At 41.1% G+C, this 55,605-nt stretch overlaps 4 protein-coding genes across 6 annotated transcripts; 2 read left to right on the forward strand and 2 right to left on the reverse strand.

Annotated features, from left to right (window-relative positions):
* The first annotated feature begins 1,393 nt into the window (after positions 1–1,393).
* cnot11 (CCR4-NOT transcription complex, subunit 11) lies at positions 1,394–6,503 on the forward strand. The gene is made up of 7 exons (XM_085384283.1): positions 1,394–2,345; positions 2,874–3,038; positions 3,239–3,391; positions 4,003–4,205; positions 4,949–5,151; positions 5,569–5,665; positions 6,010–6,503. Exons 1-7 carry the CDS (start codon positions 2,027–2,029, stop codon positions 6,205–6,207), a joined length of 1,338 nt encoding a protein of 445 aa, XP_085240409.1. The 5' UTR covers positions 1,394–2,026; the 3' UTR covers positions 6,208–6,503.
* A 66-nt stretch (positions 6,504–6,569) lies between these two features.
* On the reverse strand, positions 6,570–21,267 carry lcp1 (lymphocyte cytosolic protein 1 (L-plastin)). The gene is made up of 16 exons (XM_085384282.1): positions 21,111–21,267; positions 15,270–15,365; positions 14,206–14,354; positions 13,961–14,084; positions 13,126–13,258; positions 12,653–12,734; positions 12,372–12,537; positions 11,996–12,138; positions 11,522–11,617; positions 10,344–10,539; positions 10,081–10,159; positions 9,849–9,963; positions 9,195–9,328; positions 8,830–8,950; positions 8,309–8,433; positions 6,570–8,206 (listed from the first exon to the last, which is right to left on the reverse strand). Exons 2-16 carry the CDS (start codon positions 15,331–15,333, stop codon positions 8,077–8,079), a joined length of 1,857 nt encoding a protein of 618 aa, XP_085240408.1. The 5' UTR covers positions 15,334–15,365; positions 21,111–21,267; the 3' UTR covers positions 6,570–8,076.
* Positions 21,268–28,448: 7,181 nt separating this feature from the next.
* On the forward strand, positions 28,449–33,701 carry LOC146650647 (GDP-Man:Man(3)GlcNAc(2)-PP-Dol alpha-1,2-mannosyltransferase-like). The gene is made up of 6 exons (XM_085384452.1): positions 28,449–28,537; positions 28,817–29,038; positions 29,345–29,547; positions 29,905–30,073; positions 31,250–31,869; positions 32,030–33,701. Exons 1-6 carry the CDS (start codon positions 28,482–28,484, stop codon positions 32,311–32,313), a joined length of 1,554 nt encoding a protein of 517 aa, XP_085240578.1. The 5' UTR covers positions 28,449–28,481; the 3' UTR covers positions 32,314–33,701.
* Positions 33,702–34,384: 683 nt separating this feature from the next.
* nek5 (NIMA related kinase 5) lies at positions 34,385–55,310 on the reverse strand. Of its 3 annotated transcripts, XM_085384449.1 has the most exons (24): positions 55,192–55,310; positions 54,324–54,451; positions 53,679–53,775; positions 53,502–53,599; positions 49,556–49,639; positions 48,751–48,821; positions 45,535–45,621; positions 43,604–43,658; positions 43,229–43,342; positions 42,761–42,847; positions 42,068–42,164; positions 40,769–40,881; positions 40,370–40,428; positions 39,350–39,514; positions 38,565–38,643; positions 38,194–38,307; positions 37,956–38,036; positions 37,703–37,804; positions 36,636–36,716; positions 36,346–36,444; positions 35,920–36,094; positions 35,709–35,819; positions 35,467–35,605; positions 34,385–34,680 (listed from the first exon to the last, which is right to left on the reverse strand). In XM_085384449.1, the coding sequence occupies exons 2-24, from the start codon at positions 54,444–54,446 to the stop codon at positions 34,386–34,388; spliced, it is 2,526 nt and encodes an 841-aa protein (XP_085240575.1). In that variant the 5' UTR covers positions 54,447–54,451; positions 55,192–55,310; the 3' UTR covers position 34,385. The 3 variants fall into 3 exon arrangements, with proteins under 3 accessions (XP_085240575.1, XP_085240576.1, XP_085240577.1); XM_085384450.1 differs by lacking the exon at positions 54,324–54,451 and having other exon boundaries at positions 55,192–55,309; XM_085384451.1 differs by lacking the exon at positions 34,385–34,680 and having other exon boundaries at positions 35,472–35,635.
* Positions 55,311–55,605: the final 295 nt, after the last annotated feature.

A 55,605-nucleotide genomic window follows, 5' to 3' on the forward strand; every position in this document is an offset into this window, starting at 1 on the left:
AATGTTCCCTTGTTGACTGAAGTGACTTTGGACTTGAAAACAGTGTGTCCTTAATGTACAGTGTAACTTAAGAGGTGTTTTACCACAGAAACCAGAGTATGCCAAATTAAATAACAAATAAGATGAGAAACAGTTTTCCCCTATAGATGTTTGAGTTGAAGGAAAAAACGTTTTTTTTCTTGATGCTCTTAAGATAAAGATTCTCTCTTGTGTAGCTGCAAATAATTATTTTAATACCTATATACCAAGCTGACATTTTCAGATAACAATAATTGTATTTATTCATATATCCATGTACTTTCAAGTTTGAGTGCAAAGTGTTGTCCAAATTAAAATGAATACAAATCATCAGAAATTTACACACTTCTCTGTAGGAGCACAAAAAGAACAGAAGGTGTAGTGTGAAGCAGCACACAACCCTCTTTGAAAAGGTAAAAAAAAAAAAATCTAGTGTAAGTTCATATGTGAACACAACGGTCGCCAGCCTTCAGACAGAATGTCTTTAATGTAGACAGCAAATCGTTTGAGCTGCTGCAAACTTTGGCTCACTCTGGTTTTTGTTTAGCCTGCAATATCCCTTTAAAGTGTGGACTAAAAAATGAGATGAACTGTGAGATGTTATGGACAGCTTCTCCAAGGCCTTTAAAAAAAGAAAGAAAAGAAAATCAAGAATCTGTTTCATTGCCCTCAGTGCAGACATTGACCTCTAAACAGGACAAGTCTGGGTTGAGATTCACAAAATATTTTAAGAGTAACCCCCAGTGGCCCCCCCCCCCCCCCTGGCAAGACTCTCCTATGATAGTAATAATTTCATTACACGTGGCCACAAGAGAAAGTAAGACACCCTACAATCAGCTGAAAAAATTCTGGACACGCCCCTGCTGAATTGCACTCATCACCTTTGAGTTTCTTATAGGACCTTTGGTTTCTCTTTAGATCATCGCTTTCATTTTATTTCTCCCATCTCATTCTTCAGGATCTACCTGAAAGAACAGGCCTCAGGAGAAGCTTTCTCCTTTCCAAAGTGAACATGACTGAAAGCACAATGTTCTTTAAGTGAAAATACTAAATAAATGTCTTAACAATAAGTATGTACTACTGTTGGGTATTTATCAGACTGGACGGTAGAAACTGCGTACAGAAGAGTTAAGTTTTTTTTGTTGAAAGGTGAAGATAAGAAATAATAATTAAATGCGTATGCTCACAAGAACTGAGAATATTTAAAATAAAATTAAAATATATATATATATATATATATATATATATATATATAAATAAAAATTTTCACAAACCTGCTTAAAGGTAAAAAAGAAACGCAATGAAAGAACACTTTTAAGAGTGTATCGACAATTGTCATTTTATTTCGACAGGACAAAACGCCGGAAATGATAACGCGAGGACTGATCGGTAAAGGAAGAAGCTCTTTATCTAGTCAAACCACTATTTTATGGTCAGCTGTAGCTTTTAAAGTGGCTTTTATTGGATGACACCTCACGCTTTTCGAGTCTAAAATTGCTGCTTTCCTATAGATTACTTAAACGAGTTTATTTTAAGGGGGAAGTGAAACGCCACTGTACGAAACTACATTACCCGTAATGCAGCTCGGTATGACCGACGTACTGTCGTGAATTTAAACTGCTAATACGTCGGTCACCGACTCTCAACAGTCGTGAAAACACCTGGACAAACTTGGATGTTTCTATCGGTTAATGTTTTGTTAGTTTTTGTAAGACTGTTATGCAGTTTCAGCACCGGGCAGAGTGGAGTTTGTGGGGCGGATTATTCGACTGTGAAAATGCCGCTTTATGTCAGTTAGCGCCGCAATGCTAGTTAAGCTAACTTTTTGCTAACAACTCGTTTGATCATTTTCATTCTGTAGCTTTTCAGATTTGCTCTTCAAATATGAATTAAACGCACCCGGTTCGTTGCGAGGATGCTGTATTTGCTATATTAGCTATTTAAACAAACAAAAAAAATAGTCTTATAACGGTTCCGCCCAAGCAGGAAAGATTCAGTTGAGGAAACCATGACACTCGCTCCGAAGGAACTGTCCAACCTGCTGAGCATCATCTCGGAAGAGGCTTGCACCAACTCCTTCGAAAGCCTCTCCACTCACTTTCATCATTACTTCGGGAAAGCGGAGCACTTCAGGGTCGGCTCGGTGTTGGTGATGCTTCTGCAGCAACCGGACCTGCTGCCCAGCTCCTCGCAGCGGCTCATCGCCCTCTACCTGCTGTGGGAGATGTACCGCACCGAGCCACTGGCCGCTAACCCTTTCGCCGCTGTTTTCGCGCACCTGCTGAACCCCGCACCTGCCGGAGAGGAACAGGAGAAGGTGCTGTCCGGTAGGTCTCCGTGTGAAAATGCTTTTTCCTGACTTTGTTTATGTCACCGAGAAAGAAATCAGCCAGGCCTAAACGAGCAGGACATATAGCAGCAGCGAATAAGCTTTGATACAAAGTTGAGGTTTTCTCTGAAGCTAAACTCAATATTTGAGGGTTGTGCTTTTTTTTTTTTGCTTTTTTTTTAAAGAGTCTAAGTCTTCGTGTTGTAACAGTGATGACCAATCAAGATTTTTGGCATCTTATACTCTAGAGTCTAGACACAAACGAGTGATGTCTCTGTGGCACATGATTGTGCTTTGAAGGACCACAGCCTTATGTAATGTTGTCCCTATCTGTTTGTCTGAAATGAGAAACAGTCTGTTTCTCATTTCAGACAAACTTGTTCAGTTCAGTTAAACATTTGCCCTCAGATCTTGCTGCCAGTGCAACACCCAGTTACACTGGCAGTCTCAGTGTGACTGTGTAACATGATGAATGAGGGCATCAGGGATTATGAAGTGTATGAAGTCTCCTGTGTTTGGTGTCCAGGCTTCCTGCCTCCCATCACCCAACCTGAGAAGTTCTTCCTGTCCCAACTGATGTTGGCACCTCCCAGGGATCTCTTCAAAAAGACACCCAGACAGGTGTCCTGCATGGATGTTGGCAACATGCCCCAGTCTGTAGACATCAGCGGGTTGCAGCTAGCGTTGGCAGGTCAGTACCCACTCACCCATAAATGATCTACTGACTGAAAGACTAGGTGTGACTGGTCAAAACTGTCACTTGTTTATACTGGTTTGTTTTAAAAGGCAATTTTTTTTCTTCTTTAATCTCTTTGCACAGATTACTTTGTTTACTTTGCACTTTGTTTCTTTTATGTTTTAATTCACTGTTTCTGTCTCTTTGTTGTTTAGAGCGTCAGTCAGAGTTGCCCACTCAGAGTAAGGCCAGTTTCCCAAGCATTCTCAATGATCCAGACCCAGACTCATCCAACTCAGGATTCGACAGCTCTGTGGCCAACCAGATCATCGAGTCTCTGGTCACAGGCCCACGCCCTCCCCTGGAAAGTAAGTGTTATTGATGATTTGTTTGTTCATTTTTCAAAAAGGCTTTTGTTATGCAGAAAACCAAGAACATTAAAAGCAGGTCACCTCAGGTGTGTGTGTGTGTGTGTGTGTGTGTGTGTGTGTGTGTGTGTGTGTGTGTGTGTGTGCAAGCAACATGAAAAGAGTATGTCTTATCATCATGTTTCTCATCATCATGGTTATTCACTTCTAGCTTACAAGTCAGGAGCTGTGTGAATTAGGAGATCACAGATGAAAAACAAGTGAACGTTTTGCTTTGCTGGCAGTTTTGTGGGTTTTCAGCTGTCAAGTGCACATCTGACTTATGTTCATCCATAAGTCAGATGAAGCAGCATGGTCACACAAGAACCTGAGTAGTTTCACTAGTGTGTGCATCAGAGCTTCAGCTCTCTGCCGTGGTGTCCCAATATTACAGTTCATTGCTGTTCATATCCTGAGACACAATGCTTGGCTCTCTGAACACGAGATCACCTTTTAAAGCTGGCACACATGTAGCCATGGTTACTAGAGTAGACCGCCACCCATGAATAAAGCTACGTCTGAAACAGAACAGGATTATCACAAGTGTTTCAATATCGTTGTTTAATCCTCAGGTCACTTCCGCCCTGAGTTCATCCGGCCGCCGCCTCCTCTCCACGTGTGTGAGGACGAGCTGGCGTGGCTGAACCCCACCGAGCCAGATCACAGCATCCAGTGGGATCGCTCCATGTGTGTGAAGAACAGCACCGGCGTGGAGATCAAACGCATCATGTCCAAGGCCTTCAAGAGCCCGCTGTCTGCACAGCAGCAATCACAGGTGGGTCAGCCATTTAATGCTTCTCTTAAAGTCAGGCACTGCAATTCTATTTAAACTGAAACTATGGTGCTGCCACCAGCTGCCTTTGGAGTGCAACCAGATAAACCCAGAGAGGAATTTCAGGGTTAAAGTTGCTACTTCACAAAAGGAGAAAAGCACAAGACAAATATATTAAGACAAGACATTAAAACATGGTTTGAAAAGAGTCAGAATGTGAAATCAACAGGAATAAAATGGAATGATGTGGATTAATCAGAGGATAAAAATGGTAGTTTACAGCTGATTGATAGTGGGAGTTTATTTCTGTTTCTCCAGACACTGGAGGACAGTATGCATCTTTATACAAGATGGTAATTATTTATAATTAACCATCCAAACTTAACATCTTTTGTCTTACCATCACTCCCAGACCCAGAGAGCTTCGTTATACAGTCTGTTGTTACCGAGGATTAGCTCTGTGAACTAGCAATCTGTCCAGAGCATACCTCGCTTCTGACCCCAGGACAGCTGGGCTAGGCTCCAGCACCCCGTTGACCCTGAATTATGAAGAGAGGGTTTACAAGAGAAAGCATAAAATCTTTGTTTCCAGATGTGGAGCCAGTAATGGTTTAAACTTTTAATATTATTACATTATCAGAGGTAATATATTTATCATTTGTAGTTTTTTCCTCCTTCAGTGTATTTGAAATGCAGCGTGTAAATCTTTGCTTGTCAGTAACTCCCTGCATGCTCTGTCACTGCAGCTGCTGGCTGAGCTGGAGAAGGACCCGAAGCTGGTTTACCACATCGGTCTGTCTCCGGTGAAGCTGCCTGACCTGGTTGAGAACAACCCGCTGGTGGCCATCGAGATGCTGCTAAAGCTGATGCAGAGCAGCCAGATCACAGAATATTTCTCAGTGCTGGTCAACATGGACATGTCGCTGCACTCCATGGAGGTCGTCAACAGGTGGGGGCACGGAGCCGTGGAGCTGCTTACAGAAAAAGGCCAAATGTGTGATCTGAAAAAAAAAAAAGACAAAACAACCAAAGCCAGGACAATGATCAGAACACTGATGTCAGTGTGCTGAGGTTTGAAAAGTCAAACTAAAAATAAAGTTTTTTTTGCTTTTTAATCCAGTCTTCAAAAGATTTTCGAGGTTTTGTGGGGTTTGTGTCACTGGTTGCTTTTTAATCTGCGCTATGTGTGACTCGAGTAAAGCGGCCTCTCGTCAGTAAGCCCAGTTCTAGTCTCTAAACTAAACTCGGCTCACGCTATGACTCATTCAGAAGCTGACTGACTAAACTGGGTCTGTTTTAAGAGGTGTTAAAAGTTTCATTGTCAAAAGTGGAAATGTCACTCTTTGGGGGTTGTTTTTGTCCGCAGGTTGACCACAGCTGTGGATTTGCCTCCTGAGTTTATCCACCTCTACATCTCTAACTGCATCTCCACCTGTGAGCAAATCAAAGACAAATACATGCAGGTAGAGTACAACACGCAATGTAGTGATGCTTCTTCATATTTAATCATAATCCTTGAAAAAAAAAAATCCATAAAAGAACAAAGAACTCCTCAAGTTTTGGAGCAGAAAGTCAGTATGTTGAACACACACACCCCTGCTAATAAGTACTAAATAACAGACTAATAAAACAGTAGAATGACTTGAGGACACAGACTATAGCTCAGACTTGTTGACAGGGCTGTACCGCACAGCTCACCCCACTCTGAATGAGAATCTTCTGAACTGGTTCAATGTGTTTTCCAGTAAATTGGAGACCATGCTTTGTGTGGTGTTATTAGGTATTAATCACACTTTCTTTCTTCCAGAATCGTCTGGTCCGTCTGGTCTGTGTCTTCCTGCAGTCGCTCATCCGGAACAAGATTATCAATGTTCAGGACCTCTTCATCGAGGTTCAGGCTTTCTGCATCGAGTTCAGCCGCATCCGCGAGGCCGCCGGCCTCTTCCGCCTCCTCAAGACTCTGGACACTGGAGAAAACCCCACTGAGGCCAAACCTGCCAAATAATACTCGTCATAGATGCTACACGGGCGGGACTGAAGCAGCGGCTAAACGAGGACGGTTTGCTCTAATGCACACTCGTAGTGTCCCTGTACATCACAGAAGGAGAAGACTGTGCAGCTCAGAGGAAATACTGTAAATATGTTATGAAGTCCTTCAAATTTGAGTCATTTCTCTATATGCTCATCTTCTACAGTCCAGGTCTGCCTGAAGGACAGCAGCATTTCCTTTTTTCCCAGTGCTCTCCCCTTTGGAAAATGAAACCTCCTGAGTTTGTTTCATTAAAGAGATCGTTTATTTGACTCAGTGTAGTTGTATTTTTGGATTGTTACATTTCTCTTGTCACTCACATCCCCCTGTGCTGCCTGCCTGCCATGGTGAGTACTTGAATGGCTGTGACACTCAAATCTTTTTATACAGACGGACACAGTATTTCCTGTAGACAGTTTAAAGACTCTAAATATATTCTACATTTTAAGAAAGAATATATCTGTTAAATATTAAGTTGTAGCTAAGAGTGAACATGGTGTCAGTCTAACTGCCAAAGAAGGCTAAAAACAACTTTTACTGATGTATCTGAACAGCAGCCACGATAACAGCTGGCTGATCCCACCGCTGCAGTTCTCCTTTAGCATTTACCACACACTGGTCTACTGCTTATGTTCATTTTTGGGAATTGCTGTACCGCCAGTTATTAATTTCACACCACAAGTGCTGAAAGCCTCAATGAAGGTAAGAGTTAAAGTGGGTCATGTAATGAAGAATGGGCGGCCAGGTGAGCAGCAAGTCTTAACACTGGCATCTAGTGTGTCAGGGTAATGGCAGTTGGAGCTTGTAACATTTTCCACTGAGATCAGGGAAAAACAAAACTGTTTTCTGAGTGAGAGCCAGGTGTGCATCCCACAGTGTCCATCACTATCACTATATAATCTATATAATCTTAGTGATTACCCCACTTAAATGTCAGGATGAAAAATAACAAAAGTAATAAAAAAATTGTTGGTTTATTGCTTGCAAACATCACATATAAACATTTTGATTTGTAATCAGATGGCTGTGTTACACTGATCACTTGTGGTTTCACAGAAATTTAAAAAATGAAATGGGAAATGTTGCAGCTCTGCATAGAAAATAAAACTCTTTGTGATATAATGTGGATTGTATGTATGCTCCGGCTAAGTCTTAGTGGAAAATTTTTTTTTTTTTTGCTAATGTTCGCAGTTAAAAGATTGAGGAAAAGTGGAAAATTAATACAGCAACAAAGATGGACATTTAATCTCCAATCAGCTGCCTTCAAAACCTTTCTTTTTTTTAGCAGACCATTTTTGTGCTTGTTTCCTGGTTGTACCTGTTTACTTGTCCTCTTCTGTGAGTTGTGGCTCAGCTACTGTAACAGACACTGAAGCTAAAAGTCTGCAGTGAAACACTTTGAACTTTTTCCCCTTAGTTTATTTGCTGGAGGTAGAAATCTTTGTAGCTGACTTAAACACTTTGAAAATCAAGACTGGTACAGATCCTTTTTCTAATATTCATATTTTCATGTAAAAACTCATTTAAAGTCACACCTGTGACCTGTGTGACTCTTTAGGTGAGGTTTAACTTGACCCTTGGGATTATTTCAGCTTCTTGGGTTTGAATAAAACAGTTTTCTATTGTACATTTAAGAGAAACATGAGTGAAAGACATCAATCACCAGCAGATGTTACAAAATGTGTCCCACAGCCGTATTGCCATCATAAATCCAATATTTCTGGTCATTAAAAAGTTACAGTCTAAAGCCACAACTTGTGAGTGGAGCCTCTGCATTAGCAACTCATTTCCTTTGGCTGCTAGCCTTAGAGGTCCCCTCTTCACAGACAGGAAGTGATTGTGGTTTTAGGCCCTCAGGCCACGAGCCATGAGGCAGGCGAACACCGTCATCACCATCTTAGGCTTGACTTCCACCAAGTCCTCGGGGAGCGCATACACCCGGGCGCCAATCTTCCTGGACATGGAGATGGCGTACCTAAAGACACAGTAATTGTTGGATTAAATTCCTGCTGCTGGCGATGCAGAGACATTTCTGAACTGTTAAGTGATAAGAAGCTGTAAGAAGAGCTGTACGCACTTTGCGTTGTTGAGTTTCTCCTCGTCAGTCAGGTCTTCGGTCTTCAGCAGGTCGTACCGGATGGATCCAGGCTGGATGGTATCAATCAGGTCAAGAACCGGCATGCTGGTGCTGATGGACCGGTCCTAACCAACAACAACAGCAGAGTTAATGTAAATCTCTCATTGTTTAGTGTTACAGATGTGAAACTACACTGCTATGAGCCTGGTTGCCATCCAGAGTGTAACCAAAAACTCCCTGTTGGGTTTTTGTTCTTGTTTCACACACAGGATAACCTGTTAAGCAGTTTCATCAAGGCCCAGTGTAACATAAACTTGGATTATTCTGAACCACAAAGCATGCAAAGCAACTCTAGCGAAGTTCAGCAATAAAGATCTGGAGCTGGAAAAAAGTAGAATAGGTTCCCTTTAAAGCCGTGATAAATCTGTGCACAGGAAGTGATGTAATCAAAACTTTGACACTGGAGCATTTAATTGGAGGCTAAGGAGGATTTCCATGTCCATACTGTCGAGGTGTGTTACCTTAAAGCTGGAGATTGTGGATTTTCCGGCCCTTGTCAGGTTGTCGTTAACCCAGGACACGATGGTCTCATCGATCACCTTTTGCCCATCGCCAAGGTCCTCCAAGATATTCAGGGTGTACCTGGGTGCACACACAGGTAGCTTAGAGATTCCTGAATCGGGCATTTCTAAGCAGACTAAGTTAAATAGTTTCTGGTTCCATACACCCTTCAGTGCATTACCACGCTTTCTTTAACAGCCAAACCCCCATTCAAATATCTGCGGATTTCATATCAGGTTAGAACAACAGCCCTCACAAATCAGAGCAATCAAAACAAGAAGATGAGACCAAAGAGATGTGAGAGGTGAGTGAAGTGAGGTTTTACCTCCTCATGAGCTGCCAGAGCAGAGCGAGGGTGAGGGTTCGATTCCCTTCGTTCAGATCCTGACCCGCAATGCCGACCAGAGAGAACTTGGCCTCCTTCTTTCCCAGCTCCACGGCGTAGTTACAGTTCTCCAGCTGGAACGCACAAACAAAGGCTCGGGTTCAGCACGGATATGTGGATGCTTGAAATCCCTAAAATATTTGATGTCCTGTTGTTTACAGCTGGACACAGGCCAGATCAGGTGAATCCTTTCACAGATATGTGTAATGTGTCATTACAACATGCATAGTATGTGTCGTAATGACAAACGTCATTACGACACATAACAAAAAAAAATTGTTTGTGAAAGATGTTTTCATTCCAATCATTGGCTGCTGTGAATGAATACAGAAATATTTCAAGAATTCATAGTGGGATCAGGAGAGCGAACATCATTGCAAATTTTGCATATAATATGAATGGAAATTTGAGCTTTCTAGAAAAGGCAACGTGGATTTGGTGCACAGTGTCAAATTTAATGAAAATGTTTTGGGGGTTTTTCATATCCATCATAAATGGATGTCTTTCCCCTTGAAGAGTGAGATGAGAGTCCTTTGAAGAACTGACACAGAAAGAGCCATCGTGTGTGACTTGAACTGTGTTGAGCTGTTGTACCTTCTTCATGTTGCTGCTCAGTTTAGGGTAGGGAGGTTTGTTGACTCTGTCCCAGTCCACTGGTACTTTGATCTTCTCGTACAGCTGGAAGATCACCAAGGCGTCGTCGATGTCTCTGCAGCACAAACAAACACATCACGCTGCTTTGCTGTTGTAATCTGGAGAATGTGTTCATATTCTCAACATGCTGCATGTCAAAGAAGGACAGAGGAAGACCGGTGAGGTGTCTTACGCGTAGAGATGGTTGACACGAGGGTTGACTCCCAGTGAGTTCATCCAGTTCCTGAAGGTGCGCTCCTCTCTGGTTTCACCTGGAAACAAACAAACAAACAAAAAAAGTCTGCTATTAAACATCCATGGCAGGAAAACTAGGGCACAGAGATCGGGAAAGTTGGGAATCTCTCACATATGAATTAAGCCCGCTTTGAGTGCTCAGAAAGAGTAGAAAAGCGCTATATAAGAACCAGTCCATTTACCATTTACCATTTACATTACCTTCGATGGAGCTCCAGTCGATGTCCTGGTTCTCTGGCTTCTTCAGAGCCGGGTATTTGTTAAACAGATTGGCAACAAAAGCCAAGTTGAGCTTAGGGTTGCCGCGGACGACATCTGTGGGCATAACGAACTGTCTGCACCCGAGCCGGTCGGCCTGGTCCAGCATGAGCTCCGCTCGCTTCAGGTCGTCTTTCTCCTGCAGAGCGAGCAGCAAGGCCGACATTAGAATGTGAGAACCAAATCAGAGTTTCCTGCACTCAAAATAAGCATGTTTGGAAGAATCAGGTCCGTAGTCAACAAAGGTCTGCGCATATGTAGTTAAACTGTTCTTTTTTTTAAATTTAGCAATAAAACTAATTAATAAAGTTTGTATTTTACGTATTTGGAACGTCGCCTTTGGCTTCAAGGAATTTTATATGTTCTGATATTTTTTGTAGAACAAAGAATGAAAAATAGCATAATATAAATAATATATGCAAATGAGGCAGCAGTTTTTGTTTATATGGGCCCTGCTGATTCCCTCTGAGTCTTTATGAGCAATCAGGGGACAGTAACACTGACTGATGTGTGGGAACTTGTCATGGTCCCTGTGCCCCGCTGGTCGACCCTCTATTAGGCAATATGTTTGTGGTTTGTTTGCTCGCCCTCTCGCTCTCTCTCGCCGCGGCGACGCTCATTGCGGGCTCCCGCTGCTGGCCCACACACCTGCTCTCATCACCGCACCGGCCGCTGATCCCAGCTGATTACTGCACTACTTAAGATGGCGAGTCTGCACTAGTCTTCGCTGGATCGTTGAGCTATCAGCGTCAGTCAAACTTGTGTATCTGCCAACCTGTATCTTGAAAGCCCTTTGTTATTATCCCGCTAACCCGACCTTTTGTGTTTAGATCGTTTTTGGAACCGGATTCTGAGAGGAGTGACTGAGGAGGAGCTTTTGTACAGAAAGTGTGGAGCACCCTTCCCCCTAACCCTGTTTCCCACGGACCCTGGCGACCCGGACCCGTTTCCCCTGCACGTTGTATATAGCCACTTGGTGATTGTGTTCACTGTGAATAAATGCACTGTTCTTCGCTTAAAGGAATACCCTGGCCTGCGCCTGAGTCTCTTTCGGAAACCATATCAGAACTAGTCCTATAAATGGTCACTATGGCTATCAGATGCATGCTCGGGTGTCTTACCCTGAGTCCTGACATGTCAACGGCAATGGGGGGAATTCCCTCTTCGTCTCCTTTGGGTGCCACCTGGTTCAGCAGGTTGTAGTACGCCTTCGAATCCTGGAACAAACAGTTTGGAAAGGTTACCTTCTAGCAGCCAAACAAAAACTTCACACTGTAGAGAAGAAAAGGTCTTTAATGTGAGTCTGTCTGTAGTACGGTATCGATGAAAAATTGATGTTGGCTGATTTTACTGTCGTTTAAGAATAAAAGTGATCACAACTCGGCTACTCCAGTTCTTTTCTCCGTTTGGTCTGCGGGACTCTGAGAACACAGAGTTAGACTTACTTTTGCTGATGTTGTTTAAACCCAGCTTGTGTTTCTGGGCCTGAGACTGCTTATGCATTATACACATGGCCCCCAGATGTGTGTGTGTGTGTGTGTGTGTGTGTGTGTGTGTGTGTGTGTGTGTGTGTGTGTGTGTGTGTGTGTGATCACCTTGATGTCGTTGTTGAAGTTGTTGATCTTGCCACAGCCCGCCTCCTCCAGGTGATAGTTGGCCCAACGCAACAGCAGCTCCTCGGGGGAAAGTTTCATCAGATCCTCAAGACTCTCTCCATCCCGCAGCAGAGCGATCAGAGCTGCACGCATGTGTTTTCATTAAAAACATCCTCATGTGCATGGAGTGAGTATAGATTAGCTGGTAAGCAACTGAAAAGTAGCTGGTGGCTTTGGTTTTACTTTTGTCTTGAATACATGAATCTGATTCTCAGCAAGTAAATAATATCACTTCCAAAGTATTTTTTTAACATCTGTGGTCATTTTTTAGTCTATTTTTAGCTTTCATTGTATTCTAAATGAGAAACACACGCACCTTCATTCCTGCTGAGCTCAATGTCAGCGAACAGCCCGATCTTGATGACCTGCCACAGCAGACCCAGGACCAGGTGCTGCCTGCCCTCCTTCAGGTCCTCAGCTCCAATGTTCACCACGTGGCAGCCAATGGCTGATGCAGAGTTCAGGGCCAGGTTCAGGTTCTCCTGTTAGATCAAGCAGTAAGATATCCCATGCACAGAGACTCTGTTAGACTGCTGATTGTGCACAGTGGTAGGTAAAGGAGATGAAAAGCGTTGCCAGAATCCAGGAGAGTCTCACCTGGATGGTGAAGGGTGTGAGCTTTTTCTTGTTGATTGTTCTCTCATCGATGGTGTCGGCTACAGACAGGTTGATCATTTTACTAACAAGAGAGGAAAAACATCCAGATTGATAACGGAACTGTTTTCTTTCCCCAATTCGAAAGTAGAACTGATAAAGGCTTTTTTTTAAATGTCCCTGAAGCTAAGATATCTCAGCAAAGAAGTACAGTACATTTAAGAGATCTAAAAATTATTACACAGTATCACAGTTGTCTTCTTTTTTGGAGTTGGATTTCTCATTTAAACTTTTAAATTTGCTCAAATTTTCAGTTTATAACCAACCAGTAAAGTTATTATAGCTATTTAAAACTGAAGTAATATCCAACCCAAGCACGTCTGTAAAAATTATGCAAACTGGGTCAACCCCTGTATGTAAAACCGTGATTTAAGTTTTCAGGAAGTCAGCTGTTGTTCCTGTGAAAGATAACGTACCAGAGAACGATCCCATCTCCCATGGCGGTGAACAGGTCGTTGGTGTTAGGATCCATGGGCAGAACATGTTTGCAGTCTGGATCCTTCTCCAGAGCTTTATTGATCCAGTTCACAAAGGCTACCTTTTCCTCCTCTGCAGAACAAAAAAAGCAAATTAAAGTGAGCAGCTGGATGATCATCTGCATCGACCACGTGCAAAATATTAACAAAACTGATTGTTTGGTTTTTTTTGTTTCTTTTTATAAACATATGTGTGTCAGACTTTGGTGTCTGATTCATTCAGATGATTTCCTGAGGCAAGTTCAACAATGCACACATATAACAACAGATGTACTTTTTACTGACTCAGACTATTTGAATTTTCTATCGGTGGCCTCATTTATCCTGATGCATTTCATTCACACAGGTTAGCATCTCATATTGAATAATAGGTTTGTTTTATTGTTTACATAAACACTTTTAAGCTTGGTTGGCATCAAATCAAGTGAACTATTGATATGAAAACTCTCCAGTAATGTCTAATGTATTCAGATGGTTTGGGTGTGTGTGTGTTTCCATATCTTTGTGGGGACCAAAAATGAGAATGTTACTATGCTTACGGGAACCAACAGACCTTATGGAGTCAAAATGCCTGTCCCCACAAGGTTGAAGGCATTTTTGAGACTCAAAATGTGGTTTTAGTGTCAGGCTTACAGTTAGGTTATGGTTAGGTTTAGGCTAAGGGTTAGGGTTAGGCACTCATTTTTGATGGTTAGGGTAAGCGGCTAGAGAGAAAGCGTGATATCAATTTGATGGCCCTACTAAGATATGAAAACACGACTGTGTGTGTGCTGACCTGAGTAAGAGTGCTGAGTGCCAGTCTGCTCTGAGGTTCCTGCCACATTACAGATGCCCTCCTTCTTGGTGATTGCTTTCTTGAAGGTCTTTGCAACCTCTGCACTCTTTAGTCCATGGACAATCTGGAGATGGGAACAAGAAAGAAAGGTGAGAAATAATCATTTATGCAGTATGCATGAAGTGAGTGATCAACACACTATGTCTGCACTGTGTATTTGTCTGATCATTCTACAGTAAACTCACTTCAGTAAACTTATCAAAGTTGAGCTCTTCGCTGCTCTTGCTCAGCTCCTGGATCATCTCTCTGACTCTGTAGCCCGGCAGTGAAAGGTTGGCGGCCTTGAGGACAGCATCAAGCTCATCCTTGCTGATAATGCCGTCATTGTCCACATCTGGAGGAGGATGGAGGGGAAAGCACAACTTTAAAGAGGGTCCATTAAACTTTCCCTATAAAGTCTCATACAATGAAGACAGTAAAGGAACTCATGTGAGCCGCTCTGAATGGCTCAGGCACAGCTCTGTATGATGTCAGGTGGATATCCTTAATATGGTCATCTCAGGCACACAGCGGGTGGGTGGAGCTTCTGTGCGCCCAAATCATCTCCTCTTCAACTCCAACCAATCAGAAGAAAGATGGAGTGAAGCTAAAGTCATCATGCAAAGCTACTCTACTCTGCTCTATTCACTCTGCTAACGGCGCAGATTGCACACTACTCTCTAACACAATGTCCGGCCTGAAATATTAGTCATAGGTATTGTTTCATTATCTAACTTCATGTCCGGTGTGTAACTTCCTTCTCATCTCTGTGGCTGCACAGGCTGCTGAGATTACACATCATCCTTACTCAAATATTCAAAATGATATTAGTTTAACCTGTTGCTGTGTCTTCTTAGGGATCTCTTCCTTACATGGCATTTGTATTTATTTGAATGGTAACTGTATGAAATTTGGAATGATCAAATCTTTGTCATGAGAAGAAAGAAAAATACTATTAGAGGAAAGAACTATCAAAAGACAGCCAAGTCTGACTTTTCCCACTCACCCAGGACATTTTAAACACACTAACAGAGTCAAAGTCTTACATCTTTTGAGCACACCTTCAGAGATCCTCTGAACATCAGACTTTTAGTCACTTTAATTTTAAAACTGTGATTTTAAAACTGTATATACTGTATATTCTGTGTATTTATTATTTCACTCTTATTGCCTGTTCTTATTGTCCTTATCTTCAACGTTATGCTGCTCTGTTGTTTGTTAATTGCACCTTGGGGATAAATAAAGTCTTTCTGATTCTGATCTATCTTACCAATTTTAGTGAACGCTTCTCTAAGATCCTCCAGCTCCTCTGCAGTGATCGGTGGGGCGGCCATGTTGAAGCGTGAATCAGTAGAGGAACCTGAAACTGGCACAAGAGAAAAAACACAAGACATCCTTAAATTTAAAAGTCAAAGCCTGTCAGCACTGAGGAGCATGTAAGCAGGGACCATGTGGTGGAGAAAGAAAGAGGAAATTCAAAGATGGTATCCTGATTTTCTACTGTGAAGCAAACTGCTCAGTTCTCACTTCTGCCAGTGTAAAACTTCCTGCTTGTGCTTCACTTCCTGCCTGACAGACAAAAGCCTCTCTGTTCATTACTGCTGCGTGTGTAATAAGATCAGAGCACTCTGAGGTCCCCCAGGTAACCTTTAACCACCCACAGTCAAGTCACAAGTACACACAAATTCTTTGCCAAAAGAGGAAACAGCACAGTGATGCTCTGGTTCACAAAAACCCTGTTTAGTAACCAGAATCTTTTCATTCACATTAAGCTGCGTCTGCATTTGTAGATGGCGGTTGTCTAGTCGACATTCAAGCCTCCAGTTTTGTAATTACCACCTCATCATATGTCAATCAAAAGTATCCTTTGCTCTCATTGGTGGTTGCATCAGCTGCTCACCTTGAAGCTGAACTTGGAAACGGCCTATTTTTGTTTCACTCTGTATCCCTGACACCCTGCAGTCTCCAGTCGACACAACACTGCTGGTCTCTTCCTGTGTGGACGTCTCTGAAGAACATTTCTAGAAACACGGTCCCTCTAACAACCCATGCAATAAATAAAGGGTCTACCCAAAGCTGTGCAACAACAACAAGTCTCACTCTATGGGGTGGTACTTTTTAATTGCTGAGAATCTTTTGAGGTACTGAGTGTAGCCACTGGTTTAGCAGCAGCTACCATCGCTTCAGTAAATCAAGGAATCGCTCTATGCATCTCTGTTAGTCTAGCTTGATGACTGTTTATGTTGTTTGGACATAAATCAAATGGATTAGGGTCGTCTCATTTTGACGGTATTTTCTCTGCTGCTAGGCAATCAGTGGGCGGAGCCATCACCCCTACTACTGGGCATCAAAAGAGGTTCTTATGCTAAAAGATTTGTGATGTAACAGAAAATTCAGATGATTGCAGTTTAGAGCCAAAGAGAATTAGCTCAGAGACCACAGCAACCAAAGCTGCAGCTGTCTGAGAATTTACATTTCTGGGTGTTATCATTACTGATTTGATTTATAGTCAAAGACGACGTTACCCTGTTTGAATCTGTGATAAACGATGAACCACAATTTAAGCTAGTGATTAAATTAAGAAGAATTAAACTAATTTATTTAGTTTTTGAGAGCTGATGAAGAGATCAAGAGATGGATGGATCGATGGCATGTTCAAACTCTGTCTAGCTTTCATTTGGGGACAAACATCCACCAGGAACTGGAGACAGAGATCAGCAAACAGAAACTCTCACACCATGTTGTTGCATGCAAAAATGCTGCAGTAGAGCTAATGATGTTTTATGTGTAAGCTGACTCTCAGCTGCTGAAGGCACATTTTGCTCCTTGGATGTAGAAGTTTTAGTTCTGAGGACTGCTGGGAGCCCATCAACCTCAGCCTTTCAGCCTCTGTCTAAAACAGCTTCTTGGACGCAACAACACAGTCAGGTTTTACTCCTTAAGATGTTCTTTACTCACAAAAAAGTTGAAATTCACAGAGAGGAACTGAGCAACTGAAGATGTGATCGATGATCTCAGTTCAGTGGGGAAGTTTGAGGTCACATCGCAAATGAGGCAGAGCAGTGCCAAACTTCAGACTGCAAGTGTGGAAACTTTGACTATTTGTAACATTTACTTCTGATGCTGTAATGTGACAGAAGGTCCTTTATTTCACCGTTCTGCCAGTTTTGGTTTAACACTCTAGATACAGATTTATTTATTCATGTACTATTTATGCCACCGAGTAAACCTAATGTTTCCAGTGTCCCTTAGGCAACACAGAGACTAAATGAACAGAAATCATTGCATTATATTCTCCTTGCACTATCATGCGTTGCATTTTTAAAGAACGCGATTTAACTGGAGCGCTGTCGATTTTTGCAGCCAAACAGTCACGTTGACAATGACCACATGTGTTCATGACCTGTTTCTTTTTTGCTTATTAGAAAGGAAAAAGCAGCAGATAAGGAAGAGTGAAGCAGTTCTGAGTAGCTGCCAATCACATGACACACAGGACGTTCTATTTCAGTCTGTCATGATTCACTCCGAGCATTTGTCGACTTCAGATCCTTTTTTGGCAGTCGAATGTGAAGAGAAACACAAAGTAACATTTAAGACAAAAGGAGGAACGGGGGTACAACAGATTTACAGGGAAGACGGTTTGATGATGACTTTAAAATTTATGACTTTATTAATGAAATTGTTGGATGAAAAGCAACCTGATGTAAGGGATGATAAGAAAAGGCAAATTGCTGTAAAATGCATATCGATTTATTAGATGGTGTCGCAGTATAAAGAGAAGTGTCTCAGCCTGCGTTTCCATGTTATGCAATTGAAGGATACTGATGAAAGATAAGTAACTGATTGCAGACAGCTGTAAGGTAATGACGAAATACTTTGTTTAAAATGACTGTTGTAAAATTACCTGTTATACCAATGTTAATGAGGGGCAGCCAATTAAAAGAAAGCTGCCTTAAAAAGAGTAAAGTTAGCTGATTCCAGGTGATCTATCCAAGATAGGATAAATAAAGACGCAGCTAATATTGGTATGAGTCAGAATATGTAAATGTGTAAAAACACCCAAACTTCTTCTCCTTTCTTTTTCCCCATGAATGCTAAAACCGCTAAAGCTAACCCCACTGAGCTACAAGTGAAGAAAAAAAATAAAGAAAGACTTAATGATGCACATTTGTGGATCAGATCCATAGAGATGACAGGTTACAGATGTATGAATCATTTGGATTGAACTGTGCAGGTTACAGTAAATGTTTCTCAGCCTCAAGTGGGCAACAGTGAAATGTCCTTCATGGAGGGCCAGACTGGGTTTTGTTTAATTGTTTGTAAAGAGTGAGAATAGGTGTAGGAGATGATTAGCTCCTTTCTGCAGCAGCCCTTTGGACTTGGAAGCAAGGCACTCAGATACACTAATAAAAAGATTCCTCGCCCGCAATGAACATGAAACAATAAATATGAGAACAATGCAACTGAAATATAAGGTTAATTTATTCAAATAATTCATGATTAAGGAAAATGTGCCTGGTGTAAACTGCATTTGTACCAATCAAGTAAATTTCATTTGGGCAGATTCCATTAAATGTAACATTTCACATTTACTTGTGTAACTAAATTATTTGGGAAACTTACATGTAATTAAATTAGTTAGCAATAAACACAGCCTGAAGTCAGCAATAGATAGATCTATAGATACTTACATAATGTTACAGCAGCATGATAAAGGATAAAAAATAGTGCAGTCTAAGATATACAAAGATAAACAACATAGTTGGATAAATGTGCCACAAGCACCCAAAAAGGGCCTTATAAGGGCTTTATACTGTTAGATTATTTATACTATTAAATTTGGGCAGATTCTTTTTCTTTTTTTCGAGCGTGGGTGAATGACAAACGCAAGACTCAACCACTGGCAAACATTAGCTGCTGCTAGTATGTCTGCTCTGGCACTCTTATTTTGATTTTGGAGCCAAATTCACCATGCGCACACATGTAAGCTTTTCATATCTTTTAGGTACGAGAATTAGCTTTGAGCCACTGAAAATCAAGCGGCCTGTTAGACAGCAGCCAGAAGTCAGAAGCAGAAATGAAACTCCGCTCAGCAAAAGTACGGGTCTTAACACTTTTAATGTGCTAAAAGTCTTGCAATGGGTCATGGAAATGAAATGACTCAGTCTGGCCTTTATGGTGCAAAGTGTCGCTGAGCTCTTCTGCACTGATGCTCTTCCATGATCTGCCTCAAACTATCTCTGTGGCAAGAAGTTCCAGTTTCTTTTCACAGTTTTATTTTTAGAGATTTTTTAGATCAACTATTTCTGATTTAGCATCTGCATGCATGAGTTCTCCTTTTGTTGCTAATATTGTTTTCCTTCTGAAAACTTTAACCGCCTTAAAAACAGGGTTTACGGTTCACATGGTTTAACTTTCTCATGTACATGGGTCATGAGTCTGTGTGTATTTCACCTTTTCCCAGCACTGCTTTGTATCTTGACTCTGGCTAACACCTGGACTAAACAGCATTTATAATAAAACAACAACAACAAAAATATTAAAATCTAAAGTTACTTACACATGAATGTTGTGTCTGAAATCTCTTAGTGTAATTTCTAACATAGTTAAAATAGTGAAGTGTTGCTGAAGCTTTGATGATTTAGGATTACTAAATATGTCCCCAGCGAGAGGCGGGGCATGCACTAGCCAAGTCATCAGCCTGTCAGCCTGTCAGAAGCAATCAGACAACCACGCTCACATTCACACCTACACCCCAATATGCACGTCTCTGAACCCAAAACGAACCCACGCAGACATGAGGAGAACGTGCAAGCTCCACGCTGAGAGGCCCCAGCTGGGATTTGTACCAGTTCTTCTGCTGTGAGGTGACCCTGCACCACTGCGCCACCTGATATTAAAACAATCTAACTGTAAAGATTTCCACCTTCCACTTTGAAAATAATCGGAGAACATGCCACCAAAGCTCTGCACGCTGCTATGGTGAGCTGGCGTCATTACAGAGAAAAGCGTGGGGGGAAAACATGATGCAAACAGGCCATTTTAGTGTGTTCTATGTGTTAAAGCGAGGGCGGTATGTTTCCTCACCGCAGCATCGCATATCCCATGCTTCGTGCATGCTGTCATTTGTTTAACAAAGCCTCACACCACAGGAAACGCTTTTACACCTATGTTTCTCCTCATTTCCATTCGGCCTCTTAATGGCCTGCAGCGGCACGATCTAAAACATGCAACACTAGCAAGCGTCAACAATTTCCTGCACTGAATGTGCACGTGTTGCTTCATCTGTTGGCAAGCATCCTGTTTCATCAGAATATTGCATGATTGACAAGTAAAATCAAATAGCAAAGTAGTGTAGCAGAAGTATTATTATTTGGTAAACATGAGTACAAGTACTTTAAAAAGCTGCAAAAAGCACAAAGAAAGAGGGCCGTCTCAAAGCATCATGGCCCCGATCTCATCTCTTAGTGCGCATCGTCCAAGCGGCTCTGAGTTAACTGTATCCACAGCTTAGCATCTTCTCCAATCATAAAGTATTAATCGCTTGTCCTGAGATGATCTCTAGATTTCTGCCCACCCATTGCTACCTTAAAGGGATTTTTTTGCAGTTGAAGTTTGAAAACCGCAAACTTCCTTTTTCAGCTCTCTGCACTGTTCCTCTCCCCCATGCAGGCCTCACTCTGCTTCTAACTGCTCTTATTGTTTAATTTATGTGTGGCAGGTGTTAAATGATTAAAGGCAACATGCACGCTGTAAACAAGGCGTTTAGGTTTGGAGCAAACAAGGTTTGGAGTTTTGTGCTGTTGGTTTCTAAAGCAGGGCAGGCTTTAATGAATACAGCAGCAAAACTGAGCTGCAGTCAAGAAAGATCCAGCTTCAGTACTAAAATCAATGGCTGTGCAGCTATATATGCGATAATACATCATTACAAAGATGTCCTGCAGAGATGTCCTTTATCTCTCGGTCTTTCTTGCTCTCTCTCTCTATCTTTTAATATTTAATATCTATTAAATATTAAAAAGAAAAATCTGAGTCTTTCTCTCACCCTGCAGTTACGCCTTCAGGAAATACCTACATGGATTAGAAGCCACCTGCCCTCTACCTTCTTTACCTGAGAGACGTAGTGAGGAAGCTGATCTCTGGGCTCGGAGGGTTACACTTGTCGTCTGTCTTTATCTCTTTCGTCCTCAGTCGGTTCTTCTGGCTGCTGTGCCGCTCACTGCTTTTCAGACAGCGCACTGAGTTGGGACCGAAAGCAGGGCAACGACGCATCTATTCAAATCTAAGAGGAAGGAAGTGACATGCAACACTTGAAACTAGAAACAGGAATGAAAGGCGTTTTTTGTCTTTATATGGCAATGCGCGGTGGCTACAAGTCAAGGTGACCCCCCACCGCTAAAGGTTTGAAGCTTCTTTTACAGTTTTTGAGCAGTCGCCGTGGACGTTTAGGTGTCGCAGGACTCCAGTGGTATCATTTAAAACATTGTGACATCAAAAAGAAGGTGTTAGTTAAAAGAAACAAATTCAATAGATGAATCAATACTGAAGAAATGTGGGCAAGTAGTTTTTCTCCGTCACCTTATATCATTTAGTATCTACTTATTTAATCTGCAGTTTCATTTTTATTTGGATATAATTGTGGTTGTTAGTGTTGTTGTTGTTGTTAGATAAAGCAAGGAGGGAAGCTGAGAGGCAGGTAAAGACAAAAAGTAGAGAAAGACTACTAACAGAGAGCTGGAGTTACAGAGAGCCATGCACGGAGGAACAGTTAGGTAAACTACAGCTGTGCTGTGAAAAAGAATATTTTCATGCCCACCTGTAAAAAACTAAGTGTGGCATTAATGCTTCCATAGAAACTAAGAGGGTAAGTATCAAGTGCAGTTAATTAAACGACGATCAAAAAGTGTGAGCACCTCTAAAAAGCAGAGGTTGTGGCAGTTTGCAGGTCTGGAGTAGTTAAGTGCAGGGGTGTGTCAGCACAGTGCATCAACCTTCCCAAAGTTCCAGCAAATTCCCTCCAAAGTCAGACTGTGCAATTCTCAGAGAACCTGCAAAAATACACAACAAAAAACAATGTCAGACTTTAAAGACTGCAGCTAGCAAGCTAATGTTAAAGTTCATGATGGCACAATTAGAAAAAGACTGAACAAATATGACTTGTTTGGAAGGTTTGCCAGGAGAGAGTCTCAGCTCTCTAAAAAGTACATCTCAGCACAAACCACAAAGACATCTGGAACAATGTCCTTTGGATAGATGAGACCAAAGTGAAGATGTTTGACCATAAAGCACAGCACTGTATTTGGAGAAACCCAAACACAGTTAATAAGCACAAACACCTCATACCAGCTGTCAAACACGGTGGTGGGGGGGTCATGATTTGGTCACAGGACCTGGGCACATTGGTGTCACTGAGTCACCGCGAACTATTCGAGAGTCAAATGTGTGACCATCTATCTGATCTCTAATGATCCCAAGCACACCCAACAAATCAACAATAGAATGGCTGAAAAAGAAAGGAATTGAGCTTGTGTAATGGCGGAGTCAAAGTCCAGACCTCAGTCTGACTGAAATCTTGTGGTAGAAACTCAAGAGAGCAGTGCGCAGACAAAAAACCTCAAACTTCAACAAAGTGAAACAACATTACAAAGAAAATGGACCAAAATGACTCAATAATGTGAGATACCAGCAAGTCATAGAGAAAAGATTACTTCTAATTATTGTACTTAGTGCACTTTGTTTTTCACAGGATTGCTCAGAGTCCTCTGAAAGCTCTCTTTTTTACGACATTATACAGTACTGTGCAAAAGTCTTGAGCCACCCCTCACTTTTTTATAAAAGGGAAAATAGGTGCAGTGATTTATGGAAACGTGCAATTGTATCCTTGTAACTACCTGAAAGTCCATATTTGGCATGGCCACCTTTATTCTTCAGCAAAGCCTGAAAACTCATAGGTAAGCTACTAAGTAATTTGTGTAATCTCTAAAGGTTGATTCTGTTCATCTGGATGTAGCATTTTCAGTGGGAGAAACGTTTTGTCACTCATCCAAGTGACTTCTTCAGTCTCAGCTGACTGCAGGTTTCTCCAACCTTATAAACAGTACATTTGCATAATGACTGAAACCAGCCCACTGAAGGAACGATGGGCTGGGAGGTCAGTTCCTTCATCATAATTATGCAAATTATCATGACCACTGATCAAAGCCCACTGATCAATGGCCATGAGTACCATTCACAGAGAGTTGGGGAATGGCTGCAATCACAGCATTGTACGATGGCGAAACATGTACCCTTAGGCCCCCTCCTCGATTCAGAGATGGTCTTTCCCTTTTCATGTAAATGGCCTCCTTGACTCTGCGCTCAAACCAGCAGGAGGGGAGGAACAGGGAGGAACGCTGGTTTGAGCTCTGAGTCAAGGAGGCCACGTCCAGATGAACAGAATCAACCTTTGGAGATTTACTTACCTGGATGATTGAGCATGCATCAAGATAATTTGTGTAATAGTTTGAACCAAATATTAAAAATATGGATTCATCACTCCACTAGCCCACTGACTGCGTTACCCCTGAATGTGTGGTTTGTTATCTAATTGTGAAAACAGCTGGTTGATCCTGGTTGTTCCTACGGGTCACTTAAGCAAAGTAGTGCCGTGTAGTAGCTATTTGTAGCTGTGCCCATAGAGGGATGTTCTTACAAAAACACTTTCCAAAGAGCCCACATGCTGCCACCCACTGGACTCCTGGTGACCACTTGACTGTTTCCATCTATTTTAAGATGTGACTAATTACAAACAGAACTGGAGTACATAATATGTCCACTAAAGTGTTTTTGCATAACTTAACTAACATGCCATTTTAAGCCTTAGTGTGTTATTCTGCTAGGCTAGGTTCTTAGCAACTCAGGACTATAGTAAATGCTAACTAAATCATATTTTTAATGTTTCTCAAACTTTTAATAATGTTCTGGTGATAAAAATGATAGAATTACTGTTGGTGATCCCTAAGCCTGGCCACACTGTTACAGAAGCTTATCTGTTTGGCTTATTGCCATAGTAACTTTAAGGGCACTATATCTGATTTAGTTACCAGCACTACTTTCCTTGATAGATGTTATTACCTGGTTATAGGTCAATCAATGGTATTCTGCACTCTCATTGGTAGTCACTTCAATTATTTAACCATTAGTTAGTTATTATTAACCTCTGGTTCTCTTCCACAGTGTGTCTTTTGTCTTTTTCCTTCCCACTGTCACCACATGCTTGTTCAAAGGGGTTCATATGATTGTTGGGTTTTTCTCTGTATTATTGTAAGACCTTTACCTTATAATACAAAGCACCTGTTGTTGTGATTTGACTGCTGCTGTTATAAATACATACGTTTTTTTCAATGGACAAATTGTCAAGTGGAAAACTCTCTTGAAAAAAGAAATGGCCTGCTGTTGGCTGTGGTCACCAGAGGAATACAAAAGAGGAACAGAGCACATTCTCACATACATAAATCTTCCTTTTAAAAAAACAAAACAAAAAAAAAACAAATGTCGTTGTCTAAATTCAAACCAAAACTGCTGAATCACTTAGTGCTGCTCAAATCTGGTCTGAGCAGCATTAAGTGGATCATTTCAAGTCGTCTGGTGAGTCAGTGACATCCAACCCAAAATGGAGCATCACATGGTAATGATGTCAGGTCAACATCTGGCTGGTGTTGAAGAAAAGAAAGAAGTGATAGATGATCAATGTTAAATTGTGTTGTAATAACTGCATTTTCTGCAGCCATGTGTAATTTTTTTAAAGTAGACTCTTGGATGCGTAAATAACAGGAAGTGCACCGCGCAATATCTGTGTCTAAACTCTGAGCACGTTCTGTTCCTCTTTCTCAACATACCTTTATTTTTATTTTACCCTTTCATATCAGAGAAGACACCAATGAAATAAATAGCATTAATGAGTCACTTTTATTTAATGTCCCAGTAAGCGATGAAGCTTTTCCTGCCTTGACATGTCAGAACAGCTGCTATGAAAAGGCTGTTTGTGTTTAGATGCACATTTATTAATACACATTTTCAGTTCATACATGGAATGAAGATCAGCCAAAGCATCAGATCCATATGGAGCAACAAAGAAACTGTGACCTTTCTCATGTCAGAGAAACTAAACTGGACAGGACAGTTAGTGCCACCTGCTGCTTGTCTCAAGGAAACAGCTGGTGTCAACACGAAGGCAAAGAAAAAGGTTTTAATGAGCTCATTTCTTTCATTTCTCAATAGATGAGATACATTTATAAATCATAAATTAACTGCAAGGCTTTGAAATTTCACATATTTACAGATCCTAAGTCACAAGTAATTTTTGCATTTGTATAAATGTACAACCTGGTTTTGCTTGTTCACAGGCTGCAGTGCAGGAGGGGCACAGTAAGTGTTGGTTTTTGATCACTGTGGGGTGCACACAGCTGGTATTTTTGAATCTACTCAAGCATGAGCGACATTGCTTTTTGTCTCCTACATGGCAGCAGGTGCTTTGACACCTCTGAATGTGAGTGGGGCAGGTTTGAGGGGATCCGTCAGGCAGCAGGTTTACACCCGCGTCCGGGAGCAGCCCTCGGGCCACATTTGCACCCTTCTCACAAACAGAGTCACTGAGGGCTTCCACTACAAACTACTGCAAACACCCTACCCCCACTCCTCCAAAGAACAAAAAACTCAAAGTCAAGTGTCATTGCAATGTGTCGCTTCCTGTTATCCTGATCTGAGAAGGTGTCGGTTGCTAGTAACTAACTAAAGTTGCTGTTTTGCTAAATTATAATTGCAAAGATGCTCGGCTCGGACCCCAGAGATTTTACCTACAGGAAAAATCACCAACATAAACTATTGATTAATCATGTTTTGTTAATTGGGGTACTATTTACTAAATGTTTATCAAAAAAGGCTAATTTGCATCATATAATATGGACTGATCTTGGATAAACATGCAGCGAACCAACAGAGACTCATAGTCCATAACCAGGAATAGTCCTAACCTTTGTGCTGTTTGTGCTTCCAGCTTACATCATGACGTTGTATTTACACTAATATTCTGATGGATTTGAATACTGCACCTTTCATAAGTAGGCCCAGACTACTTCACCCACCAGGGAGTCAAATTTGTTCACGGTGCCCCAAATTAACACTTTATATTGTAAAATGAACAATATGTGTTTGATTAATAGTCTATATTTGCCTTATCTGACTTAAAAGCTCCCTCTTATCTCATCACCACCACCATCACACTGGGATTCCCCTGGAAATGTCTCAGAGTAAGCCTACTGAACCTCTTCAGTAGAGGCACTTCATGTTTCTAACAAGTTTTATGAAGCCTGTGTCGCCTCAGGTCTGACCTCGCTAGAAAAATTTGGACTTTCAGGCACAATATCCCATTGCCTGTTAGTATCACATTAGCAACTCTTTGCTACATTCAGAACGTACTCTACACCCAGCTGGTAAACACTAATATGCATTCATAATCAACTGACAGTTCATACTACATACTACAGTTGTAGGTGAAGACACTGGTTTCTCTTTAAGACATTCTGTTCAGCCTGTAGTAGTGTCAGATTTTATACACAGGTTGTTTTCATGTAAGATCTAAACCTGGAAGGTAACAAGTATCGTACGACTTCCAGGACTCTGATTATAAATATCAAAAACCATATACTGATTTAAATTTGATATCTCCCTTTCCAGGTTGGCTCCTTGTGCATCTCTTGACCACTTTCATTTTAGCTGCACTCGTGGGCTTCAAACTTGCGCAGCATGGAAACATGGGTTTCTTTTGCAAACTGACCCAGTTCAGTGTGGAGGAGCATCACTGGTAATGAGACTGAGATCTCTGGCTTGAATCCTGAAAACTAAAAAGTCTGCAGTGGCCAGAAGGAAGCAGAACAAGTCAGAAGCATGACTGGGAGCATATAGGGAGAGATGATCAGTGTGAGATTCTACTACTGTATGATCCTGAAGCACCTACAGCAGAACGCTGTGAATTTTATGGTCCTCCAATAATAATAATGTAAGATAAATGTGAAATCATTAAAGCAGTAGATTAGTGAAAGCATTACATTCCTTCACACAAAGCAACAAAACACAGAAACACAGCATGTTTCCTGTGTCAACAGCAGGTACCTATTATCCATTATATAATCATACAGTATGATTGTCACCAGATTGGTTCATATTTTTTCTACAGACACAGGAAGACGCTCCTGGTTTTGAATGCAAAACCCAATCAAATCTGTGTTTCCTCCCTTGAGATGCTCTGGCAGGCCTTTACTGCTTCTCTGTCTGCTTGTTTGAAGGTTTTGTTCTTAATCAAGGGAGAAATTCTCCAATCATCCCCTTTAGCTGTCTTCTGTGCTCTTTCGCACCTTTTGGAGTTGCTGAGTTAGCCTGTTCAGAATCAGAGTCAGAAATATTTTGTTAATCCCAGAGGAAACAGCATGGTCACAGTTGTTCCACAACAGTAAGAAGAGTAAGAAATATTATTTGCAATAGTGATAAGTTAAAGTATCAATATTATATATAATACATTATACTATAGAATAGCTTTAATGTCTCTAATGTCTCTAAATCTCTGCCTAAATAAATAAATAAATCTGGGTAAATTCCCAGATGATTCCAGATGACCCCCCTTACCCCCCTGGAAATTACACCCCTGGCATTGATACTCCAATCAATACTCTAAAATCAAGTTCAATATATAGCCCACTGAATTTTGTAAATAATTAATTTTTGGGGTAAATTAAAAAATACAAATCAAACACACACTATGAAATTTGTGTGCTGTAACATCTACTAAAAAAAATCTCTCTTTTGATCTAACAAATTATTGTAGAAATAACTGTAGAATGAGTAATCACAGTGATTTAGTGGTCATTAAATTGTGTTCAGAATTTAAAAATACTGATTTATATTTATATTTATCCGGTCTACATAAGCTGCCTTTCTAAGTTAAAAGTATTGGTATTGTTATTGCCAATACTAGCCCTGTAGTTACTTGGTATTGGATCGATTCTAACCTCTGCAGTATCGCACAGCACTACCGACTGCTCTCCCAGCTTTAATGAAACTTTGAAGTGTATCATAAACAGGAAAATGATATTAGCCTTCAGAATAAAAGTTGTGCCTAACTCCTGCACCTAACAAATTTCCAACAGGTGCGACTTTTACTTTGAAGGACAACTTTAATGGTTTCTCGTTTGCGGGCACTCTTCACAGTTTCCCTCAGGGAGAAGCGAGTCCCTCTTTACTCACAAAATATGAACTCAAAGTTCACCACCCAGTGTTTAATGGTACATTCATTATACCCGCGCAAACTCCCCTCCTCTGACCTCCGTTGCGACTCAGGAAAGTCACGTGTCGATGACGTGTACGTAAACAAAGGCTGAACCAATCACAGTCGGTGAACTCCGGCAGCTGACAGTTACTTCCGCTAGTGTCACGGAGTTGTGTTGTCAAAATGGGACACGACAACCACCACCACCACTTATCTCTGTGTTTTTGCGATTTAATGAGGTATGTGTTGCTTTATTTGCAGTTCAGTGATAAAATGGTGTACAAAGAGCTGGTGCTAAACCCCCCAAACAAACAGGAAAAGTATTGTTGAGACACGCGACAAGCTAACTTTTGCTTAACTAGCAGCTAGCTGACTTATCATTAGCCTAATCAACAGTAATAACAGATTTACTGTCGCCTGTCCGGTTGTAACGATAGTAACAGATTAATAATTATCTTGAGTAGAGCTTGTTTTTAGTGTCACACATTGCCAGTCCTCTTTTTTCCGTCCCTCCGCAGGCTGCTGTGGTCGCTGCTGGTGCCATGCCTCTACCTGAGCCTGATCCTGACCCTCGTCCTCCTTCTGCTCCTTTTGGGGGTCCGCATGTGGCTGCAGGGGCGCCGCAAGGCCCGTCGGGCTCAGGATGATGGCCCGGCGGTGGCTTTCTTCCACCCCTACTGTAACGCGGGAGGAGGCGGGGAGCGGGTCCTCTGGTGCTCCCTGAGGGCCCTCATGCACCGGTAAAATATTTAAAAATAATTTTAAGGGAAAGTATGTTTCATGTTTGTTGTTGTTTGTAGGTTGGCGAGGAAGTCACTTCTCTTCCAGCTCTGTCCTTGATTTCACAGCTATGTTTGGTTGAAACTACCTCTACTATTGTCTCCAAGACCCACAGACCATCTAGTGAGACCATTAGATCAGCTTCTTTGCTCTCTAGCAAATAGTATAGTACAAGTGACTGCTTTTAAAAACATAAGCTGACCCTCAGACCACAGAGATAAACCCTAAGTTTAAACACTAATGTAGAGTTTCTGCCTTTATCCCAGATATCCCGGCGTCTCCTTTGTGGTTTATACGGGTGACCAGGGAGTGACGGGTGAGCAGATTCTGGAGGGAGCCCGGCAGCGATTCCACATCACGCTGCCTCGAGCAGTCACCTTTGTCTTCCTGCGTCACCGTGTACTCGTGGAGGCCAGCTCTTACCCTCACTTCACCCTGCTGGGTCAGAGCGCAGGCTCAATGTTCCTGGGTAAGATCTGGGCTAAAATGGAGAGACTAAATAAATTCAAGTACTTATTTATATTACAGTAAGATTTTTTTTCTTTGATTTAATATATGGGAACAAGATGATGTATATTTCTAACATTTTCTTTGTAGTCTCCACCCTATTTTGCTAACGTTTCTGCAAACATGAAACACATGATGTGTATGTGATTCCTTCATATAGATGTGATCCAGTGCTGTGGATCATATGTCTTTAATTTTACTGAATTTATTCTTTTCTGTGGGATCAACAGGTTTGTAAGTTGAAGTGACGCAGTGTGTGTGTGTGTGTGTGTGTGTGTGTGTGTGTGTGTGTGTGTGTGTGTGTGTGTGTGTTTTTTAGGGTGGGAGGCACTGACGGCCTTCGTTCCTGACCTGTATGTGGACTCGATGGGCTACGCCTTCACCTTGCCGATCTTCCGCTACCTGGGAGGCTGTAAAGTGGCAAGCTACGTTCACTATCCCACTGTCAGCACCGACATGCTGTCTGTGGTCAGAGAAAGGAACCCAGGGTAAAACTGCATTTAGACACAGCTCCATTTAATCCAGAGCTTCCCAAAGTATTAGCGCCCACACAAAGGCAAAGCAGGAGATGAAGCATAGCTGAATGTGTTTCCAAACCAACTTCATTCTAAGCCAAAGACTAGAAAATATGGTGAAGCATGTCTGCCCTTTGGTTTCACCTGCACAAGTGCCGAGGTAGGTCTCCCTGCAGAATTGGTTTTCCCTTCGTCGGGAGCAGCGCTGCGCTCTTCAAATCACGGACAAACAGTATCCCACATTCTTGATTTTTAGTTCACAAACACTTGTAATGACTAACTACTCCTGACATTTTGGAGATGTTAGCTCTGTATACAGTAAAGTTACAGCAGGATACAAATAATATCAGGCTGATCCTGCCACGATTTCTTTCCCCGGTTCAAACAGTATCCCACAGCTGTTGATGTTTTTAAACCCATTTTGCACAGAGAGGCATTTTTTGAGAAGTGTATTGATAGCAATGTTGAATATTATTACACAGGAACTAAAAACAACTACACGTAAAATAATCACACCGTGACGCCTCTGCCTTTCTAAATGGAGGGACAGTAACTGCGTGTGTGTATGTAAGCGTGTAAAACCTGCAGATAGTCAGATTAACATTTTGTCTCTATCTGCCATTCTGCAATTCATCTCATGTAAGCAATAACGTGGCGCACAGCGTGACGTGAAAAAAGGCACATACCTTTGACGTTGCGTGAGGAACTCAGTATTCCTTGTCCACACTAAACGCAAAAAGGGAGTTTTGAAAAAAATCGCAGTTTTCAGTGATTCGAAACGCTGTTTACGTTTGGACGGAACAGCTGCGTTTTCACAAATACCCGTGTAGGTGTGGACGTAGCATAAAAGAGTTAGTAGTTTATTTCATTGCTACCTGTAATTTGAGTGGTACTCATGGACAGAAAGAGTAATTGAAAAAAAATCATCCAGCCTTTCTGTAAAATGAAAACAGAGAATTGCTACGTACACGATGTGTTCAGTGTGGAGTGTGTTACTAGATTTGCCCTAAGCTATTCAGTTGTGCTGTATGAAAGCGTCCCAGGCATTTGAGGCTAATCCAATCCTGACCTGTAAATGTTCTGTTGTGTGATTACTCTTGCCCAAAAAAAACAAAAACCTTACCTTTCATCTTCGTCTTTATATTTCAGATTCAACAATGCTGATTTCATCTCAAGAAACCCAATCCTGAGTGCATTGAAGGTGGTGTACTACTGCTGCTTTGCTCTGCTGTACGGCCTGGCCGGCTCCTGCAGTGACGTCATTATGGTGAACTCCACCTGGACGCTGGGACACATCCTCGCTCTGTGGCGCTCTCCGAGCTGCACCAGCATCGTCTACCCTCCCTGTGACATCAGGGCCTTCCTAGATGTCCCGCTGGAGGACGAGGACGAGATGGAGGGCTGGGAGGAGCTTGGAAGAGAAGAAGAGGACGGCGGCAGAGGGGACAGGAAGCGCCACTCCATTGTGTCGGTGGGTCAGTTCAGGCCAGAGAAGGATCACCAGCTCCAGATCAGAGCATTTCGCAAACTGCTAGACAGGAAAGGGGACGGCCCAGGGGGGAGAGAGTCTCTACGGCTGGTGCTGATTGGCGGATGCAGGAACCAGGAGGATGAGGAGAGGGTGTTGATGCTGCGGGGACTCTGTCAGGAGCTGGGCATCGCCGACTATGTCGAATTCAAACTTAATATCCCCTTTGAGGAGCTGAAGAGAGAGCTGGTGGACGCCACCATTGGTCTGCACACAATGTGGAATGAACACTTCGGCATCGGTGAGGACAGCATGTGTTACTAAAACCGTAAAAAGTATTTCTTTTTCAATAGTACTTACTACACAGTTTTCCACAGAAATGACCCAATGAAAAACTTAACAGTACGACTTTTGTATCAGATCAGCCGGTCTGAACATTAATCCTCCATCTTTGTCTCCAGGTGTGGTGGAGTGTATGGCCGCAGGCACCATCATTCTTGCCCACAAGTCTGGAGGTCCAAAGCTGGACATCGTGGTGCCGTACGAAGGCAGGCAGACGGGCTTCCTGGCTGACAGTGAGGACAGCTATGCAGCTGCCATGGAAACCATCCTGTCGTTGTCACCAACCGCTCGACTGGAAATGCGCCGTAACGCCAGGGACTCTGTGGAACGATTTTCCGACCAGGAGTTTGAGTCTTGTTTCCTGGCTGCCATGGAGCCTCTGATGGGTACTCTAGAGCGATGAGTTAAAACAGATGAGGTGCCGAGTCCACCAGGGACCAGAACGTTGTTGGTCTTTTAAATAGTGCTACACACATATATAGGATTGAACAGTGAGGGTCATGTGTATGTTTAAAATGGCTTAAGCTTGAAGGTTTAAGTGTGATGGGGTGGATCATTTTCAGCATAATAATCTCACAAAGCAAGTCAACATCATCAAGACACATTCGGGGTGGACACCCAGAGAAATAATTGGGATGAATAAACAAAACCAACAAAGAGTGTAGGGCTGTGCGTGTGTCAAACTTGTGTGAAAGTCTTCAGTGACAGCAGAGCTGGAAGCACGATGATGGGAAAAAAAATCGGGTGAAAAATCACATTCTGTTCACCTCCAAACTGAGTCATGTGTTCATATGACTTTACATAAAAAATTACAAGACACCTTGAGGTTCAGGAAATATCCTCTTTAATCTCATAATTATAGCTATTATTTATGTTCTCTGTCATATTTGCTCCAGGAACAATTTAGGCAATCCGGAGATCACCTGGGTTTTGTTAGGATGTGCAACAATGGACACTCATAAAAGCTAAAAAAAAGACAACAATAAGGTGAGGTCATCGGAAGGTAAAGCTAGGTAACAATGAAAAAGAACATTAACGGAGTTCTCACATAAAGACGAGAGAGGTGTTAACATTCCCGGATGAACGTTTAATTCCCGTGATTTATTTTCATCCTCATATCTTTACAGTTTCAGATTGGATGTTATCCACATAACTGCTTCGCCCCATATGTGCTAACAACCTTTTGTGATTAGTAAACTAAAAATACAGATCGAATCTGGTAGATAAAACTCACAAGACACATGCAAATCCAACAGCTCTAAAGAGCTTTCACTGTTGGTGGAGCTAAGGCTTCTGTGTTCGTGCTAAGCTAAGCCACACTTGCTGCATCTCTGTGCTGAAGAGAAAACTGATTGTGAGAAAGACCACAGGAACACTCACGTTTCTCAAAATGTATTTCGTTAAATAATTTAATATTGCGGGGAGAGTGACATTCCAAGCTCCAACACTTTTAAGCGTGTAGAAGTGATTTATGTCCAGTTAATACTGATATAGTTTGATTTTATTTTTTGCAGTGGCGTGATGTTAGCAACATGCTTGTAAATGTACGTGAAGGGAAGGGTGGAAATGTTGTCTGATGAAGAATTTCTTGTAACGCTTTCTGTGTGCACAAGAAGCACTTAAACCCACAGGTTTGTGGTTTTAAACCATGGCCAAAGCACTCTTAATTTAAATGTTTTTTCAGCTGTTGTATTCCTGTTTGTGATGAGGTCCAGGCATGGAAATATTATTATATGTAAAAGGCTGACTAACCTTTATTTTTAAAGATGAATTAGAACTATTTAAGTCTGTCCATGTAAAAAGGCTGTTTGGAGTTTGTTTCACTTGCAAACTGCAATTAAATTAAATAATGCTGCAATAAACGAAACACTTCAGATTTGTTGTGTGCTGCCAGCCTGTTGTAAAAAAAACACACATGAAATAAACGAGACGAGATATCGTGCGCAAAAGTAAAACATTACCAAACATGATTAAAAACTCATCTGTTAAATGTCATATATGAGACCTGTACTATGAAGCCAGTTTAGCTGCTTAGCTGAGTCCTGCGGTCCATCACCATCAACCAATAACATGTCAGTGAAATAATGTCATATTATAGTATCATGGAGTGTCCGATAATTCCCATTTGTATTAATTTAGTAGTGCTTTTCCCCTCTTACAAGCCAAAGTGCCTTAAATTTCACAAAAACTCTTGTGCTTTTAATAGTGTATGTTTCCTCACACACACATTCACGTAACTGCACATTATTCAGGCTTAACATCTTATTCCACTGGGCTATTTACTGGAATAGGTTAAAGATAACTGAGAAAGTGTGACTTGTTGTTACGCCAGATAAACAACCTAAATTAACAACAATCCTTCACAGAGTCATGTATTCACATCATGAAAACAATCACTTTTTATTATCAGATTCCAGTTACTCTTACATTTTTGTCCAACTCTCACAAAATCAAAATGTTAAAGTTTGCAGGCGGTTAAGGAGTCTGAGGCTGCTCGTTTGAAGCTGTGGTATGTTGTCTGTGGGACTCAGGCTCAGCAGGAAATACCTTGAACGATCCCGCTTCTTCACTTGAATTCTGGACCTCTGCTTGGATTTGTTGAGGATCTCCAGAGCTCACTGCACCTTCATCCATCTCCTCCTCCATCCTATCAGCTAGTGGTTCGCGTTCCTGCTCCTTTTCGTCTGAGCTCGTGTCCTCCATGACAAACAGGTTCCTCATGGAGTCTGCCACTGCTTCTCTCAGCTCATCCTCTGACTCCTCAAAGTTCCTAATGAGAAAGAGTGGAAAAAATTAACACTTGATGACATGTAAGAGTTTAAAAACAAACACACATTGACCAAAATGTTTGATGTAATTAAGTAAGATTTGTGATGTTGCAGAATTGTACACTGCTGAGTAAAGACGGGTAGAGGCTTTTCGACTCGCTGCACATTGTGGCTCAACCTCTGTGTAGAAATGTGACTAAAAATATGAAGCATTGCAAAAATCATTGCTCAATGTAAAAAGTAACTTTGTTGTCTATAATACATTCATATCTTATATATCTGGTATTGTTCTATTCCCCCCTCTGAAATTCAGAGACATGTAAAGCTCCGCGCTGTTACATGACGAGCAACACTGACGAGCAATTTTTGGTGCATTTTTTCACTAAATTGTTCTGGAATTTATGACTAACGTGTCCAAAGTTATAGTTGACAATCTGATTCTCTTTCATTTAATCCTCTAATTCAGGGGTCCCCAATCCCAGTCCACGAGGGCCGGTGTCCCTGCAGGTTTTAGATCTCACCCTGGGTCAACACACCTGAATCACATGATTAGTTCATTACCAAGCAACTGGTCCATCAGCTGTGATGGATCAAGGACACATCTAAAACCTGCAGGGACACCGGCCCTCGTGGACTGGGATTGGGGACCCCTGCTCTAATTTCTGTACAATACTGTAATAAACTGATATCTGATAACTGTAACCCCATCTGGTTCAGCTCACTGTGGCAGCATGGAGTAAAAATACGCAGTATATTTAGAATGTGAACAGAAGGAAGTGTTGACTTACGTGTCATCATCATCTGACCTCGGCTCCAGACGCTCTTCATCCATCTCCACATCAGACTCCTCCTCTCCTTCACCATCCCTTTCCTCCACTTTGTCCGGGTTAATTTCCTCCTCTGTTCCGTCCTGCTGTGTCTCTAAATCTTTTTCACATTATAGACATTCCAGGACCACTGAGAACAGCACATTTCACCCTTTACACTGCTGGTTTCAACACCCATCAGATGTGAGTGTGTGATGTCTCACCTGTGGCCACTGAATCTAGAGTTGATGATGTGAGCTCAGCCTGAGCCAGAGCTCTCAGCAGGGTGTTAGGGGGCTCGTCAATCCACTGCCTACGACCTGCCACTTCCTCACCTTGTCCAATAGATCGACATTATTCAGAGAAGCAAAAACCGACTAATTGTAATAAACATTTTGAGCATCACCACCCAGCTGTTCTGTGGGTATGCTGCACCTTGTCCAGCCTCGACCGCCGTGTTGTAGACTGAGTTGATGTCCATGTTGCCGAGCGCGTTCAGCAAAGTCTGAGGAGTCCTGTTGCTCCACCCCCTCCTCCCCTGTAGCCAATCCTTGAGCTTCAGCTGTGCTCCTTCCTGGAAGGACAGAGTTCGATTCAGTGGATCCACTTCCTGCATGGAAAAGGAACGTAAGAGTGAGAAGAAGATTGGCAGTTAGAAAGATACTAAAGACTATATTTATTATATTTATATTTATTTAATTAATTATTTCACCTTTTCTTTTATTTGGCTTTGATTGATATCTTGTGTAATTTTATTATATAGTTCCTATGTACAGCACTTTGTGTCAGCTGTGGTTGTTTTAAAGTGCTTTATAAATAAAGGTGATGATGATGATGATGATGATATCTTCTGTCTCTCACCTGGTCATCCTGTTTTCTTCCTTCCTCTTCTTTCTCCTCCTCCTCCTCGTCTTCCCTTAGCTTTTCATTATCTAATCGGATCTCAAACATGATTCCCCTCTGTAGACGTCACAAACCCCCAAAAAGAGCAAAAGATACAGTAGTCTTCAGTGCTTCAGATGTGTCAACAACTTAAATGCCACTGTTGAATCTGGAAAGGTCTTCAATATTCAAATAGTTTGAATGCAGGTATACAAGTAGAATTACTGGACTAAACCTCTGCAGAATTGTTTTTGTTGGTATAAACTCACTTTGTCTTTGTGTTTTCTCTCCAAAGCTCTCATCTGGTCTCTGTTCTCCTCTCTGATCTGCCTCAGAGCTGCTTCAACATCCTGCAGAAACCAGACACAGAGAAAACTACAGTTATGAATTCTTCTGTAGAATGAATATTGTATCCCTAAATATGTGTGCAAACACTACAGTGATTGCTTTAAAAATAAAGCAGAATATACTGTCAGAGTATGGTTATAGGGTTGTAATAGTTCGTGAAGATAATACAGGTATATGCCATGCAGCCACAGGGTGTGATTTGCAAGGAGAATGGACCTTTAATCGATCTACAGTACAAACAACACTTTGTGCACTGGCAACGCTTTGATAGTTGAAATGATATTGCAAAGACGTGAACAATCTGGATTCTGTTCTGTTCCAACTTGTTGTTTCAGAGTCAAAACTATTACATTATTAATATAAAAAATTAAATAAAAAGATTTAGAGTGTCACATTTTACAGGACATTCAATACAAATATTTACAGTGGGTGTCCAACGCATGCCTGGTCATCTACATCAGCATTCCCTAAAAAGGTGAGATCTATAGTCTCGTATTTCATTCCATTGTATTCATTCAGTTATGCACGGTGTCTGTTGTCTCACATCCTGCAGTTACAAAGCCTTGATGTGAAGAAAGGCTACAGTTTGTTAGTTTGGCAGCTGATGGCGACGCTGCTGCGATGGGCTGTTAGAGAGGAACGGTCAGTGGAAAGACCAACCCTAACTTGACCATCATACACTGCATTCACAAGTTAGAGCCTGCAGTCCATGATGGTGCAGAACATGTTACAGAGATATTTTCACATATTTATGAAGTGTTTGTTGCTGGTCTGAATAAATGTAAAGCCTTGCCCCTTTTCCTCTCTGGAGGTTTGCATATATGAGTAAAAGAGGGGCACTGCACTGCAAATATCACGCTACAGGAAAGCAGAAAATTAACTGGCCTCTGAAAGAAATTAAATTAGCTTTAGAAAATTGCTTTATATTACTAAAATATCATCAATATGAAGAAAGTATTTGTGATTCCTATCCAGTAATCTATTTCACCAGTGCAGGTGCTGCTTCCTGGGGCTCTTTGTTGTCGACAGATGGTTCTATGTCCTTGGATTGCTCCAACACAAAGGTCTCGAGTTTGTGTTGTGGCCTGGCCTGAAACATGACAGGATGAAAATATGTTAATGCTCTTCATTATTGACTGAGAGTTGCTATTATGTGTATTTTCTGCAGAAGGTTGATTCAACCTTTGAAGTGACCCAAAGTGTAAAAGGGTAAGTTCAAGAGTTCAGGAGTTTGTACGTACCTTTGCTTCAGCTCTCATCCTCATCTGTTTCATCTCCAGGTGATATTGCTGTCTAATGAGATCGAGCTGACGCAGGTACTCCTGCAACCACACACACACTCTAAAAGCTACTAGAAAACATTCCTAGGAGAGTTTTTCTGCATTTCTTTATTTCTGTAAACACATTTTTGTCCTTCATTTAGATACTAAACATAACTGCTCACTTTAATGGCTGCTGTGTCTTGTGAGTGTGTCCCACCTGCTGACCCCCTTGTCTCTTGTCCAAAGGCATATGTTGGTGTTCAGGTTTGCCCACCTCCTGCTCTTGACCACCAGGCTTGCTGTTGCGCTCAGCTGTACATGGACGCAGACCCTGAACAACAGAAAAGCGAAGGCTAAAGGTAAAAGTGGCTAATCGTTGTGAAAACTGTGCCACTTTCATTTCTTACAGTATAGACTTACAGGTAATAAACTCTACTGTGCATTAGTACAGTTTAATAGTGAACAGTTTTGATGTACTTGTGTTCCACTACACTAACCACAACACTACAGCTCCGCTTATAGTTAATACACTAATAGAAGAGTAGATATTCCAGCAACAGTGTGTGGAGGCACAGAGCTTAGTCCTACCAGCTGTTTCTCTGCTCTCAGCTTGTAGTCGTTGGCCTCCTGTCTTCTCTGCAGGTATTCATTTCGAGCGGCAGCCACACTGACAGAAGAAGATTAACTGTTACTTTAGTTCAATTCAATTGTATTTATATAGCGTAAAATCACTGAACAGGTGCTTAAAGGTATTTTATATTGAAGGTAAAGACCCTACATGGGTTACAGAGAAAACACCAACAACTAGATCACTGTCTTTGAGTAAGCCTTTGGCGACAGTGGGAAGGAAAACTCCCTTTTAACAGGAAGAACTAGGCTCAGGGCATCTATCATGACCTGTTGGGGTGAGAACAGGAAGACAGGGCAGGACCGTTCTTCTCCCTTGCAAAAAACTCTTATCTACTTGAAAGCTGAACAGCTGCTGACTGTTTTTATGAGTCGCTGCTATTTACATAAAGTGTGCTGCTAGGTCCTAGTATGAGTGCAGTTCCAAATTTATGGTCGTCTGGATGAAGGCTGGTCTAGTTTTGGAGACTTTTCCCTGATGCTAGGGAATCAGAGCTAACCAAGAAGATATTTTACCGTTTTATCCCATTTAAGTACTTAAAAAGAACCTTTAATGGCTGTATGTACAGCTGAAACAAATCATCCATTAATGAAGAGGAACTCAATTGACAGCTATGCTACTGTAATGATAGCTGGATGTACTTTCTATCCTATTGTTTTTATTGGTTGATTTAATTTAAAGTTTTTACAGAAACTGTTTCCTGAATAATTGTTAGCTACAGGTGTACTGGTCTTTGGTCACTCACAGCTGATATGGTTCCACAGAACAAGGAGCAGCTTGGTCTTCACATTGCTCCTTTGGTCTTTCCACAGGAGGAAGAGGAAGAACATCCTCTTTGTTCCTCCTCTGAAAGGCATCCAACTGGGCGTGGTAATGCTGGTAATGGCTGACAGGCTGCTGACCATTAAACCTGTAATTAATATTACATATTATACATGCATGATAAACCATCATCATTAAGTGAAGCTAATGGTTGATTAACCAAACCTGAGATCTGTATCTGTATGAATGATAAGAAACATACAATAGAGGTATAAGAAAGTACATCCTTTCAATTCTAAGGTTTTACATATCAGGACATAACTTGATGAGCTCTGGAGACTTGATGATGATGATTTAAATCAAGCACATTTGATTAGCAGCACATGGCTGCTACTTACCCACTTAATTCCCTCTGCATCAGCTAAGGGTCTACTTTGTCATACACTGCTTCTGCATTTTGGCTTAATTTTTGTTAAATATATAATGACATGGTGTAATTTGTCTATGTTCAAATCCAGTCTGGGGACTTTCTGTGCAGAGGTTACATGCTTTCCCGTGTCTGTGTGGGTTTTCCCTGGGAACTCCGGCTTCTTCCCACAGTCTAAAAACATTCTTGGGTTTAGGCTAATTAGTGATGCTAAACTGGCCATACATGTGAATGTGAAAGTGAATGGTTGTCTGTCTCTCTGTATTAGCCCTGTGACAGACTGATGACCTGTCCAGGATGTACCCCAGCTCTCACTGTATGAAGCTGGGATGGGCTCCCCAGTACCCCAACCCAAACTTGAACTGGATAAGCAGAAAAAGGATAGATGGATGTAATATGTCATGTTCATATGAGGCTGCGGCTAGCTATTATAAGCTCTAAATTTTTTTTACAGATCATCTTGAAATAAGATGCACTTAAAGCTGGTCAGGTTACACAGCTGTAAACAGAAGTGTCAATATCAGGCGGGAATAGGACCAAAGGAGTTACTATGCGTTCACATCATTCTGAGCAAACCTTTGGATCCCTGGAAACTCTCTATTGGCTGCTAGTTGTGCTTCTCTACGTTGAGGAGGCTGCAATTACAAACAAATGCAGTATTAATACAACAGAAATACAAGAAAAACTAAAGAACTGTATTATACCGACTGAGCTGTGCTTCCATTGCTTTACTGCAGCTTTGTTAAAAGAACAAAGAATTCCAGTAAAGCAAAAATCATGCTTGGGTGATACGAGCTCTACTCCAAATCTGAAAAAGCACCTACTAGCTAAGTACAGCAGTTCCACACCACTGGAGGTACAGTAGTTAAAAATAAGCTAGCAAGTCAAGCAAGTCATTAACCGCTGAAACTTACAAAGTTACTTTTTTTATGGTGGTAATCAGTGAAACTGTGGATATTGTTTCCATGTTATTACTTTATGGTGGGTGGGTGTGTAGGCTTTGAGAGGGACTTTCCAATCTGGTTTAGCAGGCACTCGCTTGTTGGCATTCCCCAGCCTCTCGGCTACTCTAGCCTTCTGAATCTTACCTGGAAAACATGAGAATCTTGAGTTAGAATAACAAGGAGTGGGCTGTTTTTTGCTGTCTGTGAGCACAGAGTCACACGCTGTGATTGTTGTTGATGGTCGCTGTCTCACAGATAAAGTTCACTTTTCTTGGTTTCTGTGTTTTTAATGTGTCACTTTCACACATGACATAAATGTAGGTTTATACGTGTATACAGTGGGGGGGGGGGGGTTAACTGCTTTGACAGTGCATGCAGTTTTTCATGCACTGCTTTATCGATTAAAAGAAAAAGACTAAACCACTCACACAACAGGTAAAAATAATGTGCAAGTGTTGAGACAAATAAGTTAGGTAACCATTGTGAAGGAGAAAGTGAAAATAAACACCCCCTCAGTGATTTGTCCTTGGGCTGTGCGCTGATGTTATCAAAACACAATGTGAGCCAGGATGTAAGGTGATTACATTTAGTCCAATCAGGTTCCAGCTCTTCCCCAACAGTTACTGAGTGATACGAGCGGACAGGAGTTTCCCTGCAGCTTATCAGATGTGTTGAAGGACAGTCGTGGTGTGGGTAAGCTACCACTGGGTGTCACTACAGTATACACAATTGAAGACTCAGAACAGAACTGAAATTATTAAGAGATTCTCTTACTGCTCTTATACCTGAAGGCTCTGCTGATGTTTATCTAATACAACTCATAGTGCTTGTACTATAAAAAGTAATGCAAAAAGTTTTGGAAAAAAACACTCCTGCATCATAGACAGTGACTGGAAAGACACCACAGGGAATTATGTTTGATATGTGCACACAGCATACAGAGGCATCCCTACAGCTATGCTTTATGTTCTTTAAATTATTTTGAAAGTAAATTAAAACATATAACCATCAATAAACACATCAGACTAACATCTGAAGCCCCTGAATTCGATCTGCACCATAACAACATGGTCCAAGTCATAATGAACTATCTTGAGCAACACAACAGAAAAAGAAGTACAAGCAGAAGTATTGCAGCAGATGGTCTGGGCTGTAAGGAGTCTTGACCTCAACATCATGGACACAGTCTAGGAATAGAATAGGCAGAAGATACTGACAGAACCTAAATCAGAAGGGGAAAAAAATCAAAGCATGTTTTCCAGGAGATGTGTGAGGGAAAAAAGCTGCCTTCCAAGTAATTTAAAATTTTGTATTGTAAGTCCAGCTGCACCTGGTGTTTTTGCTGCTCCCCCTCTTGTTTTAACTGGTTGAGACCCCACAGCTTTGTTTCTATGCAACACGGTGTGGCTAAACTCCTCTTGCATCACCTGCTCACACACAAGAAATCACAAAAACAGAAGCAAACCTGCACATTCATATATGTATTTATCTGTCAGAGATTTTTATGACCAAGTCAATACCTGGAATTTACAAACATTTAAACTAACACACTATATCATTTTATGTAATGTGAGATCTGTTTGAATTCATGACCCGTGAAGTTCTGTCTGAAAAACAAAACAATTCCTGAAATCTGAATTATCTAAAATCTCAATTAATCTCAATTAATATTTAGTAATGTTTCAATCTGTTTGACAAATATATTGGGCACTGAAAAAATATTTTAAAATATTTATAACTAAGTAGTTGTTTAGTATTATGCCCATATAGTACTATTTTTTAAGAAATTTGTTTGCTGTGCTTGTATGATCTTGATTGATTGATTGATTGATTGATTGATTGATTGATTGATTGATTGATTGATTGATTGATTGATGTGTTTGATTTTGTTTCATGAATTAGTGACAGTGCTAATATTATCTTATTCCTAAACTATCTTTTTTATGTTGTAAACATGAACAATTTCCTTTTACTGAGACGATTTGATGACATCAATAATCTGTGAACCAATCCGATTGCAAACCTGAGTATCCAGGTGTTTGCTGATATGTTTCTCCAAAATAGGACGTCGGAGGACTGAAGTGACTGAGGGACGGTCTCGTGGGTTGACCTGAAAAAGAAAGAAAAAAAATGTTTGCTTTCATGTGTATGCACAATTAAAGTACAAACTCAGCGCTTCCTGGGAGATCCAAAGGTATTTTTTAGCAAAGACACACCATCTCGGTCTACCAATGCAGTCTCTTTCCTGTAGGAAGCATCCAGACTAGCTGCTCCAAAGTGACATCTTGGTCGCATGACCAAACCACTTCAGATATTAGCCCAAAGGAGCAGTTGTTCTACTCCCTGCTAATTACAGTCTGACTCATTACTAATTAAGTCTGAGTCAAAAGACCAGCTTCATGTTCATACTTGTTGGTTTTGCACACTTGTTTATCTAACTCATATCCACAGACCAAATGAAAAACCTGGAAGTGACATGAGAGTGTCTGACCTTAAAGAGCTGGGTGACCAGCAGGCGTAGGTCGTAGGAGTAGCGGCTGGGTACTGGGCTGTAGCGCCCCCTGCAGATTTTACTGACAAGCTGTCGCAAGCTGCTGGCCTCAAACTGCAGGAGACAAGTCGACACAGGCACACACAAATACCCCATGGGATATATATATGCAGCACACAGAGAGTTCATGTAAATGTCTCTACTTTGGACGACCAAAACAGATTCTGTGTCAGTTTCCTATTCGGTCTAATTCTGATTCTCTTACTGCACTCCTACACAGAGGCCAGCATTGGCGTAAGTGTTAGCATTAAGACAGCATTAGTGAAGCTGAGTGTGTGAAGCAGCTTTGGGTGTGCAGGGCGTTGGGCATCTTACTGGATGTTTTAGGGTACAGAGTTCATACAGGACACACCCCAGAGACCAGATATCCCTGCAGGAAGGAAACACACACACACACACACACACACACACACACACACACACACACACACACACACACACACACACGGACCAAGGTTAGAAGGAAAGATTTCAAAAGCAATCGGACATTTTAACCACATCAACTTTCTAGTGAGACATAGACTTTATTACAAACCACTCTCACCTCAGTGTTGATTTTTGGGGGTTTTATTTACTAAAGTGTGTTTGCAAAGCATGTTAAATTATTATTTCTGATACACCTCACCTGTATAACTCAATATTTCCTTGTGAAACTTAAGTTTCCAGTCCGCTTGAGCTGAACAACACCACAATCTTAAGAGCACTGAAGCAGCTAATCAGAGCATAGCTGCCAATAGTAAAAATTCTTTTCAGGCATTTGCTTTCTTGGCTCAGAGCCAAGCGTGGGTGTGGGGTGTTTGTCCTCTCGCAGTTTGGTGGGACCTTTTAAGCGTTGAGAAGTTAAAGGCATTTCTGTCTTCTTCTGAAAGGACAGCTTAGGAGTTTGGAATTAGTTCATGTCAGTAGGGGTGTCAGCCATGAAAACTGTGTGTGTGTGTGTGTGTGTGTGTGTGTGTGTGTGTGTGTGTGTGTGTGTGTGTGTGTGTGTGTGTGTGTGTGTGTGTGTGTGTGTGTGGGAAAGAGGAAGGAACTTTGACCTCAGTTGTATCAAAATAAGACTGCAGAAGAGTGCAGCAAAAACACAAAAAAGAATGGAGGAAGGACGAATCATCAGCTTGAGATGTTGCATGTGTGAGTTTGCTTTTGGCAGGCCTGTATGTGTCTCTCTGTGTATGTGTTTCAACACATTGACACGAGTGAAGGTGCTGCAGCCTGAGCAGATCATGACTGGAAGATTACAGCACTGTGCTCTATTATTACACCCACAAAGCTAATCCACAGCCACAGGTTCTAGCAGGGAACCTCCTCATTCTGGCCTCAGCTATTTGTTTAAACCCTCCCACATCCAATCACAGCTTAGTCCCCAAAAACAAGGTGTAGCAGGGATTTCAAGATCACAATGATTTCACCAATGATTTCCTGGAACAAAAAAAGGTTTTAGGCTTCAGTGGCTGATTCCGTGTGATGCACGCTGCATACTTGTGTTGCGGTTTCCTCAAGAAAAAGATGCCTCAAAAATAAAAGTCAATTTTTGAGACAGTAAATTTTAAAACAGAGCAATTTAAAAACTGTGTTCTTCGAAAACTGTGGGCCTTTAAGGATAATAGTTTTAAGGGTTAGAAGGATTTTTTACTTTCAAGAGACTGAAAAACATAGCAGAGGACTGCAGGGGACTGTACTATGAAGAAGGAAGTTTGTACTATGAGGTTTTCCTGTACTCCAAAACAACTCAAAAACCTGGGACCAAAACTAAGAAAGATGATAAAAACTACATTGTGACATACTGTTTCATACTACAACATTTAAAAAAGCAAATATTCACATATAAATTATCAGAAAATTCTTTTTATGTAGTTTCCTACATAAGCTGCTCCTAATAAACAGACTTTACACTCTGGCTCCACTGCTAAAAAAGATCAAAGTTAATGACAGATCAATTTATTTGTGCAGACATTTAGATGTCTGGTTTCAGAGCTGAACACAACTGGAGCTTCAGCCCCACACATGTGAGGTACAAAACAAAAACACAGTTTTACCATATCTGCTCTATTTTTGTGCCCCTCCTTTAATTGGTTTGTATAACTTTTTCTTTAAACATTAAATTGTGGGCACAACAAGCTTATCATGGAATAAAATAAATATCCAAAAAGAGGTTATATTATGGAGCTTACTGGTTGCACAGGTATAACAGAACAATCTGAACAGTATGATATATATATATCATACTGGCAACCACACATACATACGTCTTGTTGTTATAGGGCCGATTCTCACAGATCTCTGGGGAGAGGTAGTACGGTGTCCCAACACAAGTCCTGGCCAGCTCCATGGTACTACACAATGTACAGAAACAACACTATTAGGATAAATAAATTAACTGTAAATACAAGTTTATATGCATGCTATCAAAGAACATACACTAAATTACTAGTGGTCTCATAAAGCAATATGGGTGTTTTTCATACAAATGTTTTTTTAGTAAGGGCACTCAGTGAAAACAGTTGGTTGAGGCAAAGTCTTGAAGGAAGCATTTGTTTTTGTTTTTTTGGTCAGCCATGTAAGATGGAAGTCATCATTAGTGGTGACGAGAAACATTAAATATATGTTCTGGAGAAAAGCAAATGAAATGACTTTCTGGAAAAATGTAAACACAAACAAGACCAAACATAACTTTAAACTGAAGCTCCTTTTGTCAGTGAGTCAAAATGTAAGAACATGAAGCTATGAACCTAAGTGATCAGGAAAATATGTATCATAAGTTATCTAACTGGCTAATTAGATTGTAGAAAACTTGTTTCTCTTCTTTACAAAGACTAACACGTAAGTCTGGTGTTTATTTTTTAGCCATTTTCACCTGCTCACTGGTTATTTTCTCTTTTATGAATTGTTTTTATGGGAAAATCCCAGTAGATCATCAGATTTTGAGGTGCACCTAACAAAGTGGTTGGTGAGCGTATATTCACCAGTAATTGGGACACGGTGTTTAGACCAGTGTTTGTGTGAATGGGTGAATTTAGCATGTTGTATAGATTGTTTTGAGTACTCCAGGAGAGTAGAAAAGGGCCATATAAGAATAAGTCCATTTACCGTACATTGCCTGCACTGAGATTGAAGAACTGGATTATCAGAGCAAACTCTGCTGTTAGAAAATAAATCACATGTAAATGCAAGTTTTGCAAAAGCTTTAATATAAGAGCTTTTAGCCTTCTCCCCTATCCGTCTAATGTGAACCATTACTTTAATTATCTGCTGTATTTTGTTACTGGGGAAAAAACGAAAAACACATTCGAGTTAATTGGCAACTAAGCTTAATGGACTGCCATTAAAGAAGCATGGTTTGCACAAGTAATAGCATTTTATAGGCTATTCTATATTGTGCTGGGAGCCAAACAGAGTGCTTTCAGCCCTGGGGTAATATGATGACATTTCCTGGTACCTGTTAGGATTCTGGCTGCTGCATTGTGAATGAGCTGAAGTCACCCTACTGATGATTTGGATAATCTGGCAAACAGAGCATTACAGTAATCTATCCTACTCGATATGAATGCATGGACCAATTTCTCAGAGTCAGTTTGAGACGATATTGATGCGATTATCAAAACTGAAACCCAGAATGACTGAAAGACTCCAGACTTGCTCACTGAGAGAGACAGAGTGGATAAATACGAAAGCATTTTCTGTCTCTGACTTTTTGGAAAAACAACAAATATTTCTGTTTTGTTTCTATCCAGCTCTAGAAAACTTTCCAGACATCAAGCAGTTAATGTCATCAGTGCAGCTCATTAGTTTGTGAATGGAGGTTAGTTCATCAGAGGAAAAGGATAAGCACAACTATGTGTCATCTGCATAAGAATGGGAGGATATCTTATGATTCTTCGTGATAGTATCAAGTAGGAGTACGTAAAGGTTAATCAGCAATGGACCAAGGACTGAGCCTTGAGGATCCATCCATCCATGCAATCAGGAACCTGACCTGGTAAACCCACTGTGTCATGAAGCCTTTGAATTAGAATGTCGTGGTGCTGAAAGCAGGAGTGAGTTCAGATAGAACTAAAACTCAGACTCTTTGTGAGCCATTATTGATGTTTATTGATGTTCTTTTTATTTTTTAACAGCCCTCTGTATCTTTAGCACCATTATTACATCCATACAATATTGATTGTAAATAAGGTTAGTACGTTGTTAAAGCAGGCCATACAAAAGGCGTCATACGTTTTTGTGCTCTGAGTGGATTTGAACCCTGATTGGTACTTATCATAAAGACTGTTAAATATATATTTACTCAGTTGTTTGTAAACAAATTTTCCAAATTTTGTGAAAGGGAAGAATAAAATATTAGAAAAGGGAAATTATGTCAATATTATTTTTCTTAAATAGTGGTGTGATTATTACATATTTTAGAGAAACAGGGAAGATGCCAGTATGTGGAGAACTATTGATACTGACTAAATGATTTGTAAAACATGAGCTACAAATTTGAATAGTTTCATGGGAATGGAGTCAAGGAACAAGGTGTAGGACTTGATGAATAATTCCTTCCTGATCTTTAAAATTTAAAGCTGAGAATATGAGGCATTGCTAGGTAAATTACTGTAACAGACTAAGATATTACCTATGATATCATGAACATTGCTCTTGTAGAAAGAAAGAAATTTGTCACATTTATTTATTGAAAGAAATTCAGTTGGTATGGTTTTGGAGAGATTAAGTAGTTTGTCAGTGGATGAATATAGAAAAGCAGTATTAAACTGGTTTTCAGTTCAGAGATGTAGAGTTGTCTGGCTAATTTAATTTTGTGTATCAGTAAAATATATTTTTATAGAATAAAAAATTAATTTGTAGTTATTTTTTTTTTCTGTATTTTCTCTCAGCTCTCCTGCAAATCTATGAAAAACACCAGATAGTGATCTTGAAGTGAAGCTAAAGGATAAATGAATGTCAGTCGTACAAGTGGAAGCTGGCTGAACTCCTACAAAGCGTAAATCAAAACCTGCTGGTGGCTCTCATGAAAATCAGTCAAAGAATATTCTTCGGCATCAGGACTCATTCTCTGCGAGCCATGATTTTCTGCCCAAATGTTCATCAAACGTCCAATTGCTGAAACATTTTAAACATGTTTGCTATTTTCAGTCATGTCTAAAAATTATTGCATGCACAGACTGTTATTTACAGGACATGGATGTGTTTTTATCATTCTCTGCAAGCAGCCAAAAAAACTACAGACAGACCATTATTTCCACAGCCATTTGTTTACATGTCCGGGACGACGGTTTGTGGAATGATAATCAGTTGTTTGGAAGTCATCCATGTTTTACAGAGGGCTCAGCGACAGACAGCTGCACTGTCTGTGTGTGTGTGTGTGTGTGTGTGTGTGTGTGTGTGTGTGTGTGTGTGTGTGTGTGTGTGTGTGTGTGTGTGTGTGTGTGTGTGTGTGTGTGTGTGTGAAGATGACACTGACTTACTTATTCAACATTCTTGCGATTCCAAAGTCACCCAGCTTCGCTTTCATCCCTCCGTTGGTTAGGAAGATATTCTAGACCAGAGGGAGAGCAAGAATGAAAGGATGTCTGTGTTCAACAAGGATGGCACTAACATTGTGTGTGTGTGTGTGTGTAAACGGATAAGACTGATGATAGACAGTGATGGCCATGAGTAGTCTGTGGTCAGTTGTTTTGAGATATTCTTGGAGCTGGCATACAGCAAGGTCTTTGTTCAATGCAAAGCTGACCTCAGGACAGTTCAGCTGTACAATACTGTGCAATGATAACACTAGATAATTATAAAACTCAACCTCAGTCTCTGTGGGTAATGTTTACCACGTAAATGTCCAATAATGAATATAATGCATGATGTAAACTCTGCATTGTAAAGCTCAGGTAAAGTGATGGTACTTGTTCAGTTTGGTTCTGACAGGTGACTGTGATCACAATCCTTGTCTTTAAAAATGATAATCAGACTTACATTGGTTGTTGTCAGGACACAGACTACAGAAATAAATAACAGGTCTCGTGCATTTCTTTCACATCTTAGTCCAAAATCTATATGTAAATCATAAAAACATATAACTGTTCATGAGGAGGTGAATGCATGTGCAAGTTTGATCACTATTATTTGAAAAAACACCATTACTATATAAGGCCACCTGTTTTGTGTAATTTGTTGAAAAGTTCAAAATAGTTTACAAATACTGAACACAGACAGAACAGCTTGTTTTGAATGAATTAGCTTTATATGTAATTGCAGGCTGTAGTGAAGCAGGTTAAATACTTGAGCTTTGATGTCTCTGTGGAGAATCTTCCGGTCATGGATGTGTTTGAGGCCCAGACAGATCTGAACAAACCAGTCGACGATCTAAGAAACATGCAACTGTTTTATTACTGTGACATTTTCATATGGATAGAGAGCAAATTACCACCTAATGAAGAATATAAATGAAAACCTCCACAATTAATGTTCCGATTAGGCATAACATTGTGACCACCTGCCTAATATTGTGTTGGTCCCCCTTTTGCTGCCAAAACAACTCAGCCTAACAACCCATCGAGGCATGAAGGTGTGCTGTGGTATCTGTCAGCAAGATGCCAACAACAGATCTTCTAATTGTTAAGTTGCAAGGTGAGGGCTCCTTGGATTGGACTTGTTTGTCCAGCACATCCAGATGTGCTGGACAAACTTTGATGCCTCACAGAGACATCAATGTCCAATTGGTTTGAGATCTGGGGAATTCCGAGGCCGAGTTAACATGTTAAAACCCTTTGTTGTGCTCCTCAAACCATTTCTGTAACCATTTTTGTTTTGTTGCACATTATCCTGCTGAAAAGGCCATCCGGGAGTACTGGTTCAATGGTGCGGTTGGTCTGCAATAATGCGTTGGTAGGTATCTCATATAAAAGTAACATCAACATGGATGACAGGACCCAACGTTTCCCAGCAAAACATTTCACAAAGCATAACACTGGTTTGCCTTCTTCCCATAGTGCATCCTATTGCCAGGTGTTCGCCCAGGTAAGTGAGTCACACACACCCGGGCAGCCACATGAGGTAAAAGAAAACATGATTTGTCCAATGAGACCCCGTTCTTCCATTGCTTCATGGTTTAGTTCTAATGCTTACGTGCGTATTCCTGCCACTTTCGGTGGTGGGCAGGAGTCAGCACGGACACCCTGACTGGTCTGCAGCTATCCAGCCCCACACACAACAAACTGTGATGCTCTATGTATCTACAGTGGCTTGCAAAAGTATTCGGCCCCCTTGAACTTTTCCACATTTTGTCACATTACAGCCACAAACATGAATCAATTTTATTGGAATTCCACGTGAAAGACAAATACAAAGTGGTGCACACGTGAGAAATGGAACGAAAATCATACATGATTCCAAACATTTTTTACAAATAAATAACTGCAAAGTGGGGCGTGCGTAATTTTTCAGCCCCCTGAATCAATACTTTGTAGAAACACCTTTTGCTGCAATTACAGCTGCCAGTGTTTTAGGATATGTCTCTACCAGCTTTGCACATCTAGAGACTGAAATCTTTGCCCATTTTTCTTTGCAAAACAGCTCCAGCACAGTCAGATTAGATGGACAGCGTTTCTGAACAGCTGATCTTGCCACAGATTCTCGATTGGATTTAGATCTGGACTTTGACTGGGCCATTCTAACACATGGATATGTTGTTTTAAACCATTCCATTGTTGGCCTGGCTTTATGTTTAGGGTCGTTGTCCTGCTGGAAGGTGAACCTCCGCCCCAGTCTCAAGTCTTTTGCAGACTCCAAGAGGTTTTCTTCCAAGATTGCCTCGTATTTGGCTCCATCCATCTTCCCATGAACTCTGACCAGCTTCCCTGTCCCTGCTGAAGAGAAGCACCCCCAGAGCATGATGCTGCCAAACATAGCGTCTTGCATTTTGGCCAAAAAGTTCCATTTTGGTCTCATCTGACCAGAGCACCTTCTTCCACATGTTTGCTGTGTCCCCCACATGGCTTGTGGCAAACTGCAAATGGGACTTCTTATGGTTTTCTGTTAACAATGGCTTTCTTGTTGCCACTCTTCCATAAAGGCCAACTTTGTGCAGTGCACGGCTAATAGTTGTCCTATGGACAGATTCCCCACCTGAGCTGTAGATCTCTGCAGCTCGTCCAGAGTCACCATGGGCCTCTTGGCTGCAAACTCCTGTGAGTTTAGGTGGACGGCCTTGTCTTGGTAGGTTTACAGTTGTGCCTAGTGATGGGACGTTCTGTATCGAGGCTTCGAAGCGTGTGTCGAGTAATGAGGGGGCGTTTCCGCGAAGCGCGTATCGAGGCTTGCTTCATTTATGGGAGGAGCTGAAAATGATGACGTCCGAAGCCTCGCTTCCCGGCTGTACCACGTGACTGGTTCATGAAGCGGTTCGAATTTTTTCCGCGAGCTATGAGAGCGATATAAACCCCTCAGACTTCATCCAAAATGTGGGTGTTTGATGGAGAGTTGCGGTTAGTGAGAGTTTGGAGACAGTTTGGAGGTTTATGAGAGTGAGGAAAGTCAGGAGAGAATGGAGCCAGCTAGGAAGAGGAGGATGTCCTCCCCTGTGTGGGAACATTTTGATCTTATTCCTCCCAACAAGGTATGTGAATTTCCACAGAAGATGGATTTTCATAATACTGATGGTGCAATAAAACCTATGTTAGGCTGTCTGTACTTTTGTACAAGGTGAGGTGTTTGCTATGTGCCAGGGAGCTGGGATATAACAACAACACCTCATCCATGCTTAGGCACTACAGAGCTTTGCATGAGAATAAGGGGAACACCGATTGTGGAGCAAGACCAGGTGAGCCATCAAATGCCATGATACTATAGCATGCTGTAATGTTACTAAATGATATAACAATATCATACAATGCAATAAGTGACGTGTGTGATATTTAAATTTGTGCTTTGTTTTTATTGTCTTTCCATACTGCCAGCATAAATATACACAGTATACTGCCATCACTACAATATAGATGTTTTACACACTCCTTTTGTTGTTGACATTTACAGGCTGTGTGCAAAATGCCACACTCTTCAAATTCATACCAGCTATTATTTTTACGTCCAGTAGGTGTCCTGCTAGAGCAAATGAAGCTTCATGAAGCTTCGCGTTGGGGTGAACCAATTGGATGAAAAGCTTCAGTGCTTCATGGGGCTTCATCTGCCCATCACTAGTTGTGCCATACTCCTTCCATTTCTGAATGATCACTTGAACAGTGCTCTGTGGGATGTTCAATGCTTGGGAAATCTTTTTGTAGCCTAAGCCTGCTTTAAATTTCTCAATAACTTTATCCCTGACCTGTCTGGTGTGTTCTTTGGACTTCATGGTGTTGTTGCTCCCAATATTCTCTTAGACAGCCTCTGAGGCCGTCACAGAGCAGCTGTATTTGTACTGACATTAGATTACACACAGGTGCACTCTATTTAGTCATTAGGGATCAGGCAATGTCTATGGGCAACTGACTGCACTCAGACCAAAGGGGGCCGAATAATTATGCACACACCACTTTGCAGTTATTTATTTGTAAAAAATGTTTGGAATCATGTATGATTTCGTTCCACTTCTCACGTGTGCACCACTTTGTGTTGGTCTTTCACGTGGAATTCCAATAAAATTGATTCATGTTTGTGGCTGTAATGTGACAAAATGTGGGAAAGTTCAAGGGGGCCGAATACTTTTGCAAGCCACTGTATGTAACCAGCATTAACATTAAGCAATCTGAGCTACAGTAGCTTGTCTGCTGGATTGGACCACACAGCCCAGCCTTCGCTCTTCACACGCATCCATAACCTTGTAGCTGGTTCACCACTGTCCCTTCCTTGAACCACTGTTGATTAGGTACTGACCACTGCAGACCAGGAACACCCCACAAGAGCTGCAGTTTTGAAGATGCTCTAACCCAGTCATCTAGCCATCACAATTTTTCTCCAAACCTTACACCTTGAGGGCTCTTGCTCCCTAATATATCCCAGCCACTAACAGGTGTCATGATGAAGAGATAATCAGTCTTATTCACGTCACCTCTCAGTGGTCATAATGTTATGTCTGATCGATGTGTGTTTGTACTGTTATTTCTTGCGTGCAGTAATAACAGAGACTGAATGTCCTTCAGTGTGTTTGTGAACATATTTCAGTGCAAAACTATCACAGTGAGGAAAATCTGATCAGCCTTTATCAAATAGCTAAGGCCAGGGTGAGGTATACCTGCTCCTCAGTGAAAGGAACTCCTCTCTGTATGTTGATTTTCTTCATCAGATCTCCTCCGTCACAGTACTCCATCACTATATAAAGGCTGCCTCTCTCTATACAGACATCCAGAAAACACTTTAACACTGATATAAACTGATACATTACATCTTCTACTCTGAAGCCCACACATACCTTGAAAGGACCGGATGAAGGTGACAATGTTTGGATGTTTCATCTTTGACAGCAACGTCACCTCTTTATTGGATGATTCCTTTTCCTTTGCTGACATCTGAGCAGCAAAACACACAAAAATAAAAGGAGTAATGTGTTCTTGGGAAAAATACTTCTAAATAAGCACTAAATATAGTTTAGAATTGATCACTTGAGCTCTAATGGTTTTATCTGGGCTGCAACTAACCATTCATCATCAGTGCTTTTCAATGTAAGTATATTATTTACTGAAGTTACTCTTGTAACAAATAACACTTAAGCAACACAATTTTTAGCTGAGAGATGTAGAATGTCTCAAGGGCTGTAGTGACATACAAAAGACATAATCTAATGTACACAGTGAGAAAGACAGCTTATTTAAGACTTGTCTTAGTCTATACTGACTGCAGAATATGAGTTGTTTTACCATAACCTGATTCTACTTCAAATTAAGCTGGTGCCTGTATATTAGATAAGCTTAGTTTGTGCTTGAAGCATACATTACAAAGCTGAGACACTACAAAGCTGCTTGAATGCATGTGTAAGTCACAGAGAGCAATATAGTGTGATCGTTTTCCTGATCCCAGGCAGCACTGCAGGTAGTGAAACTGAGCTATGCTGCTGTACCTTCCTGAGGCTGATCTCTTTGACCACACACTGTGTGTTTCCACCTCCCCCTTTGTCTTTGACCAGGAAGGCTTTTCCAAATGCACCCTGCCCAATCTGTCTGATAACCTCATAGTCGTTCATTGCCCCTGGAAGACAATATGAGGGGCAAACAGTTTAGCTGATGAAACACAAACTCACTGAGACTGAGTAATAATGGAAAAAAAAAAAGTAAAATAGTAAACTTTTTGTTCTCATTTTAAAAAATAATGAAAATGTTAAAACGGTGGTAAAACAAAATAAAATAAATGCGTGTAAGCTATTTGCCTATGCCCTCGCCTTAAAAAAAACGAATCAGTATTATTAACCCTTTCATGCATGAATTATGGCAACCTCAATCAGGATTTTTTCTTTTGAAAGTATTTTTATTCATCTTTAGGGCATGAAAAAAGATTTTTGAACTTCATTTTTTTAAAACATGTACTATTCAAAGAGTTTTTTACATGTCCACGTAGGTGGAAACCTTGCTGACCAGTGGGTGGCAGGGTATGGAGCGACACATCAGTGTCCAATGTAGTGGTTTATGTGCAAGTATACCATCAACACTGACACAAATACAAGAAAACAGACTTTGAATAGCTGTCCACTGTTGTGACCACTATGCGTGACAGGGTTAAACAATTTGGAATAAGTTTAAACAACTATTAACGCCTTCATTTTTCTTAATTATTAAGTCGCCGTCGAACACAGACGGAACTAAGGCCGTTGCCATGGAGACTGAAACACAGTCTACTAGCATTCAATTTAGCACGTTTAACACAAGTTCACCAAAGAGGAGGACAGTGCTCACTTTTTCTCTCTTATAGCGACACAGAAGCTCTGCACTTACCCTTTCAAAAGTAGCAAAAGCAGAAGTCACATTGCGAAAGAAAACGGCTGCAAATTACTTATAAAGTCATTAGAGGAAGCGCTTGTCTTCAGAAGTGTTGAACTACGGTAAGCGCGAAAGGAAACCACGCAGAATGCTGGGAGTAGTAGTTTTTGTAGGCGAGTTCGCCATTAGCTTTCGCCTTTATATTTCCCAAGCTGCTCAGCAGTTTCATTTTGTAGTGTTGTGTTACAGCACCTATTATTCATTAATTCATTCGTTCATTTTTATTTGCGCAGTAAACTACTTAAACTGCAACACATTTGGGCCATAAGGGGATTTCTTATTATTATGTTAATGTCAATTATTATTATATAAAAGGTTACCTGTTAAATGTATTTGTTTATAATTTCGTTTAAGTCTAACTTTCAACAG

Source organism: Rhamphochromis longiceps, linkage group LG16 (assembly GCF_057381845.1).
Source record: "Rhamphochromis longiceps isolate RC_006_pf linkage group LG16, R_longiceps_female_GT1.1, whole genome shotgun sequence".
Classification (NCBI taxonomy): domain Eukaryota; kingdom Metazoa; phylum Chordata; class Actinopteri; order Cichliformes; family Cichlidae; genus Rhamphochromis; species Rhamphochromis longiceps.

Excerpts from the sequence above, each read along its gene's own strand:
- cnot11 (XM_085384283.1), top strand. The coding sequence starts at position 2,027 with ATGACACTCGCTCCGAAGGAACTGTCCAACCTGCTGAGCATCATCTCG. Across the intron at positions 4,206-4,948 it reads CTGCACAGCAGCAATCACAG|CTGCTGGCTGAGCTGGAGAA; the intron begins GTGGGTCAGCCA and ends CTGTCACTGCAG. Across the intron at positions 5,152-5,568 it reads TCCATGGAGGTCGTCAACAG|GTTGACCACAGCTGTGGATT; the intron begins GTGGGGGCACGG and ends TTTTGTCCGCAG.
- lcp1 (XM_085384282.1), bottom strand. The coding sequence starts at position 15,333 with ATGGCCGCCCCACCGATCACTGCAGAGGAGCTGGAGGATCTTAGAGAA. Across the intron at positions 11,618-11,995 it reads ACTTCAACAACGACATCAAG|GATTCGAAGGCGTACTACAA; the intron begins GTGATCACACAC and ends TGTTTGTTCCAG. Across the intron at positions 9,964-10,080 it reads CGTGTCAACCATCTCTACGC|AGACATCGACGACGCCTTGG; the intron begins GTAAGACACCTC and ends TTTGTGCTGCAG.
- LOC146650647 (XM_085384452.1), top strand. The coding sequence starts at position 28,482 with ATGGGACACGACAACCACCACCACCACTTATCTCTGTGTTTTTGCGAT. Across the intron at positions 28,538-28,816 it reads TGTTTTTGCGATTTAATGAG|GCTGCTGTGGTCGCTGCTGG; the intron begins GTATGTGTTGCT and ends GTCCCTCCGCAG. Across the intron at positions 31,870-32,029 it reads GAATGAACACTTCGGCATCG|GTGTGGTGGAGTGTATGGCC; the intron begins GTGAGGACAGCA and ends CTTTGTCTCCAG.
- nek5 (XM_085384449.1), bottom strand. The coding sequence starts at position 54,446 with ATGAACGACTATGAGGTTATCAGACAGATTGGGCAGGGTGCATTTGGA. Across the intron at positions 38,037-38,193 it reads AGAGACAAGGGGGTCAGCAG|GAGTACCTGCGTCAGCTCGA; the intron begins GTGGGACACACT and ends GTGTGGTTGCAG. Across the intron at positions 36,717-37,702 it reads AGGAAGCAGCACCTGCACTG|GATGTTGAAGCAGCTCTGAG; the intron begins GTGAAATAGATT and ends TGGTTTCTGCAG.